This window comes from Bufo bufo, chromosome 7, assembly GCF_905171765.1.
Source record: "Bufo bufo chromosome 7, aBufBuf1.1, whole genome shotgun sequence".
In the NCBI taxonomy this organism is placed as follows: Eukaryota; Metazoa; Chordata; class Amphibia; order Anura; family Bufonidae; genus Bufo; species Bufo bufo.
In genome coordinates this window covers 6,758,078-6,830,166 of record NC_053395.1, presented here as the reverse complement: position 1 = coordinate 6,830,166, position 72,089 = coordinate 6,758,078, and the positions used below count along the sequence as shown (strand labels likewise).

Here is a 72,089-nt window from a genome sequence, read left to right as displayed (position 1 = left end):
TGCTGGAGAGACTGTGCGAGCAGCAGCAGGCGATAGTTTCAGTTGCAGCACGCACGGGTGAGTCGCTCGGCGGAACAGACACACTTCACCACCAATGACTGGGCCTCCATGTGAGACCTGTGTTCCTTGTTGCGCTGTTTCGAGTACTCCACCAACATGGCCAGTGCCGATAACGCCGCTCCCAGTGTTACTATCCCACTTCTATGCCTCCTTGAAAAAACGCTACTGGCGATGATGGAAGAGGAGGTGGTACAGGAGGAGGAGGAGGAAGAGGGATAATTTCGTAGGGTTTCCGGCCAGTCATTCCCAAGTGGCTCCGAGGGTGGGTTCCTGCACCCACAAACCCAAGGTACACAATTGTCCAGCCAGGGCATAGTTCTGGAGGATGAGGAGGTGGAGGATGAGGAGGAGGAGATAGAGGAGGAGGAACCATGTTCACAGCAGGGTGGCACCCAGACGAGCTCATAGCCATCACTGGTGCATGGATGGGGGGATACAGAGGACACAGACGATACACCTCCCACAGAGGACAGCTTTTCGTTGACTCTGGGCAGCCTGGCATACATGAGCGATTACATGCTGCAGTGTCTCCGCAACGACTGCCGAGTTGCCCACATTCTAACTTGTGCTGATTACTGGGTGATCGTAAGATGTGTAGTGTACGGGGACTGTAATGCCCGTCACTACAGAAGGGTCACTTGTGTGCTGTCGTTTCCCCTTATTTATGGGGAGGTTGGTATAAGTCATCTTTATAAAATATAATGTAATGTAATGCTATGTACTTCCCTGTTACTGTAAAATGTGCATGTACAGGCCTGCTAGGGGTGTCATTCCAGCTCTTAGTCACTAGAGGGAGCTAGGGAGCCCTAGTTTATATAAGGCCCAGTCAGGGAAGGAAAAGGCAGTCTGAAGTCTGTAGTCTAGTCTAACCAGAGTGAGAACCAAGTTGGGGATTAGACTATGTCAGAGTCAAGTCCAGGCCTGAAGCCTGCAGACCAGGGGAGGGTCTTGCAGTCCCTGTAACCGGGTTCCAGATCCAAGGAAAAGGTTCCCCTCCTGAGTTCATATATGCAGAAGCAGGAACACCACAGCTAATCAGTCTGAGGAGACTGAGAGAGACAGAGGCAAGTCCAGAAAAGCAAGAGGTACTAAAGACAACAGAGGAGGTACTTGATAATTATAAAACCAAGGATATACGCCAGAGCTAGGGCATCGGGCCTTGGAGAGAAGTTTCTATGTTCCAGGATCAGTCAGGAATAGAGTGCAAGCCGCCTGTACTGCAAGTCCTGTGTTTAACACTCTGAAGTCACCTTGCTATATATATTGCCTGCATCAAATGTACTGCAACCAACTGTCTGCAAAGGAACTGCGCTTCCATCTATGTCCATGTATGATGACTACTAAAGTTTGAGTTCTGTTTTAACATCACGTGGTTCCTCAGTTATTCCTGCTATCAGCAAACGGCGTGCCACCGTTTAATTGGCACTGGTGTCACGAACATTACCTATCATTACCTGCCCTTTCAGAGAGTCAGCCGTCTCAGGTTAGTGTCACAATTGCACTACAACACCCAGGAACATTTCTACACCTAACTTGAGTACGCTGCAGATGCACGAGTACAAGCGCACGCTGGTAGACGCGCTGCTGGTGCCATTCCCACCTGACAGTAGGGGCACAGTGGAAGCACAAGGCGAAGGCAGAGGAAGAGGTCACCAACGCAGCTGGGGCACCGCCAGCACCTCAGAAGGCAGGGTTAGCATGGCCCAAATGTGGAAAAGCTTTGTCAGCACGCCACAACAACCAGCACCACCAGCTGATATGGAACGTCTTAGCAGGAGGCAGCATTTCACCAACATGGTGGAGCAGTATGTGTGCACACGCCTACACGTACTGAATGACGGGTCTGCCCCCTTCAACTTCTGGGTCTCCAAATTGGGCACATGGCCTGAGCTTGCCCTTTACGCCTTGGAGGTGCTGGCCTGCCCTGCAGCCAGTGTATTATCTGAACGTGTGTTTAGCACGGCAGGGGGTATCATCACAGACAAGTGCAGCCGCCTGTCCACAGCCAACGTGGACAAGCTCACGTTCATTAAAATGAACCAGGCTTGGATCCCTCAGGACTTGTCCGTACCTTGTGCAGAATAGACATTTATACCACCATCAAACATACATTCTTGTACTCAAGTCAAGTGCAATGATTCTTTGTTTTCTTTTTTATTTATTTGTCCCAATATTTTGGGGGCCACCTACCCCAATAATAAAAAAAAAAAACATTATTGGCTGCCTCCTCCTCCTCCTCCTCCTCCTCCATTGCTGCCTCCACCTACAACACCACATTCACCGCCTCCTCAACCTCCGACTCCATGTCCACCTCCTTCTCTGAGTTGCAGGTTAATAATTTGCAATTTTTAGTTATTTTATTTTAAGTTATTTCCCTATCCACATTTGTTTGCAGAGCAGTTGTCATGCTCTTAGGCACATTTTACTGCCTTTTACATCCCTCTAGCCTTTTCAAGGACTACTTTAGAGCCATTTTAATGCAAAAAAGTGCCAATTTTAGTGCCCTAAATTGAAAAAAATCTTATTTTCAGTTGTCGGGTGACATTTTACCATTTTTGGAGTATACAAACCCCTGCTGTGCCTGGGTGACAGGGGCCTAAATCTCTCAAAATCCTCTGTTCTATTGCTGGGTGACATGAACCCCCATTTACAAACGCAAAACACAAATGCGATCGCACTCTGCAACCAGCACTCTGCCCTGCCTCCATGCTGGATGAGGCATTGGTGTACATTTTGGCCAAAGCGTAATAAGCCACTCACCACGTCAAGGTCGACCTCTATGGAGTGGTCCCTAACACTGGTTCCTACCTGTTTGTGGGCCATGACAGCCACACAAAGTCCAGGGAATGCAGGTCAGCGTGCACGCCAAGCACACTCTGCTTTTAACCCCGTCCGGTGACATTACAGCTTTCATCGGATCCAGGGATGCAAACCCCCATTTGCCGTGAATGAACCCCTGCTCTGCATTGCTGACAGGGAACTAAATTTAGTGAAAACATCTGTTACTGATGGGAAGATATGCGACTGATGATGGCATTCCCACCTGACAGCGGGGGCACAGTGGAAGCACAAGGCGAAGGCAGAGGAGGAGGAAGAGGTCGCCAACGCAGCTGGAGCAACGCCAGCACCTGAGACGGCAGGGTTATCATGGCCGACATGTGGAGAAGCTTTGTCAGCCTTGGAGGTGCTGACCTGCCCTGCAGCCGGTGTATAGTGTGAACGTGTGTTTAGCAGAGAGCATTATCACAGGCCGCAGCCAATGTGGACAAGCTCACGTTTATTATAATGAACCAGGCCTGGATCCCACAGGACTTGTCTGTACCTTGTGCAGAATAGACATTTATACCACCACCAAACATACATTCTTGCACTTATTATTTGTTTTATTTTGTTATAAGTCCCAATATTTTGGTAGATAACCCAATAAAAAAAAATATATAACACAAATCAGTGTTGGCTACCTATTCCTCCTTCACCGCCGCTTACACCTACACCGCCACGTCCACCTACACCGCCACATCCACCCATCCACCGCCTCCTCAACCTCCTAGATCCAGATTGTTATTTTTAATTTTTCTGTATTTTATGTTATTTTAATTCATTTCCCTATAAACATTTGTTTGCAGAGCAGTGTCCATGCTCTTAAGCACATCCTCTAGCCCTTTCCAGGACTATTTTAGAGCCATTTTAGTGCCCAAAAGTTCGGGTCCCCATTGACTTCAATGGGGTTCAGGTTCGGGTTCAAGTTCGTGTCAAGTTCGGGTCCCGAACCCGAACTTTTTTTTCAAGTTCGGCCGAACTCGTCGAACCCGACATCCAGGTGTCCGCTCAACTCTAATAATAAGCAATTGCATACTGCAAACTGCAATCCAAATTGAACAAGTAGAACTATTATAAGAAAACTTGATCCAGCTCACCTTCCTGGTGGAATGTGGAATCCCGGCTCCAGAGGCCCTAGGGGAGTGTTCCCGTAGCAGGCTGCAAGTAACTTTGGAGAAGAAAGGTCCCGGAGGCAATAGAGATCCTCTAAAAGCTCTTCTTTATTGTTCACATATGAAAAACGGACATAGCCACATCGTACACAGCATAAACGTTGACGCGTTTCGGGTAGGTACCCTTAGTCGTAACAATTTGCTATGTGTGACCCCACAATTTAAAGGAGTTGGAATACTCCTCCTCCCGAAATCCAAGAGGGGAGGGAAGGAGTCTCCAACCCCATAGGCTATCACACAGTGCAACACACCTTTCGTTTGATACACCAATCACTAGTATAATTGGTAGCACACTGCGCGGCAGTTCTCTGGTCACATTAACCCTTGGAGTACCATAATCTCCGCTCACTGGGAAGAAAAGCCGCACAGTGTGAACATTACTATCCTTTCACCAGTTAAAAACATGTAATACAAACAACAAAACAAAACAAAAATGGCCCTGTACCCTACAACAAGCTGGAATTACATATGCCATATGGACTTACACCGTTATAACCCCTTTAGCAGGTTGCAGAAGTATCAGCTGCTTGCAGACACTGAAGACCATGTGTGCGTAACATGGGAAGGTAGCTTCCAATCCATCCTAGATGCCCAGGATCATATTATCCTGTGCATAGACAGGTATAAAAGGAGGAAGAATACCGCCCCATTGTTACGACTAAGGGTACCTACCCGAAACGCGTCAACGTTTATGCTGTGTACGATGTGGCTATGTCCGTTTTTCATATGTGAACAATAAAGAAGAGCTTTTAGAGGATCTCTATTGCCTCCGGGACCTTTCTTCTCCAAAGTAGAACTATTAGTCAGACCTCAGATATACCTCTCAGAGAGATCATAAAGTGCTTAAATACCTTAAAGTGAGAGTACAGATACTGAAGAGAGAAATATATCCACCATTTTAGGTTGAATGACAAGATTGAACAGTTAAACCACCATTTTGTGAATACCGACATTTTGTGATATGCAACACGTGTTTGTACATGGACTATCTGCTGCGGAGGCGGAAGTGTTATATATGAAGAAAAGGTGAAGTTAATAAAGAAGTTATTTCAAGCATTTGCTGTGCTCTTTAAACCTACTGTTTCCATAGAACGGCGCTAGAGGAATTACAGAGTAATAGACAGTCTGGTTAGACTAAACGAGATATCGGAATTCTTCTAATGCCACAGCGCAAAAGGCACTTCATAGTGCTGCACCTGCCACAGTATGTTCTGAGAATCAGGGGTTGGTGGCCTAGGGGACAATAAGTTGGTTGTAGGGAGGTCACATTCTTCATGTATGTGATTCTGAAGTATGTGCCTGGGGAAACCTCTCCTGAGAAGTTATTTGACATTTCAGAGAATCTGGAATCCATAATGGTAGTGTCCGACACAATATGTTTGACCCTCATAAGTTGTGATCGGGGGAGGGACCGAATCAAACCTGGGGGATGGTAACTGTTAAATCTGAGTAGGCTATTTTGATCCGTAGGTTTTGTGTACAGATCAGTCACCAAAGTACCGTCTCTTACCTCAAGATGGACGTCTAGGAAAGGAATTGCTCTTTTGCTGAAGTTAAGGGAGAGAGAGACGGAGTCCACGCTTGAGTTAATAATCTCATGAAAGTTCATTAAATCTTCTTCTGGTCCCTGCCAAACACAGAAAACATCATCAATAGATTGAACCCAACATCGGACATGCTTTTGAAAAAAATGATGTGTGTATACCACTTTTTCTTCAAAGTGGTTCATATAAAGGACGGCAAAGGTGGGCGCAACGTTACAACCCATCGCTGTCCCAGATTCCTGTAGGTAAAATGTATCTTCAAAAAGAAATGAATTATGCTTGAGTTCAAAAGACAATAAAGACAGAATAAAGTGTTGTTCACTAGATGAGAACTCATCCTCTTGGTGTAGAGATGTTTGGACGCACTCAATACCCTCTAATGTCGGGATATTAGTGTACAAACTGGCCACCTCCATCGAGACCAGGAGACAATCCTTCCAGTCCAGATGTATGCTCTGAATTTTATTTAAGAAGTCTGTGGTGTCTTGAATAAAGGATTTACCTTTCTGAGCATAGGGTCTTAGTAGACAATCACAACCGGAAGATAGAATCACAACCGGAAACTATAGGTCTCCCTGGGGGGTGTTCCCTATTTTTATGGACTTTAGGTAATATGTATATTACCGGAACATGTGGGTGTTTGAGGGTGAGGTAATCGGCCACTTTGTTGTTGATTATCCCATTATTAAGAGCTTCATTGATAATTACTGACAGTTCATTAAAAATATTCCTTGGTGGGATCATAGTCTATGGGTAAATAGGTATTGTGGTCCATCAATTGGCATAGGATCTCTCCCCTGTAGTCAGTTCTATTCATTACTACTATACTCGAGGCCTTGTCCGCTGGCTTTATGACTATACCTCTATCCTTGCATAACTTTGAGAGAGGACATAATAGTCTTTTAGACATATTATCGCTTACCTTCTTGGTGAGTGTCTTTTTTTCTAAGATCTTGAGGTCCTGTTGTACCCAAGAGATGTAAGACTCTGCAATGTCATATTTATTTGTGCCCGCCATCCTCAATATAGCGCTGGCTTTCCTTGACCCTGGTCACAACCTATCTATGAGTTATTATGTTTTTATTCCTATATTCTTTCTGCCACCACACCTGCTATTGCCGTTCCTTCTAGCTGTCCCAGTCTGGGGATACAACCTTCCCCTTTACCTCACTCTCCACTATTGTTTCTTATTGTCTTGCCTCTATTTCAGCCCTCTGGTATTTGCACAGCTATTTAAATTGGTGTGCTCTATGTATTATAGTAACCTTTATGTATTGTTAAATATGCTCATGGTCTATGTACTGACCTTTAGTATCACCATTGGGTGATTATTTATAAATTAAATTACTAAGCGTGATCTCTACTCATATATGTATGATGTCTCTGAATCATAGATTGATTTGCTTCCGTTTTCTTTTTTCTCATTTTTATAAATTTTTTCCTTTTTGTACACCAGCCTGATGAAGGGCTTTCTACTAGCGTGAAACGTTGTATTGGTGTGTACCATCATGTCCGGCCGAATAAAAAAACTAATTTGCATATCTACCATTTGGAGTGCTGTCTATTTGTATATATTACAAGTGGGGAACCTGAGGTGGAGTCAAGAACAGAACCGTGACGAGCACCCTAAAATAAGCCAGAATATTGCTAAATGCTGTAACCATTTGGGATTATACTATGGACTCTTTACTGTAAGAGCAGTGAGACTATGGACTCTTTACGGTAAGAGCAGTGAGACTATGGACTCTTTACTGTAAGAGCAGTGAGACTATGGACTCTTTACGGTAAGAGCAGTGAGACTATGGACTCTTTACGGTAAGAGCAGTGAGACTATGGACTCTTTACTGTAAGAGCACTGAGACTATGGACTCTTTACTGTAAAAGCAGTGAGACTATGGACTCTATACTGTAAAAGCAGTGAGACTATGGACTCTTTACTGTAAGAGCAGTGAGACTATGGACTCTATACTGTAAGAGGAGTGAGACTATGGACTCTATACTGTAAGAGCAGTGAGACTATGGACTCTTTACTGTAAGAGCAGTGAGACTATGGACTCTATACTGTAAGAGCAGTGAGACTATGGACTCTTTACTGTAAGAGGAGTGAGACTATGGACTCTATAATGTAAGAGCAGTGAGACTATGGACTCTTTACTGTAAGAGCAGTGAGACTATGGACTCTTTACTGTAAGAGCAGTGAGACTATGGACTCTTTACTGTAAGAGCAGTGAGACTATGGACTCTTTACTGTAAGAGCAGTGAGACTATGGACTCTTTACTGTAAGAGCAGTGAGACTATGGACTCTTTACTGTAAGAGCGGTGAGACTATGGACTCTGTACTGTAAGAGCAGTGAGACTATGGACTCTTTACTGTAAGAGCAGTGAGACTATGGACTCTTTACTGTAAGAGCAGTGAGACTATGGACTCTTTACTGTAAGAGCGGTGAGACTATGGACTCTTTACTGTAAGAGCAGTGAAACTATGGACTCTTTACTGTAAGAGCAGTGAGACTATGGACTCTTTACTGTAAGAGCAGTGAGACTATGGACTCTATACTGTAAGAGCAGTGAGACTATGGACTCTTTACTGTAAGAGCAGTGAGACTATGGACTCTTTACTGTAAGAGCAGTGAGACTATGGAGCTCTTTACTGTAAGAGCAGTGAGACTATGGAACTCTTTACTGTAAGAGCAGTGAGACTATGGACTCTATACTATAAGAGCAGTGAGACTATGGACTCTGTACTGTAAGAGCAGTGAGACTATGGACTCTTTACTGTAAGAGCAGTGAGACTATGGACTCTTTACTGTAAGAGCAGTGAGACTATGGACTCTTTACTGTAAGAGCAGTGAGACTATGGACTCTATACTGTAAGAGCAGTGAGACTATGGACTCTATACTGTAAGAGAAGTGAGACTATGGACTCTTTACTGTAAGAGCAGTGAGACTATGGACTCTTTACTGTAAGAGCAGTGAGACTATGGACTCTGTACTGTAAGAGCAGTGAGACTATGGAGCTCTTTACTGTAAGAGCAGTGAGACTATGGAACTCTTTACTGTAAGAGCAGTGAGACTATGGACTCTATACTGTAAGAGCAGTGAGACTATGGACTCTTTACTGTAAGAGCAGTGAGACTATGGACTCTATACTGTAAGAGCAGTGAGAATATGGACTCTTTACTGTAAGAGCAGTGAGACTATGGACTCTTTACTGTAAGAGCAGTGAGACTATGGACTCTTTACTGTAAGAGCAGTGAGACTATGGACTCTTTACTGTAAGAGCAGTGAGACTATGGACTCTTTACTGTAAGAGCGGTGAGACTATGGACTCTATACTGTAAGAGCAGTCAGACTATGAACTCTTTACTGTAAGAGCAGTGAGACTATGAACTCTATACTGTAAGAGCAGTGAGACTATGGACTCTTTACTGTAAGAGCAGTGAGACTATGGACTCTTTACTGTAAGAGCAGTGAGACTATGGACTCTTTACTGTAAGAGCAGTCAGACTATGGACTCTTTACTGTAAGAGCAGTGAGACTATGGACTCTTTACTGTAAGAGCGGTGAGACTATGGACTCTATACTGTAAGAGCGGTGAGACTATGGACTCTATACTGTAAGAGCGGTGAGACTATGGACTCTGTACTGTAAGAGCAGTGAGACTATGGACTCTGTACTGTAAGAGCGGTGAGACTATGGACTCTTTACTGTAAGAGCAGTGAGACTATGGACTCTGTACTGTAAGAGCAGTGAGACTATGGACTCTGTACTGTAAGAGCAGTGAGACTATGGACTCTGTACTGTAAGAGCAGTGAGACTATGGACTCTTTACTGTAAGAGCAGTGAGACTATGGACTCTTTACTGTAAGAGCAGTGAGACTATGGGTTCTTTACTGTAAGAGCAGTGAGACTATGGACTCTGTACTGTAAGAGCAGTGAGACTATGGAGCTCTTTACTGTAAGAGCAGTGAGACTATGGAACTCTTTACTGTAAGAGCAGTGAGACTATGGACTCTTTACTGTAAGAGCAGTGAGACTATGGGTTCTTTACTGTAAGAGCAGTGAGACTATGGACTCTGTACTGTAAGAGCAGTGAGACTATGGAGCTCTTTACTGTAAGAGCAGTGAGACTATGGAACTCTTTACTGTAAGAGCAGTGAGACTATGGACTCTATACTATAAGAGCAGTGAGACTATGGACTCTGTACTGTAAGAGCAGTGAGACTATGGACTCTTTACTGTAAGAGCAGTGAGACTATGGACTCTTTACTGTAAGAGCAGTGAGACTATGGACTCTTTACTGTAAGAGCAGTGAGACTATGGACTCTTTACTGTAAGAGCAGTGAGACTATGGACTCTATACTGTAAGAGCAGTGAGACTATGGACTCTTTACTGTAAGAGCAGTGAGACTATGGACTCTTTACTGTAAGAGCAGTGAGACTATGGACTCTGTACTGTAAGAGCAGTGAGACTATGGAGCTCTTTACTGTAAGAGCAGTGAGACTATGGAACTCTTTACTGTAAGAGCAGTGAGACTATGGACTCTATACTATAAGAGCAGTGAGACTATGGACTCTGTACTGTAAGAGCAGTGAGACTATGGACTCTTTACTGTAAGAGCAGTGAGACTATGGACTCTTTACTGTAAGAGCAGTGAGACTATGGACTCTTTACTGTAAGAGCAGTGATACTATGGACTCTATACTGTAAGAGCAGTGAGACTATGGACTCTATACTGTAAGAGCAGTGAGAATATGGACTCTTTACTGTAAGAACAGTGAGACTATGGACTCTATACTGTAAGAGCAGTGAGACTATGAACTCTATACTGTAAGAGCAGTGAGACTATGGACTCTATACTGTAAGAGCAGTGAGAATATGGACTCTTTACTGTAAGAGCAGTGAGACTATGGACTCTTTACTGTAAGAGCAGTCAGACTATGGACTCTTTACTGTAAGAGCAGTGAGACTATGGACTCTTTACTGTAAGAGCGGTGAGACTATGGACTCTATACTGTAAGAGCAGTCAGACTATGAACTCTTTACTGTAAGAGCTGTGAGACTATGAACTCTATACAGTAAGAGCAGTGAGACTATGGACTCTTTACTGTAAGAGCAGTGAGACTATGGACTCTTTACTGTAAGAGCAGTGAGACTATGGACTCTTTACTGTAAGAGCAGTCAGACTATGGACTCTTTACTGTAAGAGCAGTGAGACTATGGACTCTTTACTGTAAGAGCGGTGAGACTATGGACTTTATACTGTAAGAGCGGTGAGACTATGGACTCTATACTGTAAGAGCAGTGAGAATATGGACTCTTTACTGTAAGAGCAGTGAGACTATGGACTCTTTACTGTAAGAGCAGTCAGACTATGGACTCTTTACTGTAAGAGCAGTGAGACTATGGAATCTTTACTGTAAGAGCGGTGAGACTATGGACTCTATACTGTAAGAGCAGTCAGACTATGAACTCTTTACTGTAAGAGCAGTGAGACTATGAACTCTATACAGTGGGAGCAGTGAGACTATGGACTCTTTACTGTAAGAGCAGTGAGACTATGGACTCTTTACTGTAAGAGTAGTGAGACTATGGACTCTTTACTGTAAGAGCAGTCAGACTATGGACTCTTTACTGTAAGAGCAGTGAGACTTAGGACTCTTTACTGTAAGAGCGGTGAGACTATGGACTCTATACTGTAAGAGCGGTGAGACTATGGACTCTATACTGTAAGAGCAGTGAGACTATGGACTCTTTACTGTAAGAGCAGTGAGACTATGGACTCTGTACTGTAAGAGCAGTGAGACTATGGACTCTGTACTGTAAGAGCAGTGAGACTATGGACTCTGTACTGTAAGAGCAATGAGACTATGGACTCTTTACTGTAAGAGCAGTGAGACTATGGACTCTTTACTGTAAGAGCAGTGAGACTATGGACTCTGTACTGTAAGAGCAGTGAGACTATGGACTCTTTACTGTAAGAGCAGTGAGACTATGGACTCTTTACTGTAAGAGCAGTGAGACTATGGACTCTTTACTGTAAGAACAGTGAGACTATGGACTCTTTACTGTAAGAGCAGTGAGACTATGGACTCTTTACTGTCAGAGCAGTGAGACTATGGACTCTTTACTGTAAGAGCAGTGAGACTATGGACTCTTTACTGTAAGAGCAGTGAGACTATGGACTCTTTACTGTCAGAGCAGTGAGACTATGGACTCTATACTGTAAGAGCAGTGAGACTATGGACTCTTTACTGTAAGAGCAGTGAGACTATGGACTCTTTACTGTAAGAGCAGTGAGACTATGGACTCTATACTGTAAGAGCAGTGAGACTATGGACTCTTTACTGTAAGAGCAGTGAGACTGTGGACTCTTTACGCTAAGAGCAGTGAGACTATGGACTCTTTACTGTAAGAGCAGTCAGACTATGGACTCTTTACTGTAAGAGCAGTGAGACTATGGACTCTTTACTGTTAGAGCAGTGAGACTATGGACTCTTTACTGTAAGAGCAGTGAGACTATGGACTCTTTACTGTAAGAGCAGTGAGACTATGGACTCTTTACTGTAAGAGCAGTGAAAAAATGGACACCTTACTGTAAGAGCAGTGAGACTATGGACTCTTTACTGTAAGGGCAGTGAGACTATGGAATCTGTACTCTAAGAGCAGTGAGACTATGGACTCTTTACTGTAAGAGCAGTGAGACTATGGACTCTTTACTGTAAGAGCATTGAGACTATGGACTCTTTACTGTAAGAGCAGTGAGACTATGGACTCTTTACTGTAAGAGCAGTGAGACTTAGGACTCTTTACAGTAAGAGCAGTGAGACTATGGACTCTTTACTGTAAGAGCAGTGAGACTATGGACTCTTTACTGTAAGAGCAGTGAGACTATGGACTCTTTACTGTAAGAGCAGTGAGACTATGGACTCTTCACTGTAAGAGCAGTGAGACTATGGGCTCTTTACTGTAAGAGCAGTGAGACTATGGACTCTTTACTGTAAGAGCGGTGAGACTATGGACTCTTTACTGTAAGAGCGGTGAGACTATGGACTCTTTACTGTAAGAGCAGTGAGACTATGGACTCTTTACTGTAAGAGCAGTGAGACTATGGACTCTTTACTGTAAGAGCAGTGAGACTATGGACTCTATACTGTAAGAGCTGTGAGACTATGGACTCTTTACTGTAAGAGCAGTGAGACTATGGGCTCTTTACTGTAAGAGCAGTGAGACTATGGACTCTTTACTGTAAGAGCTGTGAGACTATGGACTCTTTACTGTAAGAGCAGTGAGACTATGGGACTCTATACTGTAAGAGCAGTGAGACTATGGACTCTATACTGTAAGAGCAGTGAGACTATGGACTCTTCACTGTAAGAGCAGTGAGACTATGGGCTCTTTACTGTAAGAGCAGTGAGACTATGGACTCTATACTGTAAGAGCAGTGAGACTATGGACTCTTTACTGTAAGAGCAGTGAGACTATGGACTCTTTACTGTAAGAGCAGTGAGACTATGGGACTCTCTGCCGGAAGAGGTGGTGATGATTAAGTAAAAGTCTAAATGAGTTCTGGATGTATTTCTGGAGTGTAATAATATTACAGGTTATAGTTACTAGATAGGTGTCGTAGATCCAGGGAGTTATTCTGATTTCCTGATAGTAGTCCGTAAGGTATTTTTTTCCCTAAAATGAGGAAAATTGGGTCCTACCTCACAGGGTTTTCTACCTACATCTGAATGAACTGTATTTTTTCAGCCTTACAGACTATGTTACTATTCACACCAGACAGCTTGACATAAATACCAGTTACCATTGATATCAAATGGAGCTGTACACAATTTCCTTTCACTTAGCTCCCCCTAGTGGCAGCTGCTGACAAGTGCAGTAAATCCATGTAGGGAACAGAAGCAGTACACGCCTTGCCCTGGACCCCATTGCAATCACGTGGTCTGCCTCCATGGTAGGTGCGCCATACACAGCACTTTTGCTTGGCCAGGGAATTTACATAGAGAGCTTAGGAGAGCAAACTGATTGTCTGCTCCTGAAAAAGTCCAGCTCCAGGCCGAGCACATGGCAGGAATGATGCTGTGTGTTTGAATTTAGCCTTGCCAATCACATTGTACTGCTCCATAGGCTGCTTCATATTAACAGTTTATTACCTTCCACTCACAGTTGAAAATTATCAACTCAGAATGTTTTTGTGTTTTCTAGCTACCTTGTGCATTATCTCAGGAGCTTCCCCGGGATGTGGGTCCCCAAAAGTTTCCAATCGGATTGTTGGGGGCTCGGATGCTGTGGATGGAGAGTGGCCCTGGCAAGTCAGTCTTTGGTATAAGGGCTCCCATTTATGTGGGGGTTCCCTGATCTCCAGCCAGTGGGTCCTGACTGCCGCACACTGCTTTATGGGGTAAGTCGAGGTGTTGATGTTGAGGTTCACAACTCCTACTGGGGATCTGTAGCAGCTTTGAGTCATCAATGCTGCTGTGCTCTCATGACAACACATTTTGTGCTACTTTTATGTTCAGTGTTGTCTTAGGGACATTGTAGATATGGAGTCTACAGATCCACTAACCTGTACCGTCCTTCCTTGTAGGACCACTGAGGACTACACCGCCCACTTAGGGGTCTATCAGCTCTCAGTGAAGAATCCTCACGAGCTTCTGTCTTCAGTGAAAGAATTCATCGTCCACCCCCAGTACACGGAGGTGGGGAGCAGGGGGGACATTGCTCTGGTCCAGCTTTCCAGTCCTGTCTCCTATACCCATTACATTCAGCCAGTGTGTCTGCCCGATGCGAAGGTCACCTTCCCTTGTGGCCTGGAATGCTGGGTGACCGGTTGGGGAGATATGTCCTCCGGGGGTACGTGTTCCTCTCCAACTCTAGCTCTAGAGGACATTTATGAAAAACGGAATGTTACCATAGAAAACACTTCACCTACTCAACCTACCAAGAGATGAACCACATGAGGGTTACAGTTCTACCTCTTTAAGACTCATGATGCTTGAAGAGGTGCCTACTGGATCGGGAGGAGCTACAAGCGCCAAACCCTGAGGGTCCAGTGTCCTGTTACCTGGTTGTATTGAATGCATTGTATTGTATGCATTATACATGTATTGTATCTTGTATGTAATATTGCATGTGTATTGTATGTATTGTATGTGTATTGTATGTTTTGTACGTGTTGTGCTGGACTGATTACATGGAGGAATATCACAGAGTGAACTAATTGATTCAGCTAGGCGGCATATTCTAACCGGGCCCACTGGCTGTGACGTGAAATTGAGGGAGTGGGTCCCTTGAGACTCAATCACTGGAGTGAGGCTTGTTTGAACAGAAGATCCTACTCTCTGGTGGATTTATTAATGAACATGCACCAGATTCCATATGCCGTGCATCACATTTATTAGACACGTTTTGCAACGTGTTTGACAAGGGAGCATGTCGTGGCCATTTGTGCCAAAATTGGCAGAATTTTATCAGATAATTGTAGTGCAAAGTAAACAAATAATAAGTGGTTTAAAGTCAGACTAGACAATACAATAAGCAATGGAGCGCCATCATCCCACCTCAGGCTCTGTGAGGGATCGGGCAGACTGTCTAGTAACGAATCTGGATCAGTAATTCTGCCCTTTTATCCAGTCTAAAACCATTGTCTCATGACAATATTTGTCGCCCATCCATCAAGTGTATGATGACTGGGTGTCCCAAAGGAATGAGTGTCCACGTCCCCTTTGTGATTGGAGCTGTGGTTACACATGGACACTATGGATCCCTTCAGAGTCTATAGGTATTGGCCGAGCACCATACTGCGCCATCTCTGTCAGTCCCATAGAGAATGAATGAACCGCAGTGTGCATGTTTGACCACCACTCCACTCACATGGGGGACCCTGAACCCGTGTTCTTGTGAATGGTGGGGGACAAGGCTGGTCAAAGCTCCTGTTCTCTGTTGTCACTCTTCATGGAGGTGTATGACGGTTGACAATACTGTGCAAGAAGTATCAAGGACTATAATTATCCTATACTACCAGAACGAGTGAAACGTTTTCAAGAAATCTACAGTAAGTCCAGTTGCCTTGATTTATTCTTTACAGATATACCATGACCTGGATAAATGAGAACCTTCACAGACATATACTACCACAGTAATATCAGCCCTGGATCTGTGATGTAATAGCTGCTGTTTCTCCTCAGTGAGTCTCAAGTATCCCGAGACCCTCCAGAAGGTGATGACCCCACTGATTGATTACGTGACATGTGACCAGATGTACCATCAGTGGTCCCCAGAAGCTGCCACCACTGTAATCATCCACGATTATGAAATATGTGCAGGATACAAAGAGGGGCAGAAGGACTCGTGTCAGGTCAGTGCTTTGTGAGGGATTCTAAGAACATCTCTGTCTGATCCTCCTTGGAACCAAATGGTATATCATATCAGAGTGTGTAGTCTGGACCAACCCTTTACTGCTGTTAGAGGGTTACTATGGGGCGGTCCAGACTACACACAGACCCTCATATCAGAGTGTGTAGTCTGGACCACCCCTTTACTGCTGTTAGAGGGTTACTATGGGGCGGTCCAGACTACACACAGACCCTCATATCAGAGTGTGTAGTCTGGACCACCCCTTCACTGCTGTAAGAGGGTGACTAAGGGGCGGTCCAGACTACTCACAGACCCTCATATCAGAGTGTGTAGTCTGGACCACCCCTTCAATGCTGTAAGAGGGTGACTAAGGGGCGGTCCAGACTACACACAGACCCTCATATCAGAGTGTGTAGTCTGGACCACCCCTTCACTGCTGTTAGAGGGTGACTAAGGGGCGGTCCAGACTACTCACAGACCCTCATATCAGAGTGTGTAGTCTGGACCACCCGTTCACTGCTGTTAGAGGGTGACTAAGGGGCGGTCCAGACTACACAGACCCTGATATCAGAGTGTGTAGTCTGGACCACCCCTTCACTGCTGTTAGAGGGTGACTAAGGGGTGGTCCAGACTACACAGACCCTCATATCAGAGTGTGTAGTCTGGACCACCCCTTCACTGCTGTTAGAGGGTGACTAAGGGGTGGTCCAGACTACACAGACCCTCATATCAGAGTGTGTAGTCTGGACCACCCCTTCACTGCTGTAAGAGGGTGACTAAGGGGCGGTCCAGACTACTCACAGACCCTCATATCAGAGTGTGTAGTCTGGACCACCCCTTCACTGCTGTTAGAGGGTGACTAAGGGGCGGTCCAGACTACTCACAGACCCTCATATCAGAGTGTGTAGTCTGGACCACCCCTTTACTGCTGTTAGAGGGTTACTATGGGGCGGTCCAGACTACACACAGACCCTCATATCAGAGTGTGTAGTCTGGACCACCCCTTTACTGCTGTTAGAGGGTTACTATGGGGCGGTCCAGACTACACACAGACCCTCATATCAGAGTGTGTAGTCTGGACCACCCCTTCACTGCTGTAAGAGGGTGACTAAGGGGCGGTCCAGACTACTCACAGACCCTCATATCAGAGTGTGTAGTCTGGACCACCCCTTCAATGCTGTAAGAGGGTGACTAAGGGGCGGTCCAGACTACACACAGACCCTCATATCAGAGTGTGTAGTCTGGACCACCCCTTCACTGCTGTTAGAGGGTGACTAAGGGGCGGTCCAGACTACTCACAGACCCTCATATCAGAGTGTGTAGTCTGGACCACCCGTTCACTGCTGTTAGAGGGTGACTAAGGGGCGGTCCAGACTACACAGACCCTGATATCAGAGTGTGTAGTCTGGACCACCCCTTCACTGCTGTTAGAGGGTGACTAAGGGGTGGTCCAGACTACACAGACCCTCATATCAGAGTGTGTAGTCTGGACCACCCCTTCACTGCTGTTAGAGGGTGACTAAGGGGTGGTCCAGACTACACAGACCCTCATATCAGAGTGTGTAGTCTGGACCACCCCTTCACTGCTGTAAGAGGGTGACTAAGGGGCGGTCCAGACTACTCACAGACCCTCATATCAGAGTGTGTAGTCTGGACCACCCCTTCACTGCTGTTAGAGGGTGACTAAGGGGCGGTCCAGACTACTCACAGACCCTCATATCAGAGTGTGTAGTCTGGACCACCCCTTCACTGCTGTTAGAGGGTGACTAAGGGGCGGTCCAGACTACTCACAGACCCTCATATCAGAGTGTGTAGTCTGGACCACCCGTTCACTGCTGTTAGAGGGTGACTAAGGGGCGGTCCAGACTACACAGACCCTGATATCAGAGTGTGTAGTCTGGACCACCCCTTCACTGCTGTTAGAGGGTGACTAAGGGGTGGTCCAGACTACACAGACCCTCATATCAGAGTGTGTAGTCTGGACCACCCCTTCACTGCTGTTAGAGGGTGACTAAGGGGTGGTCCAGACTACACAGACCCTCATATCAGAGTGTGTAGTCTGGACCACCCCTTCACTGCTGTAAGAGGGTGACTAAGGGGCGGTCCAGACTACTCACAGACCCTCATATCAGAGTGTGTAGTCTGGACCACCCCTTCACTGCTGTTAGAGGGTGACTAAGGGGCGGTCCAGACTACTCACAGACCCTCATATCAGAGTGTGTAGTCTGGACCACCCGTTCACTGCTGTTAGAGGGTGACTAAGGGGCGGTCCAGACTACACAGACCCTGATATCAGAGTGTGTAGTCTGGACCACCCCTTCACTGCTGTTAGAGGGTGACTAAGGGGTGGTCCAGACTACACAGACCCTCATATCAGAGTGTGTAGTCTGGACCACCCCTTCACTGCTGTTAGAGGGTGACTAAGGGGTGGTCCAGACTACACAGACCCTCATATCAGAGTGTGTAGTCTGGACCACCCCTTCACTGCTGTAAGAGGGTGACTAAGGGGCGGTCCAGACTACTCACAGACCCTCATATCAGAGTGTGTAGTCTGGACCACCCCTTCACTGCTGTTAGAGGGTGACTAAGGGGCGGTCCAGACTACTCACAGACCCTCATATCAGAGTGTGTAGTCTGGACCACCCGTTCACTGCTGTTAGAGGGTGACTAAGGGGCGGTCCAGACTACACAGACCCTGATATCAGAGTGTGTAGTCTGGACCACCCCTTCACTGCTGTTAGAGGGTGACTAAGGGGCGGTCCAGACTACACAGACCCTGATATCAGAGTGTGTAGTCTGGACCACCCCTTCACTGCTGTTAGAGGGTGACTAAGGGGTGGTACAGACTACACAGACCCTCATATCAGAGTGTGTAGTCTGGACCACCCCTTCACTGCTGTTAGAGGGTGACTAAGGGGTGGTCCAGACTACACAGACCCTCATATCAGAGTGTGTAGTCTGGACCACCCCTTCACTGCTGTTAGAGGGTGACTAAGGGGTGGTCCAGACTACACAGACCCTCATATCAGAGTGTGTAGTCTGGACCACCCCTTCACTGCTGTTAGAGGGTGACTAAGGGGTGGTCCAGACTACACAGACCCTGATATCAGAGTGTGTAGTCTGGACCACCCCTTCACTGCTGTTAGAGGGTGACTAAGGGGTGGTACAGACTACACAGACCCTCATATCAGAGTGTGTAGTCTGGACCACCCCTTCACTGCTGTTAGAGGGTGACTAAGGGGTGGTCCAGACTACACAGACCCTCATATCAGAGTGTGTAGTCTGGACCACCCCTTCACTGCTGTTAGAGGGTGACTAAGGGGTGGTCCAGACTATGGAGCCAGAGTGCAAGCAGTGCACCAACCATGTAATTTTGTCGGTATGTCATCTCCTGCAGCTTCCTCTTCTGGTGAGACACAGTTCAGAGACAATAAAGAATATTACAGACCTGGGACTTCTCTATGTAGGAGTGATTTATTAAAAATTATTTTTATAGTGAACTTACACATTTTGTACCGTGGATCTCTAGCTGATCCCTGGGTGATGGGACCCAACACTAATCACACATTGTCTTGGAATGTTCCTGGAAAACTTCACAGCCATGTACAGCCATTAGAAAAGTTTATTTTATACTTATTCTCAATTGTGATCTGCATTTCCACCTTTAAGGACAATGGAGGATGAACTTATAAGACTATACCAGCCCCTCCCGGCTGCATAGTTGTGGTCTTCTGGGTGGGAGGCCATCACTAGTAATAGGTGCAGAGGAAATGGATGCTGCAACAATAGCAGGTTAGCCCAGTCAGGAGCAGTCCCCAATCGCTGCCTTCCAGTACAGCTCGTCCCGATGTGGTGCAGGTCCTATACCTACAGCATTTGCAATACTTCTCTAATCCAGGGGTATGTGTCTTTATGGTGGACATATCATACAGAGTCTCCCTTCACTTGTAGCCTAGACTCTCACTGCTACCTTCTCCTCTTGTATCAGTCATTGTGTGGCTGGTGTTTCTTCATGGACCACCTTGAAATACGGATGAACAAACTGCTCCCCCATAGTGCCTGCTATCGATGTCCCATGGTATTGTCCCAGGCTGTGTCTTTTAACGACTTACCATAGGGGATGAAGTAATTACATAGGCACATGCCCAACAAGGCACCCCATGCACCTCAAAGGTGGGAATGGAATCTCCATTTATGGATTAACCACTGGTCCACGTGATGAGCCCAGCGTCTGTAAAGACACAATGCTGTGTATTTCCCACCAAACATGGAGTCTGGGACCTTATCTTACATAAATCCCACCAGCTTCATATTCTAAATAGTAAACAGCCAAATTTAACATAAGCCATATGCAGGACCCTCAGCATAACCATTATACATAATGAACTATACAGAAAACCCTACATAGAGGTCACACTATTAAAGGAACAATGTAGATATTAAACTGCTACATTTCGATGTAATTCACACAGGAAAAAAATACAACTGGACCGGGTCTAGCAGAACATAGGGGGTTTCTTTCACACCTTACAAACTAAGGATCTCTCTTGAAGTCTTTATTGTCTTACATTAGGCAGATATGGTTCTGACTTTTCCTCCTGGCTACCAGTGGAGACTCCTCTCGCATCATTGTATATATGTGACATGTCCATTATCTCCACTCTTTTCCAGGGAGACTCTGGAGGACCTCTGGTCTGTAAAGTGCGGGGTATCTGGTACCAGGCTGGAATTGTAAGTTGGGGTGAGAGCTGTGCACTACAATACCGCCCTGGGGTCTACTCTCTGGTGACAGTCTACCAGTCATGGATCCTGGAATATGTACCTGAACTAGAATTCATAAATGTGACAAGCTTTCCTCAGCCCAGCATACAATGTGGAGGAGATGTCTTCTCTACAACCAGGACCCCAGGTGAGGTATCAACTGCACTGACTCACCATGTAGACAAATATATTTATCCCTGTGACATGTGTGATGGAGGTGACACCATTGGTACATGACACCTATTGAGTTACCAGACAGCAGATTGAGCAGATTTATGGCAGCATGACACTAGTGGATATGGTAGCACCGGCTACACCTCCATCTGTGTTGTCACCACTGTCCAGTCCCTGTAATGTGGACTCTTCTACTCATTATACTGGCACCTTAAAGAATCACAGCAGTTAAAGATGTAGGAAAGGATTCATCTTCCAGACTCTACTCATGTCTATAGTGTAAAAAGGGAAATTAAAAGGTATTCCTAGAGTACTCCATTTAAGGATTTTTCTGTTACTATCCTTACTATAGTATTATATCTATAGAAGATCCAGAAAACATCAGCTGCTGAGATTTTATGGGGACTGATATTGGGAAACACTCTACTAGAAGGACTTAGAGGGTCACTATCTCCCCCTGCAGTCTGGTGGCAGATTACATTGTCTCGAAGAGCACTCTAGCTCAGTGATCTTCCACCTGTGACTCTCCTGCTGCTGGTAAACTATAACTCCCAACAGTTAACAGGAGAGACACAATCTGGAGACCATTGTCCTACAAAGGTGACAACATGTAGCACATGATTCATATCACATGAACTTAAGTAAGCAATATGACAAATTCTTGTTGCCCGTTGTTCCAGACAGAGAGGTGCATCCTCCACTGACTACGTGTTATTACAATTTACCTGACAAAAGACAAGAGTTTTGTTATATGATTCAGACCTGGGAAGATATCAAGAGATCAGATAAGAGCCTGAGATGTCTAATAGCAGATGGGGGTTCTCTAAAATGTACAACATATCCAATATGTCTCACCTTGGAAAGGAGAGAGCAGGGGAGAAGAAGACGAGAGGCCAGAGGAGGAGAAGAGTAGAGAGTAGGGGAGAAGAAGAGGGAGACCAGAGGAGGAGTAGAGAGCAGGAAATGGGGGGGGGGGGGAGAAGAAAGAGAAGGAAAAAAAGAGATACCAGAGGAGGAGAACAGTAAAGAGCAGGGGGAGTAGAAGAGGGAGACCAGAGGGGGAGAAGAGGAGTGAGCAGAGGAGGAGAAGCAGGAGCCCACAGACGATGAGAGAATATGATAATAGATTATAGGAGAGGAAGATGGAGATCAGAGGAGGAGAAGAGTAGACTAGAGGAGAATAGGAGAAAAGAGGGACAGTGAAGAGGTAGACTAGAGAAGGCAAGGAGAAACCTGGAAATGCTAACAGGGAGACCAGAGGACGAGAAGAGGAAAACCAGAGGGGAAAAAGAAGAGAGAGCAGAGGAGAAGAAGAGGGAGCCCAGAGGAGGAGAAGAAGGGATACCAGGGGAGGAGAAGAGAGAGACTAGAAAAGGAGAAGAGGAGTAACAGGTTTACAGGAAGAGAAGAGCAATACCAGAGGACGAGAAGAGAAGAGACAGGGAGAGGAGAGAAGAGAAGGGAAACCAGAGCAGGGGAAAAGTAGAGAGCAGAAGAGGAGGAGAGAAAAGGGATGGAGAAAAGGAGAGAAGGGAGACCAGAGGAGGAGAACTTTCAAGAGCAGGAGAGGAGACTAGAGTAGAAGAGGGAGACCATAGGATGTAAAGAGGAGAAACCAGGGAAGGAGAAGAAAAGAGACCAGGGGAGGAAAACAGGAGAGACCAGGGGAGATGAAGAGGAGAAACTAGGGAATTAGAAGATGAGAAACCAGGGAGGAGAAGAAGAGAGAACAGAGGAGGAGAAAAGGAGAAACCAGGGGAGGAGAGAAGGGAGACCAGAGGAGGGGAACAGTAGAGAGCAGGGGGGGGGGGGAGAAGAGGAGAGACCAGGGGAGGAGAAAAGGAGAGAAGGGAGGACACAGGAGAACAGTAGAGAGCAGAGGAGGTGACTAGAGACTTGAGAAGAAGAGGAAGACCATAGGTGGTAAAGAGGAGAAACCAGAGGAAGAAAAGAGGAGAGACCAGTGGAGGCGAAGAGGAGAAACCATGGGAGGAGAAGAAGACAGACCAAGGGAGGAGAAGAAGGTAGAACAAGGGAGAAGAGGAGAGACCAGGGGAGGAGAGAAGGGAGACAAGTGGAGGAGAAGAGGAGACACCAGGAGAGTAGAGAAGGGAGACCAGAGGAGAGGAACAGTAGAGAGAAGGGGAGGAGAAGTGGAGCGACCAGGGGAGGAGAAAAAGGAGAGAATGGAGGCTAGAGGAGAAGAATAGTAGAGAGCAGAGGAGGAGACTAGAGACTAGAGGAGAAGAAAGAGATCATAGGAGGTGAAAACGAGAAACCAGCGGAGGAGAAGAGAAGAGACCAGTGGAGGAGAAGAGAGAGGCTATGAGAAGAGGAGATGCAACAAAGAGAAGAGGCAGACTAGAGGACAAGAAGAGGAGAGACAAGGGAAGGGGGAGAGGATAAACCAAGGGAGGAGAGGAGGGAGACTAGGAGAAGGGGAGAAAAAGACAAGAGACCAGTGGAGGAGGGGCAACGAGTCAATTAGCATTGGTTGTGGTATTTAAATAAAGAATTAAAGGCTATGTACACTCTTGGCAACAATTTTTTTTAGCATTGCATTTTACTTTTGGGCTCAAAATCATTTATTCAATAATTGGCCTTTACTAAAAAATATTCAGTTGTTCTGTCACAAGAGGGTGGGTGTTTTTCTAGCTGTGTGAAGGCTACTTTCACTTTGTGCTGGTCATCTAATAACTCTTATCTTTAGTAAAAAGTCATACTTATTTAAGCCACATTCTTATCAGTAAGATCAGAACTGAGCCTTAATGAGTGTTTATAACATCAGAGATCAGAGATAAGGAGTCTGTCTGCTCCCTGTCTAATGGAAAAGACAGAAAATGCAGATCCTACTAGTAGATAAACTCAAAGCTGTGCAGGGAAAACGGCTCATCATTTTTAATAAAGACCAATTAAAAAAAAAAAATTTGTTCAAAATGAGTACAGTGGAATAATAAAAAAAAACTGAACCTTTGCATGGTGCTAAAAAGCCTAGCTCCAGCTCTGGTGTGGGGTGTTGATTTCTCTTTGTAGCTATTGTAGATAATTGCGGTAATTTCCAGTATGTAAACAGACAACTAAGCTGCACCCTGCCACATACTGCAGATGGAGCTACATGGGGCTGTGATCACAGAGCATCTCTTAGCGTAGCATAGAACGCCCTGAGCTGTCCTGTCTCTGGCTCTGACCACAAGGCTTCTGCTGTGTGTGGCGGAAAAATCTCCTGGCGTATGCATCAATCGTGTTCATAGGCTCCATTCATCATTTGGCCTCCATCGCGGTGATATGCATAAGCATGTATAGGCAATCTGATAGAAAAGTCCACGGCACAACATAGATAACTAAAAAAAACTTTGCAAAAATAAGAAAAATAAAAAAACTTTGCAAAAATGTTAAATAAGGGAAAAGAAAAAAAAGGAAAAAAAAACATAAAGATTACGAGACGTATTTACATGCGACTGTATTGATCACATGGCCAGAACTGTATCAGACACTGCCCAGGGTTGATACTGCTGCAGGTCCCAATGAAGCATTCGCCCACGGCTGGTACAGGTGAGGCTCCTCATCCGGCAGCCTCATCCATTTGATGCAGTTTTGACTTAAAAAAAATATCTCATGTAAATGCTCCCTGAGGCTGAATTCACATATGGGGGTCATTCACTAACATCCCTAACCCAGTTTTGGGTGTAACAATATTTTGTCTCAAATGTATTTTTACGCCGTCCTCGCCACTTGGGAGTGGTAGCGGGAAAGTTTTCATTCATGCCTGGAAATAGGCGTAAAGCCACACATCAGTGATTGTGAGGACTGGAGCCGCCACAGACATAAGGTATCAGCAAGGGATCTGCTCCTGTTTATGGCTGAAAATCACTGATGGAAATCACTGACCGAACACTGACGTGTGAATGAGGAGTAAATGTTTTAGGAAAATGACTACAGTCAGGAAGTGGAGTCGCTTTTCGCCCCTGGCACTTGGACTACCAGAGGAGGCACCTAATTAATGACCTGCTGTGCTCCTCATCATAAATGAGCCAAATCCTCCTGCAGCACAGGGGTCTTTAGAAGTGACCCCAATAGTTTTTAGGACCTTTTTTGATGCATTTTTCTGGCAAAAGTACCAGGTCCAGATGATTGCTAAAGGTCTGCGCACACAGGCAGAGGATTCCGTCGCCGGTACTGCCTGCCGGATCCGTCAAAACGTATGTCAACTGACGGCATTTGTCAGACGGATCAGGATCCTGATCCATCTTACAAATGAATAGAAATGCCAGATCCGTCTTTCCGGTGTCATCCGAAAAAACGGATCCGGCATTTATTTTTTTCAACTTTTTTTCGGTCTGCGGATGCGCAGACCGGAAAGACAAATCCGGCATTTCAATGCATTTGTAAGATCCTGATCCGTCTTACAAATGCCATCAGTTGGCATACGTTTTGACGGATCCGGCAGGCAGTTACGGCGACGGAACTGCTTACCGGATCACTCTGCCCCAAGTGTGAAAGTAGCCTATGGCTAGGTCTACATGACGACATTTGTCGCGCGACATTTGAGATGGATTTTCCTGCGACTGTCGCGTCACAGTCGCGGCATGTCACATGTTGCAGTGCGACACCATAGACTGCTGTTATAAAAATTGTCGCGCGACATTGGTGCAGTGTAGTTGTGCCCTATCTGTCGCGCGAATGTCGTCGCGTAGACCAAGCCTCTCTCTGTCCTGATCAGTCAAAAAGACGTCCTGGTGCATCCTGAACGGATCGCTCTCCATTCAGAACGCATGGGGATAAAACTGATCAGTTATTTTCAGGTATTGAGCCCCTAGGACGGAACTCAGCGCCGGAAAAGAAAAACGCTTGCAGCAATTTTTTCAATCGAGGTCAGTTTTTTGTGTCCATAGTGTTGTTTTTTAAGCAGCACATTTGTAGTTGTATTAATGGTGTTTTTTTTGTGCCATTTTTTTCTGCCATTTTTAATCCGCTTTTCTATAGAGAAATACATTTCTGCGTGTAACTAAATGCAATTCACTTCCGGGAAAAGAAAAACATCCATAAAAACACATGTACGATGCAAAAAAACACCAAGGCTTTTTTTTTCAAAGCTGCAGTTTTTAAAGTCAAAACCTTGAGTGGCTCCAGTAAGAATGAGAAGTCTTTCCTGTGGGCCACCTGTAGTATACGGGAGTTGTAATACCCGTTACTACCAAAGTGTCACTTGGTGTGCTGTCGTCCCTCCTAATTATGGGGAAGTTGCTTTATGCCAGTTTTATAAAATGTAATGTAATGTGTGTATTTCCCTGTCACTGAAACTTGCACTTACAGGCCTGCTAGGGGTGTCATTCCTACTTCTAGTCCATAGAGGGAGCTAGGGAGCCCTAGTTTATATAAGGCCAGACCAGGAAGTGCAGGGGAGACGGAGTCTAGTTTCAGTAAGCTACAGTTGGAGATTAGACAATGTCTGAGACAAGTCCAGGCCTGAAGCCTGCTGTTCAGGAGAAGATTCCCTCCTGAATACCCATATGCAGAAGCAGGAACATCTTAGCCTAAGGGCCTGAGGAACCATTCAGAAGCTAGGAGAGACTGAGGCAAAGAACAGAGGAGCCAGAGGTACTAAGAGAAACAGAGGAGGTACTTATTTAAGCCATAATCAAGGATATAAAGCCAGACTTAGGTTAATGGGCCTTGGTGAAGAATTGCTACATTCCAGGATCAGACAGAGTTAGAGTGCAAGCTCCTTTGCTGCAAGTCCTGTGTTCCACACTCTGTAATAACCCTGCTGTACTGTATTGCCTGCATCGACCGAATTGCAAAATCGACTGTATGCTGAGGAACTGCGTTTCCAATATTGTCTCTGCCTGCAAACTACTAAAGTTGAAGTTCTGTTTAAGACTACGTTTCCTCAAATTATTCCTGCATCCGCAAACGGCGTGCCACCGTTTACTTGGCACTGGCGTCACGAACTATTTCTACCTATACCTGCCCTTGCAGAGAGTCAGCTGTACCAGGTTAGTGTATATTGCACTACATCACCCAGAAACACCTACTACACACAACTTGAGTACACTGCACCTCTCTTTTGGCGTCACGAACAGGATCCGCACGCTTTCTAGTGCAAGAAGCGTGAACTTTGTGCCTTATACCGTTGCCCTGTGACCAAAGTGACATTTTCCTGTTTTATTCAAGTGGACTTTGTGGATTAAAAATCATACCCAAAGTGTGTCAAAAACTTCTAAAAAGCGCTGTACAGTATTGCGCTGCACAGAGGAAGAAAATCGCCGCATTGGAGTGTGGTTTTGTGGACTTTAAACATTCCTGCTTGCCGTCAGTGAATAGACAGCGTTTGTACCTAAAGATGGCCGCTGGGCTTGCTGAATTTACTGCTGCGTCACCTTCATCCCGAAAAGGCGGGAAAAATTGGCGCCTTTCTGAGGAAAAAGCGGGAAGAAGGTCAAGGGCAGGCGCCACGGCTTATCTGGACATTTGCATGTCTGCCAGCATGGACACCGCCCTCCATATACTGGAATACCTGGGGGGCGGCCTCCCAGTGCAGTGGGAGGAGCTGGCTGCGGTAATTGACGCGACCCTATCGCTCTCCTCAGAAGGATCGAGCATGTTGGATTGTGAGCAGAGTGTTGCTGCAGCGTCCGCACCAAGGATTGAAAAGATGACTGACACCGGTGTAGAGCCAGAGGAGGCTCCACCGGCCTACGCTCCGGGACCGGAGCAACCCGCCTGCCGCACCAGGGAGAAAGAACCCGAGCCCTACTATGGCTCATGGAGGGACTTTTTTCAGCCATCGTTCAAATGGTCTTCCCTGATGGCGGAGATTCGAGAGGCCGCTATCAAGCGAAATACCAAGACTAAGATCGTGTATGAGGAATTGACCAAGACCATTCACGAGAAGCATACACACACCCAACCCCGCCTGGAAAGGAGAAAGGGAGTGGTGCTGTCGTTTGACAAACCCCGTGGCTACGGGTTTATTCAGGACTATCTTACTGGCAGAGACCTCTATGTCAATCGAAGGTCTGTCAAAAGAGACTACCTCCCTTCGTACCAGCACAGCCTCCGCGAGGGAGAGGAAGTGGAGTACACCCCTGCCGAGGGCCTGCGAGGCCCCTATGCGACTGCTGTGACCCGTCCGAAGCGAGGACCTGAGGATTGGGAGGCAGAAGAAGGAGAAGACTACTCTGGCTGCGAGCGAGAACCGGAACGCTCTCCAGAGCCGGCCCATCACGCCTTTCAGGAGCGGAGCTCCTTCATCGGGCCGAACGTCTTCTGGCAGCCAACCGTGTTGGAGAAATGGGTGAGCCCCTATCCTTCCCCCGAGCTGCCTCGTCGGGAGAAGACAATATCTGAGCTGGAGCAGTTGAAAGGACTGAGTGCTACCTTCCAGAACATCCGGATGGGACGGAGACCAGATGCAAGTCCAGAACCTGAAGAGGCCAAGTCTGCGTCATCGGTGACTGTACCTGCGCCGGCGGCGCCAGCAGAGAACAGCGACTCCGACACAGAGAGCATCGGTGAGCAGATCGTCCGGCTGGAGGAGAAGTTGCGGGAGTTGCGTAAGACCTACACCGCCAGGATCCAGATGCCGCCGAGGAAGGATGAGGTAAGGGTGCCTGTCACCACCCGCCAACCGCCTTCTGTTGTCACCGCTCCGTCAGTGCCCCAGACCGGACCCGCGATTGCCGTGAATTGCTGCACCCAGAGCACCGGACCGCTTGCTGCGGCGGTGCCAAGCATGTCACCCCCTGCAGTGATCATGCCAGGGCCGGCACGGCCCACCAGAGGGTTTACCCCTAGGCCTATGGGGCCAATACCTATTAGGGGCCCCTTTACCCTGCAGCTGCCCCCTGATACTGTCATGTGGGCCCATCCTCCTGTAGAGGAATACTACAGAAGATACCTCCCAGCAGCGCCAAGTAGCTACAATATGCCACTGTGATCAGCCTGCTAGGCCTGTGATTTATTTCTTCATAAGAAGTTGATGTTAACCCTTCCAGGACAGGAGTCCTATGTTGCTGGACCTTTGTTGCAGCTGCCAGTTTGTCCACGGCTCAGTGGTAGGTGTTGACCACTGAAATCACAAAGTCAGCAAGGCCACGTTTGTTTCCAGGATCTCCTGCCTGTTTTTGCTACCCCACACTAAGTTGTGCCTGTTCCTTTGTGGCACCTTTTACCCTTCACCCCCTTTTCAGGTTGATCAGGGGTGTTACAGCACTTGTCTTTGCTGTCCATTTTATTGTGCAACCAGTTACCAAGGAACCGTGCCCGGAGACAGACTCAAAAGGACCTGAGCCTCTGAGATTCTTATTCTTTTAAAAGTATTGTGCCCAGAGATGGACTCCACCGCATGAGAGCCTCTGTGATTTAATAAGAAATGACCTGGGTACGGACTCATGTTTGTTATTTGAGCCTCCAAGAACTTTTATACCGTTTTCTACTGTTTTATCATGGACTTATTCATTGTCATGGACTATCCTGGTTATAATGTTACGCTGTGCCAGGTCAGCGCCCCCGTTCCATTCATTATCCTGAGAGAAGAGAACGACGCCCCTTGTCACTGCCCTGCACTTTTGCCAATTGGACCTGATGTAAATGTAAATGCAGATGAATTACATGTATGTATGCCTGCACGTCTCTATTTTCTATTTCAGGTAGAGATTCCAGTTGGGCGACCCATGATGGAGTACGAGGTCGTACTCAGCTTAAAGCAGTGGGGTATGTAGTGTACGGGAACTGTAATACCCGTCACTACCAAAGTGTCACTTGGTGTGCTGTCGTCCCTCCTAATTATGGGAAGTTGTTATATGCCAGTTTTATAAAATGTAATGTAATGTGTGTATTTCCCTGTCACTGAAACTTGCACTTACAGGCCTGCTAGGGGTGTCATTCCTACTTCTAGTCCATAGAGGGAGCTAGGGAGCCCTAGTTTATATAAAGCCCAGTCAGGGAAGTGCAAGGGAGACGGAGTCTAGTGTCTGTAACCTACAGTTGGAGTTTAGACTATGTCTGAGACAAGTCCAGGCCTGAAGCCTGCTGTTCAGGAGAAGATTCCCTCCTGAATACCCATATGCAGAAGCAGGAACATCTTAGCCTAAGGGCCTGAGGAACCATTCAGAAGCTGAGAGAGACAGAGGCAAAGAACAGAGGAGCCAGAGGTACTAAGAGAAACAGAGGAGGTACTTATTTAAGCCATAATCAAGGATATAAAGCCAGACTTAGGTTAATGGGCCTTGGTGAAGAATTGCTACATTCCAGGATCAGACAGAGTTAGAGTGCAAGCTCCTTTGCTGCAAATCCTGTGTTCCACACTCTGTAATTACCCTGCTATAACTGAATTGCCTGCATCGACCGAATTGCAAAATCGACTGTATGCTGAGGAACTGCGTTTCCAATATTGTCTCTGCCTGCAAACTACTAAAGTTGGAGTTCTGTTTAAGACTACGTTTCCTCAATTTATTCCTGCATCCGCAAACGGCGTGCCACCGTTTACTTGGCACTGGCGTCACGAACTATTTCTACCTATACCTGCCCTTGCAGAGAGTCAGCTGTACCAGGTTAGTGTATATTGCACTACATCACCCAGAAACACCTACTACACACAACTTGAGTACACTGCACACCTGCCTGCGGAGGCTGGTGAGCGCACGTAAGATGCGCACGAATTTCCATTATGTGCGTCTCTGCACCAAAATCTGCAATGTCTAACTGCAGGGGTTTTTTTTTGTGCGGATTTGATGCGGTTTTCTATTGAATAGGGGTGAAATCTGCAGGTAAAACCGCCAACATAACTGACACGCTATTTCATTTTGAAATCCACAAGGCGTGGCCAATTTCCACACGGAAACAAATCTACGAAGGCTCCATGAGATCAGTGTCGTGTCATTGCTGGTACTGTACCACGGATGGTAAAAACGCGCGTATTCCGCGGCATGCGTAGGTGGTCCTATGTGGTTTTTGATCCTGCCCATTTCAGTGGGATGTTTGGATGCGGATTGGACACGGAATCCGCACCAAAAATGAAAATGTCATTTCTATTCTCCCAGCTGCGGTTTTTAGAACCGCGAGTGAAAAAAAAAAAGCAGCGCCGTGTGCACTTACGAGCACTTTTCCCATTGAAAACAATGGTGATGAGTTGCATGTGTTTTTTTCGACTCGGTGTTTGGTTGTGGAATCTGCACCTACAGCTATGTTAAAAAAAACAGTGTGTGAACATACCCTAAGGCTACGACGACATTTGTCACGCAACAATAAGTCGCGCGACACATAGGGCACAACTCCACTGCAACACGTCGCGCGACAATATTTATAATGATAGTCTATGGTGTCGCACTGCGACGCGAAAGTCACCGAAAAATACATTTCGAATTGATTTTTTGCGACTGTCGTGCCGCAGACATACATATCATTATAAATGTCGTCGTGTAGACCTAGCCTCATGTTTCTGAGTGGCACTTGGCATTTGAGGGCTGATTTGTGTGTGACTAGAGCAGGGAGGGGCAGCCTCCAGCTATTATCACAGCCTTTGGTCACCTGTTGTATTCAGGTAATTGATTAAACACGACCTATGATGTCATCACCATGACGGTGGCCGACGCCTCCCGTGTGTGGTCACATGAATTCCTTTCAGTAGTTGAGGTGGTTGACAGAACGGAAGGATTCCCACCGAGAATAGGTTGAGGCAGATCCTGAGCTCAGGGAGGGGGGGATTCAGAGACGCTGCAGTCGTGGTGAGGCGGACACTGCAGACCGGGGGATTAGTCCTGATTTATCAGAGCGACACCACAAATCCCAGCAGTCATGACCGGCATCCGGTGCCTCGCCAGCCTCCTGCTGCTCTCCGGTAAGTGGCTCCTGCGATCCAACAATCAGTCGCTGCGACTTACCACAATGCGATCAGCAGTATGGCGGGTGTGTCCTCGATCGGTCTGCGGATGCCGATCGTCTATTGTTTATGGGGCAAAAGATTTTATTTTAAAATTCCTGAGCCGGATGGGGCCCCAGTTTCCCAGTCTAGTCTGTCTGCTGTATGGGGCCTCCGTATTTTTTTGGTCCATGTATGATCTAAATTTTTGCAGATTGCACAGGGAGCCACACACGGATGTCATCAGTGGGGCCCGCAAAACATGTGGGATGCACGGGGCCGCGGTTTGTGGTCGTGTGAGCCTAAAAGCGAGCAGTTTAAAAAATGTTACATTAAGACAATAAACTAGTTCTTGTTTATAAATATTGGGTGAGAAACATTGTAACAATGTGGTTCCTGGCCACACCCCTTAGTATTTCATGTAGGAGTCATCATACCTGGGGGAGCGAGGGGCGCAAATCTCTCTGTATACACCTCACGTCCCTATAACCTGCAGCCTAGGAAAGCTGGGTGACTACCCCTGTGTGCGCTGCATTACTGGCCCCGAGGTTGTCAGCTTTCCTAAAAATCTATATATTTTTTTATATAAGGTATATGCTTTACTGTGTGTCTGAGTTTTGCAGCCCTTCATTTAGAATCCATCAGACCCCGGACATTTTTCCCTATAATTTACTCTTTCTGTTCTGTGACCATCGTCTGCAGAGAAACGTTTCCCAACACATCCAAACCACCCGGAGCAAAAGATAAGAATCTCCCCTCCCCCCACAGTAAGAGGAAACCTTTTGTAAACTCTTCCCAACTAGATAAAAAAAAAAAAAAAAAGTTCTATTCAGTTTCTGGGAAAGCTGGGTTACTACCAATATGGCCGCCATTACACATGCCTCGAAGATTGTCGCCCATCTTCCCAGTGTGCAGCAGGTCTAGTCTGCCCAGTATAACGTGGAGGAGATGAGCTGCGTTCAGGACGTTGTCTGCCTTTTTCCAAGCGCTATCACTAGGGATGAGCGAATCGACTTCGGATGAAACGTCCAAAGTCGATTCGCATAAAACTTTTTCAATACTGAGTGGTGCCTTGGAACGGAACCGAGTGGTGCCTTGGAACGGAACCGAGTGGTGCCTTGGAACGGAACCAGAGTTCGGGAAATGTTTTTTTATAGTATAAATCAATTTCTGAAGTTATAATGCGAAGTAATAACTTCCGCTCATCGGAGCCAATACATTCTAAAGCCTTTCTCACGACCGTATGGCTTTTTCAGTGTTTTGTGGTCCGTTTTTTTTGTTTCGGTTGTGTTTCCGTTTCTGTTCCGTTTTTCCATATGGCGTATACAGTAATTACATACAAAAAATTGGGCTGGGCATAACATTTTCAATAGATGGTTCCGCAAAAACGGAACGGATACGGAAGACATACGGATGAATTTCCGTATGTGTTCCGTTTTTTTTTTTCTGACCCATTGAATTGAATAGAGCCACGGAACGTGATTTGCGGGCAATAACAGGACTTGTTCTATCTTTCAACGGAGCCCAGTCTGCATGTGTATGGGGCAGTCGGGAGGAGTACCTCTCAGCAGAGCCCAGTCTGCATGTGTATGGGGCAGTCGGGAGGAGTACCTCTCAGCAGAGCCCAGTCTGCATGTGTATGGGGCAGTCGGGAGGAGTACCTCTCAGCAGAGCCCAGTCTGCATGTGTATGGGGCAGTCGGGAGGAGTACCTCTCAGCAGAGCCCAGTCTGCATGTGTATGGGGCAGTCGGGAGGAGTACCTCTCAGCAGAGCCCAGTCTGCATGTGTATGGGGCAGTCGGGAGGAGTACCTCTCAGCAGAGCCCAGTCTGCATGTGTATGGGGCAGTCGGGAGGAGTACCTCTCAGCAGAGCCCAGTCTGCATGTGTATGGGGCAGTCGGGAGGAGTACCTCTCAGCAGAGCCCAGTCTGCATGTGTATGGGGCAGTCGGGAGGAGTACCTCTCAGCAGAGCCCAGTCTGCATGTGTATGGGGCAGTCGGGAGGAGTACCTCTCAGCAGAGCCCAGTCTGCATGTGTATGGGGCAGTCGGGAGGAGTACCTCTCAGCAGAGCCCAGTCTGCATGTGTATGGGGCAGTCGGGAGGAGTACCTCTCAGCAGAGCCCAGTCTGCATGTGTATGGGGCAGTCGGGAGGAGTACCTCTCAGCAGAGCCCAGTCTGCATGTGTATGGGGCAGTCGGGAGGAGTACCTCTCAGCAGAGCCCAGTCTGCATGTGTATGGGGCAGTCACTGCCGGATTTGGTTGCCCATAGAAATGACTGATAATAAGTGGGAGGTCGGGGTGTGAAGGAGGAACATTCCTGTGTTATCTGTCACATGGAGACCGGATGCATTTATCAACAAGTAGGTGACTCCGCATCATGAGAACTGTCTCTCTATGAACGTAGAGGTGACCATGGCCACCGATGGTCTAGGCCTGGCCTCCTGGGGTTTAGCCAGTGATCTTTCTTGGTGATGGATGCACTAAAGTTTTCCACACTGTTGCCAGTAGCTGGTGTCTGACTCTGTCCAATCCGTGTCAGACTGTGCAGGGACACACCCCTAATTGGTAACGCCCATCTGTACCTTTACTGCAAGTTGTTGATCGTTCATAAACTTCTCATAGAAATAAGAGGCAAATAGCCCAACATAGAGGAACAAAGGACCTCGTCTAAGTGTAAGACCCATCCAGTCTTGACTTTCATGTTTTGCCAAACTGCTCCATAGCCTTCGGAGCAGGGGTGGACTGGGAACCTGAAGTGGCCCCAGATACCTCAAATTCTGAGAGCATCAGCTCTTTTTGTATATGGCTTTTGGCCAAGAGGAGGGTTTAGGTGGCCCTCTGGGCATCAGCCTACCAGGAAATTTCCCTGTAGGGTCTATGGCCAGTCCGTCCCTGCTTTGGAGAGACCTCAGCTGAGGTGATGAAAGGGTGCTTGGCATTTACTGATGTTGTTTGTTGGGCGAATAACTGAAATATTTTCTGATAAAATGTCTGATGTCCACAAGTGAGAGAAATCTGAAAGGTAAAATATTCCATTATGGTTTCCAGTCTATACAACTCCAGTCATCTCCCAGATCACCACTGAAGCCCCGCCAATATGTGGAAGCCCAGTCATCTCCAATCGGATCGTTGGTGGCACAGATGCAAGTGAAGGAGCATGGCCCTGGCAAATCAGTCTCCGGTACCAAGGTTCCCACATCTGTGGCGGTTCCTTGATTTCCAACCAGTGGGTGCTCTGCGCCGCACACTGCTTTGCATGGTAAGTTGGTACCTACTCATATAATATCATGACCTTATCTACTGGCATAGCACAGCTCGGTGGTCAACCATGTTAAGCTGGGAAAAATGACTACAGTGTCCTTTCCTGGAACGTCAGTGGGATGGAGCCTGGGGAGGCAGAAAGGTGACCACCAGGGCACTGAGCCACCAGTGCATTCACTTCTTTCCCTTGGCGGTTGGGGAATATTGTTCTCTTGGTGCGGAGGGTTAGTACTTGTACTGTGTGGTCAGACTGGAGATCCAGCACTGGACCCATAATGGACTCTGTTAATGGAAACCATTATTGTCTATTGCCTCAGTGTTTCTTTCTTTCCTTAGGTCTACAAATCCCTCCGACTACAAGGTCGTCCTCGGAGAGTACCAGCTGCAAACCACCAGTCCTCACCAGGTGGAGTCCACCGTACAAAATATTACTGTGAATGCCCTGTACAAGGGAGCTGGCAGCTCTGGGGACATCTCCTTGATTAGACTGTCCAGTCCTGTTACTTATACTGAGTACATCCTGCCAGTCTGTGTGCCAGCCGCATCCATGAGCTTCCCTGATGGCACCAACTGCTGGGTTACTGGATGGGGCAATACAGGATTTGATGGTAAGAAGACCATAAGCAAATCATGTCACACTCTCCTGTAGAACTGCATAGTACTACAACCCCCATCAGTCACAGTGCATTTTACCCTATCATTTGTTGCACCATTATATACCACCAGACAGCACTACATCACCCATCATTTACCAGTGTTAAGTCCTATGATGCATTATGCAGTCACTAATGAGCCCACACCACTACATCCCCCATCATGGGTTGGTATATCCAAGCCTGTTTGGTGATACTTTCATGGAGAACCGCACAGTACTACATTCTCCATCAGCCTGACTTTGGCCACCATCATGGCACTTCTAGGTGGATCTTCCCATTTCATGAATCTGCTCTTGTGTTCCTGTAGTTTGTACTGCGTGACTTTACGCTTTTTTTTTCTTCTTTTCCGCAGTGAGTCTTCCGTACCCGCAGACTCTGCAGCAGGTCACGGTGCCTCTGATCAGCACCAGTGCCTGTGATGCCATGTACCACCTCAACTCCAACATTGGTGCCAGCCAAGAGATCATTCCAAGTGACCAGATCTGTGCAGGATACCAGGCTGGGAAGAAGGACTCCTGCCAGGTGGGTAACTTTCCAATAATGGTACCAGTTTTGTTGTCCTGAATCTGGGGGCTGTGGTGTACCCCCCTGTAAACTTTGTTCATAAAAAGAGATGAGTGAATGTGTAACTCCCCAGAGTGGTGTTACCACTACTGCACCCTGCTACTATCTTCAATGGGCTAATATAATGTCATCTTATGTATTTCTGTCCAGGTCCTCCACACTGTGCATTACTAATCTGTTTGCAACTGTTATATTCATGTAATGTGCCTGGTTCACCAGCAGATGGCAGCAAACACGGCAGAGCTGTAGTTGGGTAGAATGGAGCTTTACATTCCTTTCTAACCACCCTCTGGAGAGAAGTGGGCTTGTCCTACTTCCTGCAGGAAGGTTGGGGACCAGTTAGAGTTAGTGTGTTTTACCTCCAGCTAGGGGAAGGGTGTGCAGGGGCATGTCTCTGCTGGACGTGCCCACGCCAGCCAGAGGACCCTAAGCTCTACTGGCCATGGAAGCTTGAAGCCTCAGGAGCCAGGAGAAAAGTTCCCTGGCATAACCTAGAGTCAGACTACAAAGTGAAGTGCAGTGTACAGAAGAAGCTGAGTTATACAGCCAGCCTGTCAGTACAGCAGAGTCGGAGAGAAACAGATATAGCAGAATGGAGTTTGCCTGCCAGTTTCATGCTAAAGCCTGCTGAAACCAAGACAAAACCTGTAAACCGTTTGAGAATGTTTATGCAAAGTAAAGCTGCCATTGAACTTCATCTTAAGGTCTGGACTCAAGTTATTCTTTTATCCCTCAATTATTCCCCCTATTTATTGCTTCAGAGCCAAACCTGGGGTCCAGCCGTATCCAGGTAGGAGCACCGTGACACATAAAGAGACATTTTAGGCCGCACTATACCACTCAGCATTTCCTACACCTGGGACGCGTTATATAGAGGGCCCTAGGGGGAGGCACCCGTTGCAAATGTCTTACAATTCGATTTGGGTCAGATTTACCCATATTCGCTGTGTGTGTTCGAATTTGCCCAGAACTGATTCCACTTACCGTATTTTTCGCTTTATAAGACGCACCTAGGTTTTTGAGGAGGAAAATAAGAAAAAAATATTTTGAACCAAAAGGTGTGCTTTTGGTAGCTTTTGAACTAATGGTGGTCTGTGGATGACGCACTGTTATGGGGGGATCTGTGGATGACGCACTGTTATGGGGGGATCTGTGGATGACGCACTGTTATGGGGGGATCTGTGGATGACGCACTGTTATGGGGGGATCTGTGGATGACGCACTGTTATGGGGGGATCTGTGGATGACGCACTGTTATGGGGGGATCTGTGGATGACGCACTGTTATGGGGGGATCTGTGGATGACGCACTGTTATGGGGGGATCTGTGGATGACGCACTGTTATGGGGGGATCTGTGGATGACGCACTGTTATGGGGGGATCTGTGGATGACGCACTGTTATGGGGGGATCTGTGGATGACGCACTGTTATGGGGGGATCTGTGGATGACGCACTGTTATGGGGGGATCTGTGGATGACGCACTGTTATGGGGGGATCTGTGGATGACGCACTGTTATGGGGGGATCTGTGGATGACGCACTGTTATGGGGGGATCTGTGGATGACGCACTGTTATGGGGGGGATCTGTGGATGACACTTATGTCATCCACAGATCCCCATAAGTGTCATCTACAGATCCCCCATCAGATGCATCAGTGTGGAGGGAGGAGGCGGGGCCCGGTGTAGTGACTCTACTCTAATACACCGGGCCCCGCAACTGTTAAACATTCAATCTGATAGTATATGCTCAGTAAGGGCGGCTCTTACTATAGTACCGTAAGTATAGCGCAGACCGGCATCTCCATCGGTCATGCGCCACCTGCCGCAGCTCCCTCTGTCATGCGCCGTCTGCTCCAGCTCCCTCCTCATGTGCCGCCTGCTTGCTTATCTCACTTTATGAATGAACAGGCAGGCGGCGCATGACAGAGGGAGCTGGGGCAGACGGCGCATGAGGAAGGAGGTGCGGCAAGCGGCGCATGACCGATGGAGATGCCGGTCTGCGCTATACTTACGGTACTATAGTAAGAGCCGCCCATACAGAGCATATACTATCAGATTGAATGTTTAACAGTTGCGGGGCCCGGTGTATTAGAGTAGAGTCACTGCACCGGGCCCCGCCTCCTCCCTCCACACTGTCACTGATACTTCGCTGGCCGCGCTGTGCAGCATAGCGGCCAGCGAAGTATTCGCTTTATAAGACGCACGGACATTTTCCCCCCCACTTTTGGGGGGGAAAAAGTGCGTCTTATAAAGCGAAAAATACGGTAAATTGAAAGTGGTCCGATTTGCCTGGGAGAGTCCTTCACTTGCTCGAATAACCTAAGGTTCTATAGAATCTCTTAATTTTCTGAGTATTTTTATTGTATAGAATCAATTCCCTCCTCTCTACTCATAAGGTCTATCTCAGAGTACAGATTTATTATGTTTTAGCATTTTCCTGATCATGTCATTTATTGGACTATTACATATTTCAGGGTGACTCCGGGGGACCCCTGGTCTGTAAAATAAATGGAGTTTGGTATCAAGCTGGTATCGTAAGTTGGGGAGATGACTGCGCCCTGCCCAACAGGCCTGGAGTTTATACGTACGTACCTCATTACTACGACTGGATCTACTCCTATGGAGTCACGCGTTTCGTGTCCTCATCCTCAATATTTACTGCATCAGCATTACTACTGATCATCTGCCTATTGCTGCACACTTGATGGTTGGTGGATGGTTCTGTAGAGTCAATGAACTGCAATTATAACTTTAAGAACTGTTTGGACAGTGATCAGTGTCCAACTTGTTGATTGCTCTCGATCACATTGGTTTTATTTTCAATAAATTATTATTTTTTTTTATTACAAGTACAATGGATTTCATCTCTGTCTCCAGGTTCTTTGTTTGACCACTTTCGCTACCAACAAGTACCCATACATGTTTAATGAAAGTCCAGTGGCCCGGCAGGAGCTGGAGTAGAGGATGGGAGTGGTAGTGGCTCTGGCTGTTAGTCAATCAGTGTGTCTTTACTAACACCGTTGCTCTGTAGGGCGATGCAGTGAAAGGAGGAGGCACTCTCTTCCCTCAGGACACACGGGAGTGAAATGGCTGTTGTATGGTGTGGAGTCAGAAAACCAGGCCAGAGGTAGAAGAATAAATGTTTCTCTTTACTGAAGTGTAAAATAGGAGTTGTAGTACATCCAATTATAGCAGTCACAGTTCCAACTGTACAGAGTTCAACTGTCAGATACCAGTGTATGGATTTAGGCAAGGGTGGGTGTTAGCCTTCTTTCCTCTCTCTATCTTACTAAAGTCTCTCATTCACATGTATAGCTGACAACAATACCTTGCCAATAAAGGCTGTAATGTCCACTGCTGGATACAGGGTTTTGAAGGCACATCTGGCCAGGAGGTATCAAAGTGTGATATCTTAACCATGTACCTCACTGCAGCAAAGTCTGAATGGTTGTAGTGGCAGGTGACCTTGCTGACACCTATGCTCGATCATGCATAATTTTAAGTTCTCTAGTTCACTCTTTTTTGTATTACTCCTTTCTGTAGATCAGGGATGCTCATCCTATGGCCTTCCAGCTGTTGTAAAACTACAACTTCACCATGCCCTTCTGTAGGCTGTCCAGGAATGATGGGAGTTGTAATTTCGTAACAGCTGGAGGGCCGCAGGTTGAGCATGCCTGCTGTAGATCATGCAGAGATTGGTGAGAGACTGTCTCTCTGTCTCTCTGTCTCATTCAAATAAGCTTTATTGGCAGGACCAGATACATGTTGGCATTGCCAAAGCAGTTGAGTATGCATAGGGAAGGGGGTAATATAAAGGGGAATGGACATAAGTCTGTGAAAGTCCTCAGTTTCTCATGTCCCTCTCAGTCTGTGACACGCTGACACATATTGGGCAGCTCTCTTCACCATTGGCTCCTCTTCTCCCAGTAGAATTTGGAGTTTCCTCTTCTCTTCTGTAGAATTGTCCGGGATGAGAGCGGAGAGTCTCTGGAAGTGAGTGTCCCTCACTGATGAGTACTTGGGGCAATGTAGCAGGAAGTGTTCCTCATCCTCCGGGACCCCCTGGTCACATTGCTGGCACAGTCTCCTCTCCCTGGGCTTGTAGGTTTGTCTGTGCCGCCCTACTTCCATCTCCAGGCTGTGGGCGCTCATTGTCTGTACAGGCTCATTGTCTGTCTGTCTTTGGGGTCTTGTAGCACCTCCAGGTACGGGGCCAGTTTGTAGTCTCTCTGCAGTGACTGGTAAATCAATAGTTTTTTGGAGTTTGTTATTTCGTATCTCCATTCTCCAACATGTTTTACTTTGGAGTTATAAATTATGATTTTTATTTGAGATTTTGTCAGGCCGCATTGTTGAGAGTTTTGGGGAGACAAGGTGTTGATAAGTTGTTGCAGGCCACACGGCTTGGACTGGTTCTTAGTGTCCAGTAAGGCTTTATGGTGGTAGGAGTTGGGACTGCTGTTTTGTAGGTGGTCCCAGTATGATAGCGCCCTCTTCTGTACTGCGAGAAGTAAGGGAAATCTGCCCAACTCGGAAACATGGAAGAATATTAGCTCAGCAACCAGGAAAAACAACCTCCACATCCAAAATGGTGACATCTGTCTCAACTACTTTAAGGACCTCTACAGACTCTGTCTCTGTCTGTCTCCCCCCAGACTCTGTCTCTGTCTGTCTCCCCCCAGACTCTGTCTCTGTCTGTCTCCCCCCAGACTCTGTCTCTGTCTGTCTCCCCCCAGACTCTGTCTCTGTCTGTCTCCCCCCAGACTCTGTCTCCCCCCAGACTCTGTCTCCCCCCAGACTCTGTCTCCCCCCAGACTCTGTCTCCCCCCAGACTCTGTCTCCGTCTGTCTCCCCCCGAGCTGGGATCGAATGCCAGTATATGGGGTCATGGCCCCATTATCACGACTGTTATGCTGGAATTCTCCATTGCTTGCTGGGGTGTCCAATTCATTGTGGGATTTGATTGATTGAGATCACGGCCATCACCAATATTTGTTTTAGTCTCTCTTATTTGTCCAGACACGAGGTGGCTTCCTCTTAACCTCACAAGATAAGAACATGGGTCTTACCTAGGTAAACCTGTGCCACATACAAGAGGTGGTCAGGAAAATACATGTTAGAATCTCACTGGTCACCACGGTTTATAATAGAATAAGAACAGCCGTACGTCAAAGCTCCTGAGTTGTATGTTCCTCAAGTTCTTGAAAATCCTGGTCTTCATTTGTTTCTTATGGTGGCCATACCTCTTAGGTAGGGTCCATAAAATCCCTTCCTCGCCCACCATACAGCCAAGAGTAAATGTGCTCTTAATACCATCATCTCTCCCCCGATATCTGCTTCCGTTGCATACACGTGAGATGGTCGGCCGATCTGATTCGACATCTTTTCATTGTATCTAATTCTTTGAACTGACAACCGGATGTGTTGGGCTGTACAGTTGCTATGGGTGTTGTAAACCAAGGGTTAAACATGGTGTCACACATAATAAGGTGAAGAGTTAATGGCTGCCACTTTCTATTGTTTCAAGGACAATCATGAGAATCAGGACCCCACCCCCTTTCCCTCCAAAATGGACGGAGCGGCCAGTCAGGCATGTGCGCAGCCACTGCATTAATTTCTGTGGGAGTTCCGGAGATGGCGGAGTGCGGCGCTGTGCGCATGACTGACCGGCTGCTCCATCCATTTTGGGGGGGAAGGTGGGGTACCCATTTTCATGATCAGTGGGGGTCCCAGCTGTATGACCCCTTAAACTCTAATAGTTATGCCCTATTCCGTGGCTAGGGGATAATGTTGCAAAACTAGAATACCCCTTTAAAAGATCGGCCTCTGATCAGTGAACGGGGTCCTGGGTGGAGAATCCCCTTAACTCACCACATGGAGAATTATAAATCAAATCAGTTATTATATTTTTTTTCACACGATCAATACAGATAGTGTCAGGTTCTGTTCAGGAAAAAACGGATGGTTTCACTCGTGAGTTCGAGCAGTTTTGTCTGCGATTCCGTTCAGCGTGTGCGTGTTTTTTTCTGCATGGATGTGATCATTTTTGATGCTTTTTTTTCATGCAGATGTAGAAAAACTGAATAAAAATTCAGTTTTTCATTTCTATGGAGCCAGAGCTGCGTAAAAATTACAAGAAAATTTAGACCTGGTACATTTTTTTTCATAGTCATAGGTGCATATCCATAGAGCCGTGCAGGAGCCACCTTGACGCCTGTTAGATGGGCCCGACACAAGTTTGATTAAAATGTGCGCTAAGAGCTTCCATTGATCCATTTATAGTAGGTACAATACCACTTGAATTTAGAATGATCCCCATTTCTCAGCGTTACTGCTTATGTGTGTGCGCAGCCATTATTTTTTTTATTAAGAGCTGCGTAAAAAACGTGCAATATAGAAGGGTCTAAGATTTCTCCAGAATGCGGAGATCATGCGTTAAAAATCGTGTGCACAGAACCGTAGAAATGAATGGGTTAGGACGATGAGTTCACTACACGTATCGTATCCGTATGAAAGAAATTGCATTCCAAGAGCTATAACTTGATGGGGTCTTATTTTTTGCAGGACAAGTCATAGTTTTTAATGCACCGTTTTGGGTAGATGTAATGATTGATTGAAGCCAGCTGTTTAGCTTAAACACCCTTTTGTTTACGTCAGTAAAAAGGTGTATTAGTGGTCACTAAGGGGTTAAAGTGTAGATACAAGCTGTGTAATCCAAAGACCTGGTAGAGGGTAAATACTCATCTCATTTGCCCTCCTGACAGCCATCGTCAGTTGGTGCCTCTGTGGGTTGCAGTAACTGGTCTGCTGAAGTGCGTCAGTTCTTCCCTCAGGCTTCAGTATTAAGTATCTAGAAAACCAGGCAAGAAGATAACAATGTTGGGTGAAACCAGCTGTAGGTCCAGTCCCGCCCTCGCTTCTGCCTCGTCACGTTGTATACATTGAAGCTTTTCATAGAAGACATGGGAATCCACAGAGGAACCTGTCAGACCAGTCCGTTATCGCCACCACCGAGACAAAAGTTCTATACAATCTGACGTGAACGTACCTGCAATGTAAATGCAGAGATCCTCAATGGGATAGACCAAGCATCCTCAAACTGTGGCCCTCCAGCTGTTGTAAAACTACAACTCCCACTGTAGGCTGTTTGGGCATGCTGGGAGTTGTCGTTTTGCAACAGCTGGAAGGCCGCAGGTTGAGCATGCCTGGGATAGACCATGAAGTCCAGACCAGCAGGGAAACTGGAACCACCCAGGACACGTCCAACGGCCAAGATATGTCACCAGACTCCAAAACATGAACAGATCCCATCAAACCAATTACTGAGCAATAAATCTATGAATGTGAAAGGGTGAAGAGTATGCTGGTGTGATGTCTTCAAATCTGCGGCTGGAGTCCATATTATGGAGGTGTTTCAACAGGGAGGTTAATGACCAAAATCTTCTGCGTTAGAGGAGGCCGTTCATATAAGACAAAGGCTGGCTGAGTCCACTTATTTCCACAGAGCCGCCCGTCCATGTAATGTATATTGGGCTCTCCCCAATGGCAGATGTCTGGGAGAAAAGGATTGAGCTGCTACTTTCAGCATGCCTGATCATTTGTTTCCATGAGCCACCACTGGTGGAAAGGATGTTATAACAGTTGGTTGACACCAGAACCTTGGCTGGGCCTCTGCCTGTGTTCTGTACACAATCCCCTTTTGAATGGTTGGGTTCCCCCAGTGATGCAGGGAGAAGCACATTGACCTGACACAACCAGTAGGGCTGAGGCAGATAAGAGAGCGGGCAGAATGGAGACCACTAAAGAAATAAGTGCCAGGCTGCGTCGGTAGTTGAGCACTATCGTGTTGGTCGACCTATCGATCCAGTGTAGGTGGAAGAGGAAAAACCCTTGACCTGAGGAATAGCCAACACAGACCAAACCAACCGTTTAACCAATGCGTTACCATGTGTGCCACCAGAGGAAGCAGACTCCGGACGCTTGGGGCCAATACCAGTGTTCTTCAGCTCCAGTCCTCAAGGCCGACCTTCAAGTCATGTTTACAGGACTCCCTTAGTATTGAGATGGTAATATAGTGTCCGTGTGTCAGGACTTACCACAGGTTTTCATTTTGTGGAATATCCTCAGATCATGACTGGCAGGTGGGCCCTGCTGTTATTACTCCTGGTGAAATGAACCCAAATGGGTGCTGATTTGAATTGGTGCCAGAGATTCTGTCCCCTGGATCTGATCCACTTACCAGCCCCAGTGATTGTACCTCAAGATGTCAACAACCACGATGGGTTTTTGCCTCCATGGTCTTTCCTTTCCAGTCTTGTGCCTGTGCTGTCAATGCTCAATCACCCAACAGCACATGTCACAGAAGCTGCTTTAAAGGGTACCTAAACCTTTGTTAAATATTAGGTACCTTTAAGACCATAATGGCTCACACACACGTCCGACTGTGTAGTCACCATGCATGGCTGTAAAGCTTGGCCTGATTCTGCGTGTAGTTAGACAATCTTCACTAGAAGCGGGGCTTCCTTAGATCTTCATACATGGGACGTATGGAATAAAAGACATATGTGGGTACAATAAAGGAGTCTGACACTTCTGGAAGATCTTGGGTGGACTTTGTAGTTGGCACCAAGGTCAAGGATCTGAATCCAATCTTTGCAGGCTGCACATGTCCACCCGCGGGGATCGCTCATTGTGCTCCTTGCAGTTGTGGTTGGAGGCCTCTGTAGGGTTAAATTATGGTGCAGCTGAGGTTTTCCACCAGATATTATATTGCTATGCAGCGTCAGGTGTTCGTCGCTTTGTGTGGGGTTGAGATTCGTTTAAGGGGTGAAACCTGAATCTTTTCTCGGTGATAAAAGCTTTATTCTGAGGAAGGAGGAAGCACAAGGAAGAAGATCTGAGAGGAGAGAGGACCCTGCCATGGCTGGCTCCAGTCTCTCACATACGGGGGTCCTTGTAGTGATCATCGTGCTGCACGCTGGTATGTACACAGTCTGCTTCCCTTCATATCACTCTGTATCTGCTCCACCTGGTCCTGCAGAGGCCACAATATCCAATTCATGTGGCCTACACCATTAGGTAATGTGGACACTGCAGTTAATCTCTCTAAATATGCACTTAAAAAATCTTTTGGAGGTGGGGTCGGGTGCAAATAAATTACTGTTCATCCATTAACCCTACAGGAGGCTCCATGAAAAAAAAAAAAAAATTCTCTAACCCTAAGTAATAAATTACCACAATGAAACTGGGATTATGAGAGTATGAGTTTCTTAGACCAATATTGTAATATACTGGTGATGAGCGGCATAGGCAATATTCAAATTTGCGATATTTCGCGAATTTTTGGCCGAATATTTAACATAAATTTGCTAATTCGATAATTCGTGATCTCCAGTCATTGTTTACTTGATTGTGAAAAATCTGAAATGTAATATATTCGTGATAAATTCAAGATGATAATATTCAACACTATTTGCGAATATGAATATATAGCGCTATATTCAAAATATTCAGGAATTCTCGAAGTGGCGATATTCGTGATTAAAATTTGCGATTCGAATATTCGCGCTCAACACTATAATATACCTCAGCCACCACTAGAGGGAGTTTACTACATACAGATTATATAGCCACCACTAGGGAAGCTCACTACATACAGATTATACAGCCACCACTAGAGGGAGCTCACTACATACAGATTATACAGTCACCACTAGAGGGAGCTCACTACATACAGATTATACAGCCACCACTAGAGGGAGCTCACTACATACAGATTATACAGTCACCACTAGAGGGAGCTCACTACATACAGATTATACAGCCACCACTAGAAGGAGCTCACTACATACAAATTATACAGCAAACACTAGAGAAATATCACTACATGCAGATTATACAGCCACCACCAGGGGGAGGACACTACATACAGATTATACAATCACCACTAGAGGGAGCTCACTACATACAGATTATAGAGTACATTTTTCGATTGTGGGAGAAGACTGCAGAATCTGAAGGAAATTCATGCAAACACAGGGACATCATAAAATCTTCATCCAAACATTTTCTTTGGGAAGATTTGACCCCAGCTCCGTAAAACAGTAGTGTAACCATTGAGCCAGGCAGTAGTGAAAGGCTGTAGAACGTTCCTTTAAAGGGATTGTACAGGATTAGAAATCACCGGTATCTCATTTTCTTTAGTAGGGATGAGCTGCTCCACCAGACCCAGAGGGAGCTCACTACATACAGATTATACAGTCACCACTAGGGGGAGCTCACTACATACAGATTATTCAGCCACCACTAGGGGAAGCTCACTGCATACAGATTATACAGCCACTACTAGACGGAGCTCACTACATACAGATTATACAGCCACCACTAGAGGGAGCTCACTACATACAGATTATACAGCCACCACGAGAGGGAGCGCACTACATACAGATTATACAGCCACCACTAGAGGGAGCTCACTACATACAGAATATACAGCCACCACTAGAGGGAGCTCACTACATACAGAATATACAGCCACCACTAGAGAGAGCTCACTACATACAGATTATACAGCCACCACTAGAGGGAGCTCACTACTTACAGATTATACAACTACCACTAGGGGGAGGACGCTATATACAGATTATACAGCCACCACTAGAGGGAGCTCACTACATACAGATTATACAGCCACCATTACAGGAGCTCACTACATACAGTTTATACAGCCACCACTAGAAGGAGCTCACTGCATACAGATTATACAACTACCACTAGGGGGAGGACGCTACATACAGATTATTCAGCCACCACTAGAGGGAGCTCACTACATACATATTATACAGCCACCACTAGAGGGAGCTCACTACATACAGAATATACAGCCACCACTAGAAGGAGCTCACTACATACAGATTATACAGCCACCACTAGAGGGAGCTCACTACATACAGAATATACAGCCACCACTAGAAGGAGCTCACTACATACAGATAATACAACCACCACTAGGGCGAGGACGCTACATACAGATTATACGGTCACCACTAGAGGGAGCTCACTACATACAGATTATAGAGTACATTTTTTGATTGTGTGAGAAGATTGCAGAATTTGAAGGAAATTCATGCAAACACAGGGAGAGCATACAAACTTTATCCAAACGGTTTCTTTGGGCAGATTTGACCCCAGCTTTGTAAAACACTAGTGTAACCACTGAGCCAGGCAGTAGTGAAAGGCTGTAGAACGTTCCTTTAAAGGGATTGTCCAGGATTAGAAATCACCGGTATCTCGTTTTCTTTAGTAGGGATGAGCTGCTCCACCAGACCCAGAGGGAGCTCACTACATACAGATTATACAGCCACCACTAGAGGGAGCTCACTACATACAGATTATACAGTCACAACTAGAGGGAGCTCACTACATACAGATTATACAGTCACCACTAGAGGGAGCTCACTACATACAGATTATACAGTCACCACTAGAGGGAGCTCACTACATACAGATTATGCATTCACCACTAGAGGGAGCTCACTACATATAGATTATACAGTCACCACTAGAGGGCGCTCACTGCATACAGATTATATAGCCATCACTAGGGGGAGCTCACTATATACAGATTATACAGCAACCACTAGAGGAAGCTCACTACATACAGATTTTACAGCCACCACTAGAGGAAGCTCACTACATACAGATTATACAGCCACCACTAGGGGGAGCTTACTGCATACAGATTATACAGTCCCCACTAGAGGGAACTCACTACATACAGATTACACAGCCACCACTAGGGGGAGCTCACTATATACAGATTATACAGCAACCACTAGAGGAAGCTCACTACATACAGATTTTACAGCCACCACTAGAGGAAGCTCACTACATACAGATTATACAGCCACCACTAGGGGGAGCTCACTGCATACAGATTTTACAGTCACCACTAGAGGGAGCTCACTACATACAGATTATACAGCCACCATTACAGGAGCTCACTACATACAGTTTATACAGCCACCACTAGAAGGAGCTCACTACATACAGATTATACAACTACCACTAGGGGGAGCTCACTACATACAGATTATACAGCCACCACTAGAGGGAGCTCACTACATACAGATTATTCAGCCACCACTAGAGGGAGCTCACTACATACATATTATACAGCCACCACTAGAGGGAGCTCACTACATACATATTATACAGCCACCACTAGAGGGAGATCACTACATACAGATTATACAGTCACCACTAGAGGGAGCTCACTACATACAGATTATAGAGTAAATTTTTTGATTGTGGGAGAAGATTGCAGAATTTGAAGGAAATTCATGCAAACACAGGGAGAGCATACAAACTTTATCCAAACGGTTTCTTTGGGCAGATTTGACCCCAGCTTTGTAAAACATTAGTGTAACCACTGAGCCAGGCAGTAGTAAAAGGCTGTAGAACGTTCCTTTAAAGGGATTGTCCAGGATTAGAAATCACCGGTATCTCATTTTCTTTAGTAGGGATGAGCTGCTCCACCAGACCCATAGGGAGCTCACTACATACAGATTATACAGCCACCACTAGAGGGAGCTCACTGCATACAGATTATACAGCCACCACTAGAGGGAGCTCACTAAATACAGATCATACAGCCACTACTAGACGGAGCTCACTACATACAGATTATACCGTCACCACTAGAGGGAGCTCACTACATACAGATTATACAGTCACCACTAGAGGGAGCTCACTGCATACAGATTATACAGCCACCACTAGAGGGAGCTCACTAAATACAGATTATACAGTCCCCACTAGAGGGAGCTCACTACATACAGATTATACAGCCACCACTAGGGGAAGAGCACTACAGAGAAATCGTATAGTCACTACTAGAGGGAGCTCACTACATACAGATTACATAGCCACCACTAGGGGGAGCTCACTATATACAGATTATACAGCCACCACTAGAGGCAGCTCACTACATACAGATTATACAGCCACCACTAGAGGGAGCTCACTACATACAGATTATACAGCCACCACTAGAGGGAGCTCACTACATACAGATTTTACAGCCACCACTAGAGGGGGCTTACTACATACAGATTATACAGCCACCACTAGAAGGAGCTCACTATATACAGATTATACAACCACCACTAGGGCGAGGACGCTACATACAGATTATACGGTCACCACTAGAGGGAGCTCACTACATACAGATTATAGAGTACATTTTTTGATTGTGGGAGAAGATTGCAGAATTTGAAGGAAATTCATGCAAACACAGGGAGAGCATACAAACTTTATCCAAACGGTTTCTTTGGGCAGATTTGACCCCAGCTTTGTAAAACATTAGTGTAACCACTGAGCCAGGCAGTAGTGAATGGCTGTAGAACGTTCCTTTAAAGGGATTGTCCAGGATTAGAAATCACCGGTATCTCGTTTTCTTTAGTAGGGATGAGCTGCTCCAGCAGACCCAGAGGGAGCTCACTACATACAGATTATACAGTCACCACTAGAGGGAGCTCACTACATACAGATTATACAGTCACCACTAGAGGGAGCTCACTACATACAGATTATACAGTCACCACTAGAGGGAGCTCACTACATACAGATTATACATTCACCACTAGAGGGAGCTCACAACATATAGATTATACAGTCACCACTAGAGGGCGCTCACTGCATACAGATTATAAAGCCATCACTAGGGGGAGCTCACTATATACAGATTATGCAGTCCCCACTAGAGGGAGCTCACTACATACAGATTACATAGCCAGCACTAGGGGGAGCTCACTATATACAGATTATACAGCAACCACTAGAGGAAGCTCACTACATACAGATTTTACAGCCACCACTAGGGGGAGCTCACTGCATACAGATTTTACAGTTACCACTAGAGGGAGCTCACTACATACAGATTTTACAGCCACCACTAGGGGGAGCTTACTGCATACAGATTTTACAGTACCACTAGATGGAGCTCACTGCATACAAATTATACTGCCACCACTAGACGGAGCTCACTACGTACAGATTATACAGCCACCACTAGGGGAAGAGCACTACATACAAATTGTATAGTCACCACTAAAGGGAGCTCACTACATACAGATTACACAGCCACCACTAGAGGGAGCTCACTACATACAGATTGTACAGCCACCACTAGAGGGACCCCACCGCATACAGATTATACAGTCACCACTAGAGGGAGCTCACTGCATACAGATTATACAGTCACCACTAGATGCAGCTCACTACATACAAATTATACAGTCACCACTAGAGGGAGCTCACTACATACAAATTATACATCCAACACTAGAGAAATATCACTACATGCAGATTATACAGCCGCCACCAGGGGGAGGACACTACATACAGATTATACAGTCACCACTAGATGGAGCTCACAACACACAGATTATAGAGTACATTTGTCGATTGTGGGAGAAGACTGCAGAATCTAAAGGAAATTCATGCAAACACAGGGACATCATACAGTCTTCATCCAAACATTTTCTTTGGGCAGATTTGACCCCAGCTCTGTAAAACAGTAGTGTAACCATTGAGCCAGGCAGTAGTGAAAGGCTGTAGAACGTTCCTTTAAAGGGATTGTCCAGGATTAGAAATCACCGGTATCTCCTTTTCTTTAGTAGGGATGAGCTGCTCCACCAGACCCAGAGGGAGCTCTCTACATGCAGATTATACAGTCACCACTAGGGGGAGCTCACTACATACAGATTATACAGCCACTACTAGACGGAGCTCACTACATACAGATTATACAGTCACTACTAGAGGGAGCTCACTACATACAGATTATACAGCCACCACTAGGGGGAGCTCACTACATACAGATTATACAGCCACCACTAGAGGGAGCTCACTACATACAGATTATACAGGCACCACTAGGAGGAGCTCACTACATACAGATTATTCAGCCACCACTAGGGGAAGCTCACTGCATACAGATTATACAGCCACTACTAGACGGAGCTCACTACATACAGATTATACAGCCACTACTAGACGGAGCTCACTACATACAGATTATACAGCCACCACTAGAGGGAGCTCACTACATACAGATTATACAGCCACCACTAGAGGGAGCTCACTACATACAGATTATACAACCACCACTAGAGGGAGCTCACTACATACAGAATATACAGCCACCACTAGAGGGAGCTCACTACATACAGATTATACAGCCACCACTAGAGGGAGCTCATTACATACAGATTATACAACTACCACTAGGGGGAGGACGCTACATACAGATTATACAGCCACCACTAGAGAGAGCTCACTACATAAAGATTATACAGCCACCATTACAGGAGCTCACTACATACAGTTTATACAGCCACCACTAGAGGGAGCTCACTACATACAGATTATATAGCCACCTCTAGAGGGAGCTCACTACATACAGATTATACAACTACCACTAGAGGGAGCTCACTACATACAGATTATACAGCCACCACTAGAGAGAGCTCACTACATACAGATTATACAGTCACCACTAGAGGGAGCTCACTACATACAGATTATACAGCCACCACTAGAGGGAGCTCACTACATACAGATTATACAGCCACCACTAGAGGGAGCTCACTACATACAGATTATACAGCCACCACTAGAGGGAGCTCACTACATACAGAATATACACCCACCACTAGAGGGAGATCACTACATACAGATTATACACCCACCACTAGAGGGAGATCACTACATACAGATTATACAGCCACCACAAGAGGGAGCTTACTACATACAGATCATACAGCCACCACTAGAGGGAGCTCACTACATACAGATTATACACCCACCACTAGAGGGAGCTCACTACATACAGATTATACAGCCACCACTAGAAGGAGCTCACTACATACAGATTATACAACCACCACTAGGGCGAGGACGCTACATACAGATTATACAGTCACCACTAGAGGGAGCTCACTACATACAGATTATAAAGTACATTTTTCGATTGTGGGAGAAGATTGCAGAATTTGAAGGAAATTCATGCAAACACAGGGAGATCATACAAACTTCATCCAATCGTTTTCTTTGGACAGATTTGACCCCCAGCTCTGTAAAACACTAGTGTAACCACTGAGCCAGGCAGTAGTGAAAGGCTGTACAACTTTCCTTTAAAGGGATTATCCAGGATTAGAAATCACCAATATCTCATTTTCTTTAGTAGGTATGAGCTGCTCTACCAGATCCAGCACAGGCCCAGATGTGGAGCTGTTTCTGGGGAGAAAGGTGATTTTGTTGTCCAGGACAGTGATTGGACTGTAATAAAATCCTGATTGTCTCTACCTCATCGCCTCCTAGTGGCACCGCTTGAGTTTGCACTTCACCCAAAGAGGTGAATGTGTGTTCAGTGCTGCTTGGAATAACATGACCCTTAACATGGCGCTTCTCCTTCACGATGTACTTTAACTGGATAAATTAACCCTTTATGTGTCAATACGCTGCAGTGTATTCCTCTGGAAGACTGAAGGATGTGAGGCGGAGGATAATACCAAGCAGATAATCATTTGGTCCATTTAAGGGTAACCTTAAAAACACAGCATCGAGCCAGATGTCTGCTCCACAAAGTGCAGTCAGAGGGAGGCAGAGAAGTGCAGCGCAGCCAAGAGGTTCCTGTTATCTGCGGAGGTTTAGGGGTCTGTCTAGACACCTGGGTCATCTGTTGCAATTTTTGGGTAATTTAAGGAGATTTCTGGTAAATCTGTGGATAGACTCTAGGCTGCTCAGGGGTCTCAAACCTCCGACACTTCAGCTGTTTTGAAACTACAACTCCCAGCAAGCGCCATTAAATTCAATGAGAGTTTTGCCTCATGCACACGGCCATTGTTTTGGTCCGCGTCCGAACCACAGTTTTGACGGCTTAGATCACTTGAATGGGGCCGCAAAAAATGCAGACAGCACTCCGTGTGCTGTCCGCATTCGTTGCTCCGTTCCGTGGCCTTGCGGACAAGAATAGGCAGTTATATTAAAGGCTGTCCATGCCATTCCGCAAATTGCCGAACATACACGGGCGCCATCCGTGTTTTGCGGATCATAAAAAACGGAATGGTCGTTTGCATGTAGCCTTTTTAAGAAGAGATGAGAAATGTGTATGCTGGGAGTTGTAGTTTCACAACAGCTGGAGTGTCGGAGGTTGCTTACCCTTGTTGTAGATGTCAGTTGCTACAATGTTGCTGCTGGTGTGGTGGGGGACAGGTGTTACAGCACCACCTTGTGGATGACTTCAAGAATGTTGTATCAGTGTTATACTGTCAGTGATGATTTCTAATGTTAATCTGTTTTCCCTTAGTCCTAACAGCAGCACAAGCTTCCAGTCCTAAGAAGGTTACTTCTTTATAATGAGCACAGGGTGGGAGGGGCTAGAGGTCTTTAGCCCCTCAGGGGTCTCTAATTAAGTAACAATTAATTTGATTAAATTAAAACCCCTTCTGTCCTACTAGTACACAGGGGCAGAAATACCCCATTATTGTGTTGCTGTTAAGACTAAAGGAGAACAGATTAACTTTGGAAAATCATCGCTTATCACCCCGATCCAGTGTTCTCTGAATCACCCCCCTAGTTATTGTGCTGTTTTAGGACTAAGAGAGAACAGATTAATGTTAGAAATCATCACTTATCACCCCCATCCAGTGTTCTCTGAATCACCCTGGTGATTCTGCTGGTATTAGGCCTAAAGGGGAACAGATTAACTTAAGCCTCTGATCCAGTGTTCTTGGAATCACCCCGCATTATTGTGCTGTTTTAGGACTAAGGGAGAACAAATTCATGTTAGAAATCATCGCTTACTACCCCCGTCCAGCATTCTCAGAATCCCCTCTCGTTATTTTGCTGCTTTTAGGCCTAAGGGAGAACAGATTAACATTAGAATTCATCGCTTATCACCATGATCCAGTGTTCTCGGAATCACCCCCGTTATTGCACTGTGGTTAGTACATACAGTAAGGAAGGAGGATAATTGCTTCATAGGGAAGGACACTTCTAATTTTCTCATAGTTTGGATGGGTGCTCACACCAGAAAGTGACTTGGGGGGGACTTACAGCTCCGTTCATCCTGAGCCTCCTGCTGTACAAATAGAATGCAAGAACCATAGTAGACATTGACACATTGGCAGAAAGCAAAGAGGATGTGATTCTACATGGGAATGCAGCTTTATATGTCGCTTAGTGGGTGGAGCAAGATGGTGGATGGGAGCCGAAAGTGAGGTTACCCCTCAAAATACAGCCCGAACCGTCTTAGAGAAGTTGTCTGAAAATGTTCAGCTTTTTTCCCAGCAGCGCCCCCCTCCTCCACCGGCTGTGTCTGGTATTGCAGTGCTCTTGATTTAGGATGAGCTGCAATTACAGACACAGCCTATGGGCAAAAGTGGCGCTGTTTTTGGTGAAGCAGATCTTTTTCATAGTCTTGAACCTCTGAACGTGTCTTATGGTGGCCGTCTCTCCTTCCAGCTGGTCACACCTCGGCCCTCACTGCTGACCTCTCCACGTGCGGGTCACCTGTAGTCACCACCAGGATAGTTGGCGGAACAGATGCTGTGGACGGAGAATGGCCATGGCAAGTCAGCGTGCACTACCAGGGAAGCCATATTTGTGGGGGGTCCCTCATCTCCACCCAGTGGGTGCTGAGTGCGGCCCACTGCTTTGAAAAGTAAGTGCACCCCGTGAATGTAATGGTTGAGCTCTGAGGGCATGTTCACATGAAGGGAAATGTCGCTGCTTCTTCCAGGGTTGGTCCTTTCTGAGCACAGAGTAATCCTTCTCCGATTGGGCCAGTCCTTTACTCGTGGGCGGGGTGAACCTTCACAGACTCCTCCCACTGCGGATCCAGAAAACCCCTGTCCCAGCGTCGGATCAGAATCCTACATGCAGCTCTGGATGTGACCGGAATATAAGACATGATGTATGATCAGAATCATAGATGCAGCTCTGGATGTGACTGTAGTATGACATGATGTATGATCAGAATCCTGGATGCAGCTATGGATGGGACTGGAGTATAAGACATGATGTATGATCAGAAACTTGGATGCAGCTCTGGATGTGACTGGAATATAAGACATGATGTATGATCAGAATCCTGGATGCAGCTCTGTATGGGACTACAAGACATGGAGTACAAGACATGATGTATGATCAGAATCCCGGATCCAACTCTTGATGTAACTGCAGTATGACATGATGTATGATTAGAATCCTGGATGCAGCTCTGAAAGTGACTGCAGTATGACATGATGTATGATTAGAATCCTGGATGCAGCTCTGAAAGTGACTGCAGTATGACATGATGTATGATTAGAATCCTGGATGCAGCTCTGAAAGTGACTGCAGTATGACATGATGTATGATTAGAATCCTGGATGCAGCTCTGAAAGTGACTGCAGTATGACATGATGTATGATTAGAATCCTGGATGCAGCTCTGAATGTAACTGGAGTATGACATGATGTATGATCAAAATCCTGGATGCAGCTCTGAAAGTGACTGCAGTATGACATGATGTATGATTAGAATCCTGGATGCAGCTCTGAAAGTGACTGCAGTATGACATGATGTATGATTAGAATCCTGGATGCAGCTCTGAATGTGACTGCAGTATTACACGATGTATGATTAGAATCCTGGATGCAGCTCTGAAAGTGACTGCAGTATGACATGATGTATAATCAGAATCCTGGATCCAACTCTTGATGTGACTGCAGTATGACATGATGTATGATTAGAATCCTGGATGCAGCTCTGGATGGGACTGGAGTATAAGACATGATGTATGATTAGAATCCTGGATGCAGCTCTGAAAGTGACTGCAGTATGACATGATGTATGATTAGAATCCTGGATGCAGCTCTGAAAGTGACTGCAGTATGACATGATGTATGATTAGAATCCTGGATGCAGCTCTGAATGTGACTGCAGTATTACGCGATGTATGATTAGAATCCTGGATGCAGCTCTGAATGTAACTGGAGTATGACATGATGTATGATCAAAATCCTGGATGCAGCTCTGAATAGGACTGGAGTATAAGACATGATGTAAGATCAGAATCCTGGATGCAGATCTGGATGTGACTGGAGTATAAGAAACAATATATTATAAGATCAGAATCCTGGATGCGGCTCCGGATGTGACTGGAGTGTAAGACATAATATAAGATCCAAATCCTGTATGCAGCTCTGGATGGGACTGCAGTAAAGGATAAAATGTAATACTAGAATCCGGGATGCAGCTCTGGATGTGACTGGAGTATAAAACACAATGTAAGATCAGAACCCTGGATACAGCTCTGAATGTGACTGCAGTAAAGGATAAAATGTAAGATCAGAATCCTGGATGCAGCTCTGGATGTGAGTGGAGTATGAGCTGTGAGTTGTGCAGGAGGGTGATGACATCATGAACCATCAGGGGCCCTATTTACAGATCTCCTTGCATTGTTCTGGTGATGACGGGTTATGGGGCCGTTCCCCGGGGACAATGAGGCGCTCTGTAAATCATTTCTTATGATGGTGATTTATGCCACGAGCTCGTAGAACAGGCGGCGTCCGTGCGGAATCTGTCAGCGCAATTACTGAGCTTTACGAGACACCGTGTCCTGTGCGATTATCAGATTTAGTCTCAGTCACACCTCAGTGTTCGGTCCGTGATTTCCACCAGTGATTTGGAACCAAAACCCAGAACAGGAGCAGATCCCCCCTTATACCTTATGTCTGTGGAGGCTCCGATCCTCACAATTAGGCTGCGTTAACACGGGCGAGTATTTTGCGCGGGTGCAATGCGGTAGGTGAACGCATTGCACCCGCACTGAATACCAACCCATTCATTTCTATGGTGCTGTTCACATGAGCGGTGATTTTCACGCATCACTTGTGCGTTGCGTGAAAATCGCAGCATGCTCTATATTCTGCGTTTTTCACGCAACGCAGGCCCCATAGAAGTGAATGGGGTTGCGTGAAAATTGCAAGCAAGTGCGGATGTGGTGCGATTTTCACGCACGGTTGCTAGGAGACGATCGGGATGGAGACCCGATCATTATTATTTTCCCTTATAACATGGTTATAAGGGAAAATAATAGCATTCTGAATACAGACTGCATAGTACAATAGCGCTGGAGGGGTTAAAAAAATAAAATAATAATTTAACTTACCTTAATCCACTTGATCGCGCAGTCCAGCTTCTCGTCTGTCTCCTTTGTTGAACAGGACCTGTGGTGAGCATTAATTATAGGTCAAGGACCTGTGGTGACGTCACTCCGGTCATCACATGATTCATCACATGATCTTTTACCATGTTATAAGGGGAAATAATACAATCCACAGAACACCGATCCCAAGCCCGAACTTCTGTGAAGAAGTTCGGGTTTGGGTACCAAACATGCCCGATTTTTCTCACGCGAGTGCAAAACGCATTACAATGTTTTGCACTCGCGCGGAAAAATCGCGGGTGTTCCCTTAACGCACCCGCACATTTTCCCGCAACGGCCATGTGAACTCAGCCTTACTGATGGAAATCACTGACCGAACACTGACGTGTGAATGAGACCTTATACAGACACCTGTGAGGGGCGCCGCTGATCTCCCAGCCTGCTCCTTTCGGGTGGGGGGGGGGCTCTGACGTCCTGACCTCCTCCAGTCTCCTACCCGGGTCTACAGGAGGGGAGGAGCTTGGCGGTAGCACAGGCCCCTCCCTCCTGAGATGCGTCAGCGCCTATGATAACCGCCAGCATGATCCCCACCCGGACACAGGAGATCGCGGGAGCAGGACGGCCGCACATCAGGCCTCCATCTGCCACACGCTCTTCACCCTATGTTTGTCGCAGATTTAACCCTTTCTGTTACACTGCATTGTACGGGTACTGGAGCAGAAACTGCACCGAAAATCTGCAGCAAATACACAACATCTGAATGTGCCTTAAGGGGAGCGCAATAATGAGAGGGGGCAGCAGGGGGAGCCACAGAGGCGAGGATAGAAGAGGGTCTGTGAGCAGCGCCCCGCGGGGGCAACAGGACTCTTCTGTCCATCCTAATCCATCTAATATTGCCCCTCCCACCTTCTATAAACCCCACCTATCTTATATTGCCCCTCCCACCTTCTACAAACCCCACCTATCTTATATTGCCCCTCCCACCTTATATAAACCCCACCATCTTATATTGCCCCTCCCACCTTATATAAACCCCACCATCTTATATTGCCCCTCCCACCTTATATAAACCCCACCTATCCTATATAACCCCTCCCACCTTCTATAAACCCCACCTATCTTATATAACCCCTCCCACCTTCTATAAACCCCACCTATCTTATATAACCCCTCCCACCTTATATAAACCCCACCTATCTTATATAACCCCTCCCACCTTCTATAAACCCCACCTATCTTATATAACCCCTCCCACCTTCTATAAACCCCACCTATCTTATATAACCCCTCCCACCTTCTATAAACCCCACCTATCTTATATAACCCCTCCCACCTTCTATAAACCCCACCTATCTTATATAACCCCTCCCACCTTATATAAACCCCACCTATCTTATATAACCCCTCCCACCTTCTATAAACCCCACCATCTTATATAACCCCTCCCATTTATATAACCCTCACCCATTTTACATAACCCCTCCAACTTTATTTAAGCCACAACCATCTCACATAACCCCTCCCACTTGATATAAGCCCCACCCACCTTATATAGCCCCTCCCCTTCCCCCTGTGATTAGTGTTCTCGGTGCAGGCCTTGCTGACTGTCTCCCCCTCTTCTCGTCCACAGCTCCGTTTCGGCGGCGGATTATCAGGTTTACTTGGGTTTCCATCGCCTTTGGGTGAAGCCTCCGCCTCAGGCTGTTATTTCTGGGGTCCACACCCTGATTGTCAGCGCTGAATATAATGGGACGGGGAGCAGGGGGGACATCGCCCTCCTGAGGCTGTCCGCCCCCATCTCCCCCTCCCCGTACATCCTGCCCGTCTGCCTGCCCTCCGCCTCCGTCACCTTCCCCTGCGGCCTGGAGTGCTGGGTGACTGGCTGGGGCCACACGGCCTTCCACGGTAAGTCCTTCTAACATACTTTGTGCATCCATTCCACACCATTTTTAAGACCTCTGCTTGCTGTCAGTGAACATTCCTGTTCCATTCATTCCCTGTGGACTCCAGGCTGATACACTGTAACAAGCTGATCAGCTGTGTGAACAGGACTGGAGGAGGCAGGGATGGAAACAAGAATGTTCACATTCACTGACCGCAAGCAGAGCTTGAACATACATAAGAATTCATTCCTGTCCGTTAGAAATCAGCTGACTGGTCAGGAGGACGCCGCGCTCTCTGACACCAGCGAGTTCTCTATCGGCGCCGTTTGTTAACAATGTATTTATGACACAAAATGAATGTCACAGAATCCAGAAACCTTTTTGTCGCTCAGAATGTGATTTTGTGAAACAAATAACTAAGTGAATAAATGGCGCCCAATAGTTCTCCGTCCAGTGCGGACAATGGGATGAATCCAGACTGAATCTGGACCCTTCACTTCACTGGTTCTGAGCTCAGGAGCCTCGGTAATCCGGACTGAGTCCGGACCATTGATTTCACTGGTTCTGACCTAACGAGCCTCAGTAATCTGGACTGAATCCGGACCCTTCACTTCACTGGTTCTGAGCTCAGGAGCCTCGGTAATCCAGACTGAATCCGGATCATTGATTTCACTGGTTCTGAGCTCAGGAGCCTCGGTAATCTGGACTGAATCCGGACCCTTCACTTCACTGGTTCTGAGCTCAGGAGCCTCGGTAATCCAGACTGAATCCGGATCATTGATTTCACTGGTTCTGACCTCACGAGCCTCAGTAATCTGGATTGAATCCGGATCATTGATTTCACTGGTTCTGAGCTCACGAGCCTCGGTAATCTGGACTGAATCCGGATCATTGATTTCACTGGTTCTGAGCTCAGGAGCCTCGGTAATCTGGACTGAATCCGGACCCTTCACTTCACTGGTTCTGAGCTCAGGAGCTTCGGTAATCCAGACTGAATCTGGATCATTGATTTCACTGGTTCTGACCTCACGATCCTCAGAAATCTGGACTGAATCCAGACCCTTCACTTCACTGATTCTAAACTAACGAGCCTCAGTAATCCGGACTGAATCCGGACCATTGATTTCATTAGTTCTGACCTAACGAGCCTCAGTAATCTGGACTGAATCCGGACCCTTCACTTCACTGGTTCTGAGCCCAGGAGCCTCGGTAATGCAGACTGAATCCGGATCATTGATTACGCTGGTTCTGAGCTAAGGAGCCTCAGTAATCTGGACTGAATCCAGACCTTCACTGGTTCTGAGCTCACGAGCCTCGGCAATCCAGACTTAATCCGGATCATTGATTTCACTGGTTCTGACCTCACGAGCCTCAGTAATCTGGATTGAATCCGGATCATTGATTTCACTGGTTCTGAGCTCACGAGCCTCGGTAATCTGGACTGAATCCGGATCATTGATTTCACTGGTTCTGAGCTCAGGAGCCTCAGTAATCTGGACTGAATCCGGACCCTTCACTTCACTGGTTCTGAGCTCAGGAGCCTCGGTAATCCAGACTGAATCCGGATCATTGATTTCACTGGTTCTGACCTCACGAGCCTCAGTAATCTGGATTGAATCCGGATCATTGATTTCACTGGTTCTGAGCTCACGAGCCTCGGTAATCTGGACTGAATCCGGATCATTGATTTCACTGGTTCTGAGCTCAGGAGCCTCGGTAATCTGGACTGAATCCGGACCCTTCACTTCACTGGTTCTGAGCTCAGGAGCTTCGGTAATCCAGACTGAATCTGGATCATTGATTTCACTGGTTCTGACCTCACGATCCTCAGAAATCTGGACTGAATCCAGACCCTTCACTTCACTGATTCTAAACTAACGAGCCTCAGTAATCCGGACTGAATCCGGACCATTGATTTCATTAGTTCTGACCTAACGAGCCTCAGTAATCTGGACTGAATCCGGACCCTTCACTTCACTGGTTCTGAGCCCAGGAGCCTCGGTAATGCAGACTGAATCCGGATCATTGATTACGCTGGTTCTGAGCTAAGGAGCCTCAGTAATCTGGACTGAATCCAGACCCTTCACTGGTTCTGAGCTCACGAGCCTCGGCAATCCAGACTTAATCCGGATCATTGATTTCACTGGTTCTGACCTCACGAGCCTCAGTAATCTGGATTGAATCCGGATCATTGATTTCACTGGTTCTAAGCTCACGAGCCTCGGTAATCTGGACTGAATCCGGATCATTGATTTCACTGGTTCTGAGCTCAGGAGCCTCGGTAATCTGGACTGAATCCGGACCCTTCACTTCACTGGTTCTGAGCTCAGGAGCTTCGGTAATCCAGACTGAATCTGGATCATTGATTTCACTGGTTCTGACCTCACGAGCCTCAGAAATCTGGACTGAATCCAGACCCTTCACTTCACTGATTCTAAACTAACGAGCCTCAGTAATCCGGACTGAATCCGGACCATTGATTTCATTAGTTCTGACCTAACGAGCCTCAGTAATCTGGACTGAATCCGGACCCTTCACTTCACTGGTTCTGAGCCCAGGAGCCTCGGTAATGCAGACTGAATCCGGATCATTGATTACGCTGGTTCTGAGCTAAGGAGCCTCAGTAATCTGGACTGAATCCAGACCCTTCACTGGTTCTGAGCTCACGAGCCTCGGCAATCCAGACTTAATCCGGATCATTGATTTCACTGGTTCTGACCTCAAAAGCCTCAGTAATCTGGATTGAATCCAGATCATTGATTTCACTGGTTCTGAGCTCACGAGCCTCGGTAATCTGGACTGAATCCGGACCCTTCACTTCACTGGTTCTGAGCTCACAAGCCTCGGTTATCCGGACTGAATCCGGACCATTGATTTCGCTGGTTCTGACCTAACGAGCCACAGTTCTCTGGACTGAATCCGGACCCTTCACTTCACTGGTTCTGAGCTTACGAGCCTCAGTAATCTGGACTGAATCTGGACCATTGATTTCACTAGTTCTGACATAACGAGCCTTAGTAATCTGGACAGAATCCGGACCCTTCACTTCACTGGTTCTGAGCTCAGGAGCTTCGGTAATCCAGACTGAATCTGGATCATTGATTTCACTGGTTCTGACCTCACGAGCCTCAGAAATCTGGACTGAATCCAGACCCTTCACTTCACTGATTCTAAACTAACGAGCCTCAGTAATCCGGACTGAATCCGGACCATTGATTTCATTAGTTCTGACCTAACGAGCCTCAGTAATCTGGACTGAATCCGGACCCTTCACTTCACTGGTTCTGAGCCCAGGAGCCTCGGTAATGCAGACTGAATCCGGATCATTGATTACGCTGGTTCTGAGCTAAGGAGCCTCAGTAATCTGGACTGAATCCAGACCCTTCACTGGTTCTGAGCTCACGAGCCTCGGCAATCCAGACTTAATCCGGATCATTGATTTCACTGGTTCTGACCTCAAAAGCCTCAGTAATCTGGATTGAATCCAGATCATTGATTTCACTGGTTCTGAGCTCACGAGCCTCGGTAATCTGGACTGAATCCGGACCCTTCACTTCACTGGTTCTGAGCTCACAAGCCTCGGTTATCCGGACTGAATCCGGACCATTGATTTCGCTGGTTCTGACCTAACGAGCCACAGTTCTCTGGACTGAATCCGGACCCTTCACTTCACTGGTTCTGAGCTTACGAGCCTCAGTAATCTGGACTGAATCTGGACCATTGATTTCACTAGTTCTGACATAACGAGCCTTAGTAATCTGGACAGAATCCGGACCCTTCACTTCACTGGTTCTGAGCTCACGAGCCTCGGTAATCCGGACTGAATCCGGACCATTGATTTCGCTGGTTCTGACCTAATGAGCCACAGTTCTCTGGACTGAATCCAGACCCTTCGCTTCACTGGTTGTGAGCTCACGAGCCTCGGTAATCCAGACTGAATCCGGATCATTGATTTCACTGGTTCTGACCTCACGAGCCTCAGTAATCTGGACTGAATCCGGACCCTTCACTTCATTGGTTCTGAGCTCAGGAGCCTCGGTAATCCAGACTTAATCCGGACCATTGATTTCACTGGTTCTGACCTAACGAGCCTCAGTAATCTGGACTGAATCCGGATCATTGATTTCACTGGTTCTGAGCTCAGGAGCCTCAGTAATCCGGACTGAATCTGGACCCTTCTCTTCACTGGTTCTAAGCTAACAAGCCTAAGTAATCCAGACTGAATCTGGATCATTGATTTCACTGGTTCTGACATCACAAGCCTCAGTAATCTGGATTGAATCCAGGTCATTGATTTCACTAGTTCTGACCTCACGAGCCTCAGTAATCTGGACTGAATCCGGATCATTGATTTCACTGGTTCTGAGCTCACGAGACTCAGTAATCTGGACTGAATCCGGACCCTTCACTTCACTGGTTCTGAGCTCAGGAGCATCGGTAATCCAGACTGAATCCGGATCATTGATTTCACTGGTTCTGACCTCAGGAGCCTCAGTAATCTGGACTGAATCCGGACCCTTTACTTCATTGGTTCTGAGCTCACGAGCCTCGGTAATCTGGATTGAATCCAGGTCATTGATTTCACTAGTTCTGACCTCACGAGCCTCAGTAATCTGGACTGAATCCGGATCATTGATTTCACTGGTTCTGAGCTCACGAGACTCAGTAATCTGGACTGAATCCGGACCCTTCACTTCACTGGTTCTGAGCTCAGGAGCCTCGGTAATCCAGACTGAATCCGGATCATTGATTTCATTGGTTCTGACCTCACGAGCCTCGGTAATCTGGACTGAATCTCGATAATTGATTTCACTGGTTTTGAGCTCAGGAGCCTCGGTAATCCGGACTGAATCCGGATCATTGATTTCACTGGTTCTGAGCTCACGAGACTCAGTAATCTGGACTTAATCCGGACCCTTTACTTCACTGGTTCTGAGCTCAGGAGCCTCAGTAATCCAGACTGAATCCGGATCATTGATTTCACTGGTTCTGACCTCACGAGCCTCATTTATCTGGACTGAATCCGGACCCATTAGTTCACTGGTTCTGAGCTCACGAGCCTCGGTAATCTGGACTGAATCTCGATCATTGATTTCACTGGTTTTGAGCTCAGGAGCCTCGGTAATCTGGACTGAATCCGGACTCTTCACTTAACTGGTTCTGACCTCACGAGCCTCAGTAATCCGGACTGAATCCGGATCATTGATTTCACTGGTTCTGACCTCACGAGCCTCGGTAATCTGGACTGAATCTGGATCATTGATTTCACTGGTTCTGAGCTCAGGAGCCTCAGTAATCTGGACTGAATCCGGACTCTTCACTTAACTGGTTCTGAGCTCAGGAGCCTCAGTAATCCAGACTGAATCCGGACCACTGAATTCACATCTCTGGACGTTCTATACTGCGCAATGTTTACAGCTCCATAGAAGTGGGTGAGGTAAAGTAAATGGGGCGGCGTGAAGAACGGAATCATCCGGATACAATGCGTTTCTCACTGACGGTGCTCAGAAATGTTGGGGGTTATTCTTAAGTTTTTCTTCACGCACAAAACCTGATTGAATCCATGTGTAAAAACTAAAACACTGGAATCAATCACAGCCAAAACTGTTTATAATTGTGAGAAAAACCATCAGCTCTTCCCTAAGCGGAGCCCAACTCGTCCCGTATCACTAGTGTGAACGAGGCCTTAACACTATGATAAATGTCACCTCTCATTGTCAGGAGATCGTCCTTCTAACGGGACCCTGCAGAAGGTCAGGACACCACTGATTGACCATGAGACATGCGACACATTGTATCATATCTGGTCCCTCGACTACTCCACCATCATCCAGGAGGACAAAATATGCGCTGGTTTTGTGAAAGGGCAAAAAGACTCCTGCCAGGTACTGTATATGCCTACTTGTGTGGATAGACAGACAGATAGATAGATAGATAGATAGATAGATAGATAGATAGATAGATAGATATGAGATAGATAGAGAGATAGATAATAGATAGATAGAGAGATAGATAGATAGATAGATAGATAGATAGATAGATAGATAGATATGAGATAGATAGATAGATAGATATGAGATAGATAGATAGATATACACTCACCTAAAGAATTATTAGTTACACCTGTTCTATTTCTCATTAATGCGATTCTCTAGCCAACCAATCACATGGCAGTTGCTTCGATGCATTTAGGGGGGTGCTCCTGGTCAAGACAATCTCCTGAACTCCAAACTGAATGTCAGAATGGGAAAGAAAGGAGATTTAAGCAATTTTGAGCGTGGCATGGTTGTTGGTGCCAGACGGGCCAGTCTGAGTATTTCACAATCTGCTCAGTTACTGGGATTTTCACGCACAACCATTTCTAGGGTTTACAAAGAATGGTGTGAAAAGGGAAAAACATCCAGTATGCGGCCGTCCTGTGGGCGAAAATGCCTTGTGGATGCTAGAGGTCAGAGGAGAATGGGCCGACTGATTCAAGCTGATAGAAGAGCAACGTTGACTGAAATAACCACTCGTCACAACCGAGATATGCAGCAAAGCATTTGTGAAGCCACAACACGCACAACCTTGAGGCGGATGGGCTACAACAGCAGAAGACCCCACCGGGTACCACTCATCTCCACTACAAATAGGGAAAAGAGGCTACAATTTGCACGAGCTCACCAAAATTGGACTGTTGGAGACTGGAAAAATGTTGCCTGGTCTGATGAGTCTCGATTTCTGTTGAGACATTCAAATGGTAGAGTCCGAATTTGGCGTAAACAGAATGAGAACATGTATCCATCCTCTGATGGCTACTTCCAGCAGGATAATGCACCATGTCACAAAGCTCCAATCATTTCACATTGGTTTCTTGAACATGACAATGAGTTCACTGTACTAAAATGGCCCCCACAGTCACCAGATCTCAACCCAATAGAGCATCTTTGGGATGTGGTGGAACGGGAGCTTCGTGCCCTGGATGTGCATCCCTCAAATCTCCATCAACTGCAAGATGCTATCCTATCAATATGGGCCAACATTTCTAAAGAATGCTATCAGCACCTTGTGGAATCGATGCCACGTAGAATTAAGGCAGTTCTGAAGGCAAAAGGGGGTCCAACACCGTATTAGTATGGGGGCACTAATAATTCTTTAGGTGAGTGTATATGAGATAGATAATAGATAGATAGATAGATAGATAGATAGATAGATATGAGATAGATAATAGATAGATAGATAGATAGATAGATAGATAGATAATAGATAGATAGATAGATAGATAGATAGATATGAGATAGATAGATAGATAGATATATATGAGATAGATAATAGATAGATAGATAGATAGATAGATAGATAGACAGACAGATAATAGATAGATAATAGATAGATAGATAGATAGATATATATATATGAGATAGATAGATATATATGAGATAGATAGATAGATATATATGAGATAGATAGATAGATAGATATGAGATAGATGATAGATAGATAGATAGATAGATAGATAGATAGATAGATAGATATGAGATAGATAGATAGATAGATATATATGAGATAGATAATAGATAGATAGATAGATAGATAGATAGATAGATAGATAGATAGACAGACAGATAATAGATAGATAATAGATAGATAGATAGATATATATATATATATATATGAGATAGATAGATATATATGAGATAGATAGATAGATATATATGAGATAGATAGATAGATAGATATGAGATAGATGATAGATAGATAGATAGATAGATAGATATGAGATAGATAGATATGAGATAGATAATAGATAGATAGATAGATATGAGATAGATAGATAGATAGATAGATAATAGATAGATAATAAATAGATAGATAATAGATAGATATGAGATAGATAGATAATAGATAGATATGAGATAGATGATAGATAGATAAATAGATAATAGATAGATGATAGATAGATAGATAGATAGATAGATAGATGATAGATAGATAGATATGAGATAGATAGATAGATAGATATGAGATAGATAGATAGATAGATAGATAGATAGATAGATAAATAGATTGATAGATAATAGATAGATAGATAATAGATAGATAGATAGATAGATGATAGATAGATAGATAGATAGATAGATAATAGATAGATAATAGATAATAGATAGATAGATAATAGATAGATATTAGATAGATAATAGATAGATAGATAATAGAGAGATAGATAGATAGATAGATAGATAGATAGATAGATAATGGAAGCTTCTTGTCTTCTTTTCAGGGAGACTCCGGAGGACCCCTGGTGTGTAAAGTCGATGGTGTCTGGTATCAGGCTGGCATTGTAAGCTGGGGAGAAGGCTGTGCTTATCCGTTTCGCCCAGGGGTCTACACCCTAGTTCCAGCCTATGAGCAGTGGATCAGAACGTTTGTGGATGTGAACTTTACCGATGTGACAGACATGGCTGACCCCCCTTTACCGTGTGCAGACGGCCTGGACAATATAGAATCTCTTGAGAGTAAAGGAAACATTGGAGGAGAACATCATGGGTGGACACCCCTGGTTCTACTGCTTCTTCTGTGGAGATGTTTATAACCCATCAATGTTCTGAATGTTTAGAGTAGTAGTTAGTAGATCTCATACTGATCCTCTATTGTAATGAGGTGTCTGCAGGTGTAATAGGAAATGATCCATCCAGGACTGGTCATATCTCTAATGAGAAGCTTTTCACTGTCCAAACTCACTGGATCTACTTTGGTCCCAACCCTGTAGTCTTACCATTGTCAAGGTTCTTGAGGCTGGGAATCTATTCTTGTCTTAACTGTGGTGGTCTTTCTATGGTCTTAACCCTACCTTAATCTTATGGTCTTATCACTGTGGTGATATTTCCATGGTCTAAACACTGTAGTGGTCTTTCATGATCCTAAGGTCTCTTGCACACAAACGTTGTGGTTGCGTTCCGTGCATTGGGGACTGCAATTTGTGGTCCCCAATGCACGGGCAACTTTCATGCCGCGGCCAGGACGGATTGAGACCCATTCAACTTGAATGGGTCCGTGATCGGTCCGCATCGCAAAAAAATAGAACAAATTCAATTTTTTTTGTTGTGCGGAGGCACGGACAGAAACACCACGGAAGCACTCCGTAGTGCTTCCGTGGGATTCCAATCCATGCTTCCGTTCTGCATTTCTGTGATTGCGGACCCATTCAAGTGAAAGGGTCCGCATCCGTGATGCAGAGTGCACACGGGCCGGTGCCCGTGTATTGCGGACCCACCGTATGCCTGTCGCAATACAGCCACGGGCACACAACGTTCGTGTGCAAGAGGCTTAAGTCTGTGGAACTACCTTGATCTTGATTTTGTGATGGTTTGATGCCTTTTAACTGTGGTGGTACGTCCATGGTCTTAACTCTGGCCTGGTCATTCTAAAATCCTAACATTTATGTTTACTCTGATTTTTTTAAAGTTTTCAGAATATTCAAAGCAAATATAGTCACGACAATAACACGCAGGATTCTTAGTCGATAACAATCAAAAGCCAAAAAAAAAACTGTTTCCATGTTTTACAGATATGTCATAACAATATACAGGCATTAAAAGAATACACAGACTCTTCTGCCAATAGCTAAAAATTGGTAAACAAGGTGTTCATCCAAGTCAAATCAGAATATGACCTTAAAGGACCACAACGGATCCTCTGTTAATAGCAATAAGGTGAAATAAGAATCTATGAACCAATCACAATCTGAATGAGCTAATAAAGAATAACACAGATAGACAGAATAGAAAAGAGAAAGAACAGGAAACAGGAGGGAGGAAAGAAAAACGGGGTAGGAAGGTGAGGGGGAAGGGAGGGAAACTCTGCCCCGGTTTACTCACTAACCAGCCGAACACTATAATCTATTACGTTGAAGACCCCAGATCCTGAATTCTTGTGGAAAACTCAGGAGAACCAATAAAATCAAGAAGGGGCCTCCACCCAGCCTCAAATCTATCATCCCGATCATGTGAGGTAGCAATTAGTTCCTCCATCCTAATCAGAAACCTTAATTCCCCAGCCCATTCATAGAGAGAGGGAGCGCGATCCATCTTCCAGTGCCTCGGGATAGTCACCTGGGCCGCCGTGAGGAAAAATCTTAAAGCACTTTTCTTTACCATGGAAACTGAGCCAGGTATTAAAGAGAGAACTCCTTAAACTCCTTAAGACTCCTTAAAGACGTCTAGCACTTGATCCCAGAATCTTTTAATCTTAGGGCAACCCCACCAAATGTGAAGCATAGTGCCAACTTCCGATTTGCATCTCCAACAAATATCAATAGTTGAAGGAAACATTTTATGGAGGGTGGAAGGGCAGTAGTACCATCGGGACAGTATTTTGAAGTTATTTTCCTGAGCCTAAGTCGAAATCGATAGACTGTGAGAGAGTGTACATATTTTATCAACCTCCGCTGGGGAGAAAGTGCGATGAAGGTCCAATTCCCACTTCCCAAAGCAAGGCGCTAGGTAGCAATTACTAAGTTTTGTCAAGGTCTTGTAGAGCTGAGAAAGCACTTTGTAGTGTAGGTCCGGTTTCAAGAAAAGGCGGTCAAAGTCAGTCATCTCCGGGCATGAGAGGTGTGGAAGGAGATCCCTGATAAATGATTTAAGCTGAGCATACTCTAACCAATATCGCCCCTGTCTCCTATCCGAAGGAATTAAAGTATCCAAGGGAACAAACGTATTCCTGTTAAGGACATCTCGGACCCTAGGATGAGATCGGCCAGACCAGTGCAAGAATCTAGAAGCCTGTTGACCAGGGGCGAAAGATAGATTACCCATTAGAGGGGTCATGGGGCCAGGTAGTTGAGACAGACCAAATTTTTGAGTCCATTTGTCCCAAATAGAGAGAGAGTGACGTATTAAAAAGGGCCATTCCTCCGATGGCAGTCTATCCTCCTGCAGAACCCATGGGGCCACCAAACAATCCATTGGAGCAAGATCCTGGTCCATCTGGACTCACAGTTTAGCTTTAGAGCCCTTGGACCAATTAAGGATCCACATGAGAACAGCCGCCGAATGGTACAGTTTCAAATCTGGCAAACCCATGCCACCCCTGTTCTTGTGTTTAGTCAGTATACGAGCATTCAGTCTGGGTTTACCCTTACCCCATACAAATCTAGTTATTGCTCTATTAATGGTTATAAAAAACTTCCCTGGAACGCAAATGGGGATTGTTTGAAACAAATACAAGAATTTTGGTAGGATATCCATTTTAACTAAATTTATTCTACCGAACCACGAAAGGGATTTTAGAGAGTAATTTCCCAGCTCCGAGATTATTTTAGTTTGGAGGGTTAAGCGGGTATAGGAGGTGGAGGTGAGCCGGAATTTGCAATCCCAAGTAGGTAATGCTCGTTGTCTGACATTTAAAGGTGAAATTGGATTAAATAAGTGTCATTTCCGCGGCCGGTAGTGAGATATTTAACATTTCACTTTTATTCATATTGACCTTAAAGTTACTCAGAAACCCGAATCGATGAAATTCTTGCAAAATAGATTTCAGGGTAATATGAGGGTTCGCAACATATAAGAGTAAATCGTCCTCATAAAGAGCTAGCTTATGATGGTGGGTATGTAAGTATATCCCCGTGATGTCGGGGTTGTTATGTAATGCAATGGCAAGGTGTTCCATTACAAGGACGTAGAGAAGTGGCGAAAGAGGGCACCCCTGGCGCGTGCCATTACGAATATTAAAAGCGGAGGCGAGAATACAATTTATTTTCACTCTGGCGGATGGACTGGAGTATAGGGCACTAACTTTGTCAATCAGGTTTGGGCCAAGTCCTATCTGACGCAGGGCAGCTATCATGAAGCTCCATCGAACCCGATCAAAAGCCTTCTCGGCATCTATTGAGAGAAGACAAAAGGGTTTCCCCAGGCATTTTGCTGTCGCAATAGGGTTAATGGTTTTGTTAGTATTATCCCTAGCTTCCCTGTCAGGGATAAAGACCACTTGGTCCCAATGAATCACCGTCGGGAGCACCAAGTTAAGGCGGGAGGCCAATAATTTGGAATACATCTTAATGTCACCATTGATAAGGGATATGGGACGGTAATTACTGCCAGCGGAAAAGGATTTGACTGGGAGATGCTATTAAAAACTTTAAGAAGGAAAGGGACAAGGAGGTCAGCAAATATTTTAAAAAAGGAAGCCGTAAAGCCACCTGGCCTGGGCTTTTCCCTCCCTTTAGGTTAGAGATGATCGTTCTGAGTTCAGGCTCCGTGAAATCATTCTCAATGTCAGCCATTGTGTCCACGGGAATAGTGGGGAGGGCCGTGTCCGTAATATATTGATGAATGCAACTATCTAGAATATTTGTTGCGCTACTATCTAACTGACGATTAATGTTATATAAAGACTCAAAGTATTGTTTAAAGGCGTCCGCAATCCCTATGGGGTTGTGAATCATGATACCAGTTGCGTCTTTTATGCGGAAATATAACTCAACTGTTGGCGGGGATGAATAAAGCGAGCTAAAGCTTTACCCGGTTTACTGGAGTGTTCAAAAAGAAAACTCCTGAATTTTTCATGTTGTCTGCGAGAAGTTTCTTTAGTGCCTCCCACTAAATGGGAAGAGGCGAGGCATCCGAAGCGTGTATATCTAGAAATTCCTTTATGCTGGAAGAGATGGCCGCCCGACAGACGCTATCTTTGAGCAAAGTGTCATTCAGGCGCCAGACCCATTCTTTAGCCCAGAGGCCAGGCAGTTCTAGAGAGAAGAATACTT

General features: G+C 46.0%; 2 protein-coding genes across 2 annotated transcripts; both read left to right on the top strand.

Annotated features, from left to right (window-relative positions):
* The first annotated feature begins 13,160 nt into the window (after positions 1 to 13,160).
* LOC121007938 (transmembrane protease serine 9-like) lies at positions 13,161 to 38,949 on the top strand. The gene is made up of 9 exons (XM_040440206.1): positions 13,161 to 13,173; positions 13,810 to 14,005; positions 14,192 to 14,457; positions 15,792 to 15,961; positions 20,632 to 20,869; positions 34,810 to 35,020; positions 35,359 to 35,630; positions 36,031 to 36,200; positions 38,719 to 38,949. Exons 1-9 carry the CDS (start codon positions 13,161 to 13,163, stop codon positions 38,947 to 38,949), a joined length of 1,767 nt encoding a protein of 588 aa, XP_040296140.1.
* A 6,214-nt stretch (positions 38,950 to 45,163) lies between these two features.
* LOC121007935 (serine protease 27-like) lies at positions 45,164 to 67,916 on the top strand. The gene is made up of 6 exons (XM_040440201.1): positions 45,164 to 45,224; positions 54,072 to 54,251; positions 54,773 to 54,971; positions 59,092 to 59,366; positions 65,066 to 65,229; positions 67,605 to 67,916. Exons 1-6 carry the CDS (start codon positions 45,164 to 45,166, stop codon positions 67,914 to 67,916), a joined length of 1,191 nt encoding a protein of 396 aa, XP_040296135.1.
* Positions 67,917 to 72,089: the final 4,173 nt, after the last annotated feature.

Bases quoted from the DNA above. Each gene is read 5' to 3' on its own strand.
- LOC121007938 (XM_040440206.1), top strand. The intron at 15,962-20,631 runs GTCAGTGCTTTG...ACTCTTTTCCAG, and splicing joins GGCAGAAGGACTCGTGTCAG to GGAGACTCTGGAGGACCTCT. The intron at 36,201-38,718 runs GTGGGTAACTTT...TACATATTTCAG, and splicing joins GGAAGAAGGACTCCTGCCAG to GGTGACTCCGGGGGACCCCT.
- LOC121007935 (XM_040440201.1), top strand. From the start codon at position 45,164: ATGGCTGGCTCCAGTCTCTCACATACGGGGGTCCTTGTAGTGATCATC. The intron at 45,225-54,071 runs GTATGTACACAG...GTGCTGTTTTAG, and splicing joins GATCATCGTGCTGCACGCTG to GACTAAGGGAGAACAAATTC. The intron at 54,972-59,091 runs GTAAGTGCACCC...TCTCGTCCACAG, and splicing joins GCGGCCCACTGCTTTGAAAA to CTCCGTTTCGGCGGCGGATT.